At 41.9% G+C, this 60,948-nt stretch overlaps 5 protein-coding genes across 7 annotated transcripts; 2 read left to right on the top strand and 3 right to left on the bottom strand.

Moving 5' to 3' along the window:
* Positions 1-237: 237 nt before the first annotated feature.
* arl9 (ADP-ribosylation factor-like 9) lies at positions 238-5,127 on the bottom strand. Its single transcript, XM_084549715.1, has 4 exons — positions 4,741-5,127; positions 3,520-3,691; positions 3,143-3,318; positions 238-1,427 (listed from the first exon to the last, which is right to left on the bottom strand). Exons 1-4 carry the CDS (start codon positions 4,966-4,968, stop codon positions 1,251-1,253), a joined length of 753 nt encoding a protein of 250 aa, XP_084405841.1. The 5' UTR covers positions 4,969-5,127; the 3' UTR covers positions 238-1,250.
* A 225-nt stretch (positions 5,128-5,352) lies between these two features.
* LOC311492288 (snRNA-activating protein complex subunit 1-like) lies at positions 5,353-6,666 on the bottom strand. The gene has a single exon (XM_084550524.1). It carries the CDS (start codon positions 6,531-6,533, stop codon positions 5,427-5,429), a length of 1,107 nt encoding a protein of 368 aa, XP_084406650.1. The 5' UTR covers positions 6,534-6,666; the 3' UTR covers positions 5,353-5,426.
* A 510-nt stretch (positions 6,667-7,176) lies between these two features.
* On the bottom strand, positions 7,177-14,010 carry srp72 (signal recognition particle 72). Its single transcript, XM_084549565.1, has 19 exons — positions 13,905-14,010; positions 13,238-13,358; positions 12,728-12,848; positions 11,894-12,037; positions 11,693-11,804; positions 11,569-11,600; positions 11,332-11,456; positions 11,153-11,210; positions 10,932-11,063; positions 10,710-10,838; positions 10,491-10,563; positions 10,149-10,213; positions 9,956-10,051; positions 9,659-9,762; positions 9,299-9,376; positions 8,866-9,003; positions 8,714-8,751; positions 8,458-8,617; positions 7,177-8,138 (listed from the first exon to the last, which is right to left on the bottom strand). Exons 1-19 carry the CDS (start codon positions 14,002-14,004, stop codon positions 7,958-7,960), a joined length of 2,007 nt encoding a protein of 668 aa, XP_084405691.1. The 5' UTR covers positions 14,005-14,010; the 3' UTR covers positions 7,177-7,957.
* Positions 14,011-14,646: 636 nt separating this feature from the next.
* LOC311492268 (leptin receptor overlapping transcript-like 1) lies at positions 14,647-22,632 on the top strand. The gene is made up of 4 exons (XM_084550504.1): positions 14,647-14,771; positions 15,471-15,546; positions 17,260-17,446; positions 20,027-22,632. Exons 1-4 carry the CDS (start codon positions 14,756-14,758, stop codon positions 20,141-20,143), a joined length of 396 nt encoding a protein of 131 aa, XP_084406630.1. The 5' UTR covers positions 14,647-14,755; the 3' UTR covers positions 20,144-22,632.
* Positions 22,633-26,427: 3,795 nt separating this feature from the next.
* On the top strand, positions 26,428-43,285 carry LOC311491290 (uncharacterized protein). Of its 3 annotated transcripts, none has more exons than XM_084549195.1 (8): positions 26,428-26,971; positions 28,931-29,085; positions 31,237-31,493; positions 33,193-33,280; positions 36,662-36,774; positions 37,173-37,325; positions 37,438-37,528; positions 42,679-43,285. In XM_084549195.1, the coding sequence occupies exons 1-8, from the start codon at positions 26,875-26,877 to the stop codon at positions 42,715-42,717; spliced, it is 993 nt and encodes a 330-aa protein (XP_084405321.1). In that variant the 5' UTR covers positions 26,428-26,874; the 3' UTR covers positions 42,718-43,285. The 3 variants fall into 3 exon arrangements, with proteins under 3 accessions (XP_084405321.1, XP_084405320.1, XP_084405319.1); XM_084549194.1 differs by having other exon boundaries at positions 28,928-29,085; positions 37,441-37,528; XM_084549193.1 differs by having other exon boundaries at positions 28,928-29,085.
* Positions 43,286-60,948: the final 17,663 nt, after the last annotated feature.

The raw sequence follows: 60,948 nt of genomic DNA, 5'->3' as shown, positions 1-60,948 counted from the left end.
ACCTGAAACTCCTTGAAACTGGAGTCAGAGTGGTTTATCCATCCATCTCACTGACCCAAGACTTCCGAAACAGGATGTTAAAAGGAAACCGATATGTTGAGGTTGGCTGTGGCGGCGACTTCTGGAAAACTTTGGATTCAAAACACGTAGGCCACAAAGGTAGCGGCATGTTAATCGCTGCCAAAAACTGAAAGATCAAAAAGTTTAACCTCTAAAATTACCACAAAAACACACAGGTATTTTAAAATAAACACTTTTATTTAAGTGTGAAACAACATATAAGACATAAACTGTTCGTACAATACTGTATGTTGTTTTTGGTATGCGAAAAATATTATTTTTTTGGGGTGCTTGTGCTTTTTGAAACCTTTACATTCCTCACAAATTTTAAATATAAAGGCCTACGGTTCACAGAGAAGCAATCAAACTTATTCACTCAAAAAGACATCAAGAAAATAAAAATATATCCAGATTACAGTCCATTTTTTAAGGTAAAGCAAAGTCCCTTCCAAAAGATTAAGGCAAAACACACCCAAACGAAGGTAACAGTGAACTTGTAGCATAAAAATGTGTTTTTAAAACCGTAATCCAACGCAAGAACGGTGTTGATGTGGTAAGTAGAGGCCCTGTTAATAATACATCAGCAATAAAACAGCTGTTTATTGGAACAAAAAGAGCCCTTGTTTCTACTTTACATGCTTACATAAACAGATGTTTTAGATATCTGCTGTAAATCTGTTTTAATTTTTAAAAGTTTTTAGATCAATAATTGAAACGGTCTTCCTGCTTAATGTACAACTTCAACAGTTTGCACATGTGGTGACCTCTAATGGCAGAAAGATGCAACTGCGATCAAATTGCCAACCTGCATACTGATAATGTTTTATTTATAAAATTTCAGTCCCTGAAAATGATCATCTATTTACCAGTGTAGTCTTAATTGTCATAAATCAGGTATCAAAATGTTTTGTAAATCTGTCTGAGAAAGCTTTAAAACTCACAGTAACGGTCCCATGAAGTGTAACATCACTGACTCCATACAAAATAAACAATATTAAAATGGCTGTTTTGTTTTTTTTAACGGAAAAACAGTGATGTTTTTTTTTTTTTTTTTTTTTTATCCCAACTATAATGTACCAACTTACAAATAAAGAGTTTCAGCCAGCCAGGTGTAGTGAAAACAGTAAAGTGAAGGAGTGCGAAGAAACCATCAAACTGGAACCGAAACACGACGAGAGCATTCATCAGTTTCATCTGCTGTCAGAAACCATCTGGATGATCAGGTCCCGAGCGTCCTGGACGCCCGAGCTCAGCTCCGCCTCGCCCTTCTTCACGTGCGTCCCGATGAGGAACAGCTTGCGGTCTCCGACTCCGGACAGAGACAGAGCGTCGTGGATGTCGGTGATGGAACAGGAACTTGGAAGATCCTGGACAGAGAAGACGGCCATGAGGAGACACATGAGGTACGATCATAAAACAAATGAATGGATTTTCACATCCTGGATGAGTACACAGTGATCAGCCACAAAATTATTTCGCCACCAAAAACAGCCCTGACTCCTCTAGACCTCTAAATGTGTGCTGCGGTATCTAGCACAAAGACATTAGCAGCAGATCCTTGAAGACCTACAAGTTGAGAGGTGGACTTGTTTGTCCAGAGCATCCCACAGATGCTGGATTGGAATTTCAAAGCCTAGTCAACACCTTGAACTCGTTGTTGCGTTCCTCAAACAATTTCCGAACCAGAGAATATTATCCTGCAGAACCACTTCTATAAAAAGGTGTACATGGCCTGCAGCAATGCTTAGGCCCAAAGGATCATTCAATCATTCATTTTCTGTAACCGCTTCTTCCTGTGAAGGGTCGTCATTTTCAGTAACGGAGAGAGAACAGTTATGTTTTCACTACTTTTAACGTTTGAATTTGGGTCAAAAACACAATGCAGCTAAAATACTAGTTGAAAGACTGATGATGGGAAGTTGCTGGAGTTGAAACTACTTCTGTTCACTCTTTACACCTCTGATATGATGTTGTAGACAAGAAGTACCTGAGTAGACTCTGAGGAAGCTCAAGTCTTTTAATGAATTTTCTACCAGTCTGTACTTTGCTGTGGTTTGTTGGGGGAGCAGCACCAGCAGAAAGGACATTAGTAGGATCGACATATTGATCCGAAAGGCTGGACATGTTCTTGGCAGTGAGTTTGTCTCAGTGAGGGACAGGAGGACACTGGACAAACTTCTCTCCATCATGGACAATCCATCTCATCCACTACACCAAACAATAGAGGGACACTGGAGCACATTCTCCAACAGATTGATCCAGCTCCACTCCCACAGTGAATGATACAGGACGTCATTCATCCCCTACTCTTTCCAGCTGGACAACAACAAGATAACAACAACAATTTTATTCATGTTGATGGACACTATTTCACCTTACCATTCCTATGTATATAATATATATATTCTTCTCGATTTCTTGTACATTTGTTCATATGCTAATTCTGTACATTTTTGCTTATACTATTATATTTACCTTTATTTTATTTATTCTTTCTCTTGTGTTTTTTATGTGCAACTAAGCTACTGTGACCCAGCAATATACCCTTGTGGATCAATAAAGCTTATCTAAGTCTAAATACTGGATGTAGTAAATGTAAATGAGAGACGTGGACGAGGAAAACACATTTGAGACCAGTAACAGTTGCTGCGTTTGGTTCCTTTTTTGATTTCTAATCCAACCACGTTGTGTTTCCCTGTTCTCTTGAGTTACTGTAATCTAGGAAGACACTGCAATGTAATCCAAATTTGCATTTACTAAAAGATTACTTGATATTTCCAGGAAGGTCTAATGCAAAGTGGTACTAATTATAAGGGAATTGCCCGCCCATTATATTTGAGTTTTTAAGGAAAAAAAGCTCAAGATTCCTAGAAAGACTAACAAAATTGTTTAATTTCAAATCTTTCCAACTCTGAAATTGTTATAATATAACAGTTGAAGCTTGTTTGTCGATATTTATTTAAATGACTGGACTAAAGCGTTCAAATCCAAACACACACACTCTCTCTCTCTCGTTGGAGGACCAGAAGCCAGATGGCCTTTGTTGTAAACCCTTCGTTGAGTGTTTTCCTGTCACGCTCACCCGTTTGTTGGCCAACACCATTAAAGGCAGGAGGGGGCGGGAGGCCAGCAGCTCGTGTAGATGTTTCCTAGCGACCGGGAAGCGCTCGGGGTCGGAGCAGTCGACCACAAACACCAGCAGCAGAGCTTTGGACATGTACCTGTCCCAGTACGGACGCAGATCGTCCTTACCTCCGACTGACGGACAAAAAGAAATAAAGACATATGACGCACAGCTTAAACTCAGCACTTCATTGGTTTATTGGATTTTTAAGACATTTAATCAACGCACAGAATGTAATTTAACACTATATACACTCACATGCCACTTCATTAGGTACACTAGTAGAAAATTAATCCGTTCTGCACAAAAACCTGCAGGACGACGTTCAGACTTACTCTCTAGAAACTCGATGTGCATGTCGTCCCTGTTGATGGAGACGGCGTTGAAGCCCTGCGTGGGCTCCATGTCCTGCTCCAGGCTGCCGGTGGACAAGCAGTGCAGCAGGCTGGTCTTACCGGCCCCCTCCAGACCCAGAACCAGAACCTGAGTCCCTGCTTGCTCCACGGGCTGAGACGGCAACACAGACCTCGACGTTAAAGCAGATTTCAGTATCATGCCACTACTTAAAAAGATGTTTATTTATAGAGCACGGGAACAAACGCAAAGTGGATTAGTGCACAAACTAATTCATCTGCAACTATTCTAATTATCAGATAATAATAATATTTGTCAAGCTGGAGAGCATCTTTCTTTTCCTTAAACATCATCACTCATTGTTTAAAAATCTACACAAAGAGTCGGCTCTGAACTCCCCTGAATAAAGAATCTGAGGCTGTCGTCTTTTAAATCTAACCAGCTGAAGGGTTAACATGTTTTAAATCCTTTCTGACCACATATCTTTTCTTATAAAAGCCATTTATTAGACTTCCAGTTCTTGTTTTGGTGCCACAGCTTCCTTGTTCTCATCAATTTCTATTTATTTATCTGATTTTAGCCGCGTTATTCTGTTTTAATTGTGGTTTTAACTTTAAATATTTGGTAAGAATATCTTAAAATAAGTAAATATGTAAATTAAGTTTATTATTATTGCTGTCATGCAGTAAAAAAAACATTTAGCTTCTCAGATATTGAGAAATATCTTAAGTATAATGGCTATATGGTGTTCTTTTAAAATATAATAAGTGTAAATATATTAATTTGAGTTTAAAATATCCTAAAATATAATTTTTTTGGTCATTATTTTTGAGTTTTAAAAGCATTTTTAGTTACAAACTTTTAAAGATGTCACATTTTGTATTCACGTAGATCAATTAATCTAAATAAATAAAAAATCCATAATGATGACAGTAGTTTAGATCCAGATTAAATTAACTGCTTTCAATAACAGTGTTTACAGTGAATGGCCTACATTTCCCAGAATGCCACAGCAACACCCTCACAGAACATGTCTAAACATCTGCTATAAATATATTTTAACATTTTAAGTGTTATTTTTAGCATTTTGAACATATTTCGTGGTGCATTATTATTTAATTATATATTAAATATTAATATTTCGTGCATTTCAGGAGTAACTTTATAATAATTTTCATACAGGTGTGTTCAGAAAACTTTACCTTTGATGTTTCTTGGGCTACTACATTTGCAACCACGGGCTCCTCCTTCACCTCCTCCTTCTTCTTCACCTCCTTCTTCACCTCCTCCTTCTTCTTCTTCTTCTGCTGCTGCTGCTGCTGCTGCTGCTGCTCCCCGGAGGAGGACGAGTGTTTCCAGATAAGATAAGCGACTCCCCCCGCCAGGGACACGGAGGCGCAGAGGACGCCGGCTTCCCTCAGACCGACCATGGTGCTTGCTCGACCGCCGGGCTTTGCTGCTGCTGTTGTGTCTGGGCGCTGTTTAGCCGTCTGTCTCCGGCATTATAGGAGGTCTGGTGAATATTAAAAGTTCCGTGTGCGCCTCAAGGCCCTCCTCCTCCTCTTCTTGTCTTCAACAAGTGGATTAAGAGACAGGAAGCACCGGAGGAACTTCTCAGAACGATATTTCCGGCTGAAGTGCGCGGCCGTGTTGGTGCAGTTCCACCGTTTGGCCGCGAGGTGGCGACATTATCCCCCAATGTTTTTTATTTATTTCCCACAAGCAGCAACAGGTTTGACTTTTGAAGACAAACTTTTCTTTAAATAAATTAATAAATAAGAAATTCTGAAGAGACGATGTGTCAGAAACATAAATATTTATTGATAACTTTATTAACAAATGCCTCCTGTTAAATATTAATACAGTAACTGTGGAGATCTTAATAAACTCAGGGTTTGAAGGGTGGAGTGTTGTGGACCCTCCTCACCGGCACCTTCTCCTGCTGCTCGGGGGCGCTCAGCAGCCAGGCCTGCAGGTTGTTGTCCTCCTCCGTCACCCCGAGGCTCTTCCAGGTGCGAGCCCGCAGAGAGGTGGGCCTCCTCCTCCGCAGACTTGAAGCCTCCTGCTCCGGCCCCGAGCTGTGCGCCTCCACCGTCTCGGCCTGCCGGTGTCTCCTGGACTTGGACGCCTCCTTGTAGCTGGTGTAGCTCTTCTGCTTGATGGAGGACAAGAGCCTGGCTCTTCTGCTGCTGGACTCCTCTTCGTCTGGCTTCTCCTTGTCCTCTTCTTCCTCCTCCTCATCCTCATCCTCCACAGCTCCAGTGCTCTTCTTGACCTGCGATGAGGAGAAAGTCTTCTGCTGCCACGCGATGAACTCCGACATGCAGTCTTTCAGGCGGGAAGCGAAGTCTCGGTGGGTCATGGCGACCTGGGCGCCCACCTCCACAGTGGACTCCTTCAGCTTCTCGTAGTGGCTCTGGATGTTGGTCACCTCCTCCAAGATATTTGCAGAGACTAGCTCGTGCACCGCGGTCGTCCTGCCCAGAAACTCTGCACACACGGCCTCCTTCTTTGGTTTCCGCTGCTTTTGGAAGGTGAGAAAATGCAGCATGGCCGTGTAGTGGAAGGCTTTGTCTGCGACGAGCTTCTGGTATATGTACACCACATCCAGGTGGCCAGAGTCCACAGTGTCCCTGAGGAAGGTCTGAACGTGAGGCCAGTCCTTCAGGGGGAGTCTCACGGTCACAGGTGGGCTGGCGAGCTGAGTTTGGTAAAAGCCAAACATCAGATACAGGCCTCCCACTCGAATCTGGTAGCTGTACGGAGGCAGGAAGTACTTCAAGGCCGTGGTCATGCATATTTTGCAGAACCTCTTCATCTCGGTCATGCTGTTGATGCCCACGAAGATGTCTGAGAAGCCCATGTCCCTCCAAACGGCTGAAAAGTCCTCGTACCTCACAGAGTCTGTCTGCTGGAAGCGAGCAAGGAGTTCCTCCACGTCCTCAGTCAGAGGGCTGTAGAAGAAATCTTCATAAACAGGCGGCAAGCGAGGCATGGTGTCCAACTGAGAAAGTCCCCAAAGTGACTGTCAGGTGTTTAGTGGCCGAGCTCAAAGCAGGTGCAGCTCATTGTTGGCGAATTGCGAAACAACAGCGCCAACTAGCGGCAGGAGGAACCAACCGAGGCTTCCAAAGGGGCTTAAAAAGTGGCATAAATAAAATAACTTTTAAATAAATAAATCTTAATTTTGCACTAATGCACAAACTGCAAAGTTGGTTCCGTATTTTTCCATTTATTTCGTAAAATTATTTTATTTCACATTTAAATATTTAAGTGAAAAGATTTATTTGCAAAAACAAAAATATCAACTCAAGTGTTTATCTTCTGTAGATTTTCACATTTTCTTATTGTTCATTTATAGGGAATTTTTAAAAGTTTTCTTAATTTTATTTGTTTTTAAATGGCATTTATAAATATTACAATTTAATTGATTGAAACAGAAATATGATTATTTTTAATAATATAATAATTTTAGTAATAAATATCTTGATAGTAGATATTTGGGCTGATATACTGAGAAAATCAGCCGTAAAAGGAGATATTTAAGATTTTTAGAGAAAATGAGAAAAATAAAGCAAGTAACTCTCCTCTAAAAACACCATTTTAATAATTTAATCACAGGAAACACAGGAGGCAAGTCGCTGTTCAGAGTTTTATTTAGACTAAAAAAAAAACAAAAAAACAAAAAAAGAAACAGGACATCTGTCTGGCCAAAATAGTGTCTTTCCAAAACACGCATCTGACAAAATTTAAATCATTTTGCTTGAATTCAGAGTAACACTGAGATTTCAAAAATAAATATCTTTTACTCCTCTGCAGCTGACTGAAAATAACAGGACATACTCGGGCCTAAATAATAATAAAAAAAAAAAGGACAACTCCACTAAAATCAAACGTTAAAGTTACTCCACAAAAGCAGTTGGTGCAGCTATAAACTGCACTTATTGGTTACGAATATTAAAAAACAATAAGGCAGCAACAACGGGTTTAGTCTTTTAATGTATAAATGAACATGTGAGTTCCCCACAGAGGGAATATTAGGACAGACATGATTCTCTCGGACTGAACATTAAATTCATTTGTTTCCTACGATATGATGTGAGACAGTAAAATGAGTTGTGATACAGTAAAAGAGGCGTACAATAAAGACCAACGTTCATTACACATTTAACGAACAAATATTAACCAGCAGTTTATGTAACCCGGTTAAAAACAAAAACATTGCTTCTGTGGAGCAACATCGATTGCTTTTAGTGGAACTGTCCTTTTAATATTCCTTCTCCTGTATTTTATAAAATATCAAATTAATCTTGAAGAAGAGCGACGGGAGATTTTGGCTTCGAATAAATGATACAAACAGAAAAAAAAAAAAAAAAAGAAAATCAAATGACGGTCCTCTTCTTCGTGTGTTTCTTCCGACTACCAGCCTCCTTTGCCTCCCTTCTTCTTCTTCTGTGTCGTCTTCTTTCGCGTGGCCCCCGACGCCGCAGGTTTCTGCTGTCGCGGGGGCACCACGCTACTGGCGGGGGCCGTGGACGAGCCGGACGCTGAGCCCGGTCTCGGGGAGGTCGGGGGGCTGCTGGCTGTTTTACTGGCGTCCCTGAAGAAGAGGAAGAGAGACGGAGGTCAGAAAACTCAAACACAGACAGGAGTGATTCCTCCTTTAATGTTGTTTTTATTCCAACATCTTTAAATCCGCAGACATTAGAAAGATGTCGGACCAATCACGGCTCTTGCGGTCTGCGTCGCTGTTATATTTTTGGGGAGGTGCACGTCCCGGCTACGGCGTTAGGGTCTGGGCTGTCTACGTAGCTAGAAGTCTAAACCACCAAACATTTCCGTCAAGGTGTAATGTTTGGCATTCAGGTGTAAAGCTGCAGGTGCCATATGAACAGGGCCCTCTGTGGAGTTTTACTCACAGCTCGGCCGAAGCTCCCGCCATCGCTCCCTGTGTTCCTTTTCCTATTTGCTCCTTCTTCTTCCCCTTCTTCTTGCCTCTGTAGTACGTGCGCTCCTTCATGGGCATCCACCTCTCCGGGTCGGGCGTCGCTTTGGGGTCGCAGTTCTTGGGAAGTTTACCTGAGAAGAAAAAAATCAGACGAGTGGCGTGAGCAATCTACGACCAAGGCTGGGGGCACTAGCACTAACAGATCCGCGGGTGAAACACAGACGCACCTTTCTTTTTCTTCTTCTTCTTTTTGATCTCGACTTGTCTGTGAAGAAAAGGCAGAAACAAAAAGAATCATCCTGTAAGTACGTCTTCAACACAAAAAAAGAAAAAGGTTTGATTTAAAAGCAGAAAATGTGTGAGAGGAACGAGGGTTTACCCCGACTCTTTGGGAAGGTTTTCTCCTACGACTTTAGCAGCTTTTTTCCTGACTGACGACGCTCCGTGGGAGTTCTCCAGCTCGTCCACGTCCAAGTTGAAGGACATGGTGTCTGCAGACGGTAGGTGTTTGCTGAGGCTGCAGAGGAATGCTAAGGACTCAACTTTATAGCATGCTTCTGCAGTTAACAAATCAAAAACAGAGCAGATTCTGGTCTTCTAGCGCTGTAATATGGCACATGTTTCTTCGCTTTATCAAAGTATGAATCCAAAACTCAAAAACATTCAAGTATCTGACAGAAAAGCATCAAATTATCAAGTCTGAGAAGCTAAAATCAGAGACTGTCCCTTATTTATTCTGTTAGAAAACGTCTGAAACAATCAATCAAGTTCTAAAACAGGTGTAGTTTTCCATGAATTAGGTGTAAGGATACGATTTGGCTTTGTCCGTGTCCACCAGAGAATACGCAGAGATGAGTTGTGCCAGTGTGTGGATGTCTTTTGTGTTTTGTCTGTGTAAAGAACAAACATGTTCAATTATTGTCAAAGAAAGAACTCCAACAAATCCTGCAAGAGAAAAGCTAAGTTGCACCCATAGTCACAGATTGCACACTTGACTATTTTGTTAAATAGAAATTTGTCTGTCGAGCAGTTAAAGAGCTTGATGAATACTCGAGCTACTCGACATCGTCTTGGCAGAAAGAGGCAGCTGTGAGACAAGCTGTAGTTTAACTAAACCCAAGAGGCGTCACACATGTTGAGCAGGCCGAGTGTTTTGCGGGGATGTAACTCACTTCCACAGCTGCTCCAGATCACTGATTGCTTCTTTTTTCCGTCCGTACTTCAGTTTGAAATTTGCAGCTTCTCGTACCAGAGCCAAGTGTGCAGCAGATCCAGGCTGTCGAGGAGAAAAGAAACAATGGAAACGTCTGATGTACTGGCGTTTCACATTCTTAAAATTAAAGTAATAATCCTAACTTGGCTACGACAGGGAATGTTCACAAAGATTACATGTCAGGAATTATGAAGAACCTGAGTTTAAATGAAGAACTAGATCAGATTTTTGTGGAAGGAAAGCGCGCGGCACAAACCTGTTCAGACTGGTAATGCTCGATAGCTTGTTTGAAAATATCGATGGCGCTGTCGATGTCTTCTTCGTGAGAGTACATCGTGACCAGAGCTGAAACCTGAAGAGGCAACAACACAGTTTAGAAAATAGTCCGATAACACAGTACAGCTGTGTAAAGGTTCCGCATAACATAGCTTTCTCATTTTAAGTCTTACCATCCCCGATTTGTGCTTGAACTCTTCAATAGACCTCAGGACATCACAGGCTTTTGTTACATGACCTGTAAACCGAAAACAGAACAGTTTAAACATCAGATTATCAAACAAAACTGCTAAATTCACATTTAAGAAATAAAATCAACATAAAAATGTCACATTATTTCCTTTTAACTTCTTTTTTTCTAAACATTTTGACTGCAAAAACTGAACAAACCACTAAGGCAAACACTAAAATAAGCTTCCATTTGACAAGATATCCGTGTGTTTATAGCTGGAACCTGCAAACTTTAACTTCTACAAATGCTGCGATGTCCTCAGAGAGTCTGAACGTGTCTTTACCTTGTACTAAATAGAGTTGTGCCATTGTCAGTTTGATGCCAGACGCACTCTCTGGGTTTTGATCTGAGTATTGCTGGAACGCAAAAGAAAAGTCATTTATTTATTTATCACAGCATGCTTACATAAAAGGATCTAATACTGATTTTTAGCCAAACTAAGAGTAAAAGTTGGTTCATTTCTCTACGCAATCAAACAGAAGGTGGAGGATGTGATTCATACTTGCAGCAGCTCTATGGCCTTGCTGTGCTGCTTCTCCCTGCACAGCTGAGCCACCTGGATGAGGACCGGCCGCGGGTGACCCGGATTCTGCGACTGAAGACTGGACGTCAGTTTCCTGCACTGGTCGGCCTGTCGAGAAGAAGAAGAAGAAACCAGCGAATCAGCAACGGAAAAGAAAAATGAGCCGCTAACGGTTCCTTCTCCTCCCAGATCTCACCGCACCTGGTTCGTGTACATGGCCAGCAGGGCTTTGTTGAAGTCGATGGCCTGTAGCTGCTTCTTCGCCAGCTTGTATTCGACACCTTCGGCGTTTGTCAGTTTCACCTTCTTCTTCGAGTCAAACACGTTTTGGTCCTGATGGGACAGACGAGAGCGTCAAAAAGGCTGATATAAAAGTGGGAGGTTTACGGTTTTGTTCTCACCTCATTAAAGCTTCCACTCACCTTGTTTATTGTGATGATGTTGTTGGCAGTCACAGCGAGCAGCCCCACATCAGACGGCCTGAAATTAAATTAGATGGTGCTATAAACTATCAGCTTAAAACCAAAATGGTTGACGACGTTCTCTTAAAGTCCATTTAAAGTTTGGGGACAATATTTCCCGTGATGAAGCCCCGACTCACTTGAGCTTGATGACCTGGTTGTAGAGCTTCAGAGCATCGTCCGTCTGACCCTGTAGCTGCATGACGTACGCCATCTGAGAATGGATGACGGCCAGCTCTGAGTCGATGTCCTCCTCAGTCACATCCTGAAAGAAACACACCAGCAGGGACGGTGATGAAGAGGGTCAAAGGCAGGAAACGTGACTAATTAGGTTGGACTTTTATTTCTCACTGTCAGAAAAACAAAGCAAGACTTACTGAATCATCTGCCAGCGACACTCTGCAAAGCTCTGTCAAAAAAAGCAATTGGTAAATGTCAAACATCTTTAAAAATTACTAAAAGAGAAGATGGTTATAGGAGACTGAACGTAGAAGGACTGACCTTCTGCTTGTTGTAGTTTATTGAAGGCCTCCGTGAGCTGTCCTTGACCAATCAGAGCGCAGGCAGCGTTGTAACAGAGCTCATAAGTCGTCTCAGGAAGGCCTAGATCTTCCTACAGAAGAAAAATGAAAAAATATTAAACGATTGAATTTGACGCTGGGATGAAGAAGCATATGAATAAATGTGCGGAAGGAAACTCACCGTAGGAGCCTTCTCCCACTGACTCATCGCAGCCACTACAGCCGAGAGGTTGGTCTTCCTCTCCTCCTCGTACTCGTCCTGGGAGTTCCTGATCAGGTCTGTGTAGACGGACTTGCACTCATCGTAGCGCTCCAGTCTGTACAACTGGAAAATGAAGAGAGAGCCACTTCAGGACGGAGTCACACTCGTAACGAAAAGAAGGATTAGTTGGGAGAACATAGAGAAATAATCCTACAAATTATTAAAATGATAATTATTTGTATATCAGTGATGTCTCTCATTAATAAAATATGGTAACTTGGTAAAAATGCATAAGCCTTTAAGGGGCAAAGTCAATTAAAGATCATCACAAGTGTCTCTCTGTATTATAATAATAATAATATGGATTTAAAATGAAGTTGGAACAAGCTAATACTACCAGCCAGGGAGAAATAAGAGTATTTTAAAAGCTTTAAGTTTCTTAAAGGAAAACAAAAGAACTACTTTCATGCGTTAAAATACAAGCTTGGTCTGTCCACAAACGGTTTCATCGCACTTTACACTTTGAATTTGGAAAGTTTCCTACAATTAATGAGCTGTTAAAGGAAAACAAACAAATTTAAACAATTACAGGCGAGTATCTTGTTGTTTACAGACCATAGTAACCTGAGTTTCAAGTGAGTATCACCCACAGTTGTTCCTAATGAAACCCTTAACTCTCCACCAATCATTCCGAACTGAAGAAGCTATTTGGATAAAACGGCCACAAGAAACCTCAACAAGTCCAACTGCCTTTGTTTGTGGAAGAAATTATTCACTATAATCTACAAAAAAAATGAAATCAAACAGCCTCACCACTTGACCGTACAGCTCCTTCAGCTTGTCCGTCTGCTCAGCAGCACTTTCGATGGTCTTCAGGGAGCTCTCCACTCTGTTCAGCCGGTACTCGCAGTACGCCTTCTCGAAAACAACCTCACTGAGGAGAAAATAAATATTAGTTTGTAGACGATGTTCACAAAAGAGGCTTTATTTCCGAGTCTTTTGTTTGACCACAACTTGTGCAGGTCCTGCTCTGTCCAACTTAGATATCTAACCTGGTCAAATTTGTTTTATTTGCAAAACAAGGAAAGGTACACCACAATGTTTTATCTTCTGCAGACTAGACTGCAACTAATCCAGACTGCTACTGATTTTAAGGTTTGACTACTTGCCTTCAAAACCTTGAATAGTCAGGCATGTCTTGATTTATAGCAGTTGTTGGTATTATTTTATATTTAGTTATGATTGTTTACTTCTTTGTGATTGTGTCTGGAGAGGTTAAATCTAAATGAATACCCTCCAGGTGAGTGACAGTTTGTCGTTTACCTGCCGAGCACTTTGGAGTATGTGTTCATGACATTCAGCGCCTCCTTGAAGCTCCCATTCTGAACGAGGCAGACAACTTTACAGTGCAGGGCCGTCACATCGTCCCTGTTTTCGTGCAAAACTGTGGCACAAGACAAAAGCAGACAGATGGCAAATCATTCAATAATGCAGATTTTTTTTTAAACGCACATGTCAACAATACAATTAGAATACAGTTTATTTGTGATTGAACTGTCTGAAGGCATGAATAATAAATAAAAAGCCACTGAACCTACAGGACAGCTGATTAGCTAATCATGCTGCTAGCTGCCAGGCTAGGGACACGTCAGTGATCAGAAAACCACGGGGGATTTTTAAGGCACAATATTATTTAACTCTAACAAAAAACACACGCACAAAACTTCTAATGTGTAGATATATTCCTTTCATATACGTTGGTAAGCTGTAGTTTGATACACGGAGCTAGTTAAGTATTTTTAGACCTGACAGTTAGCGGTGTAACGGTTGTTAGCTTAGCCACATGCTAACAGCTGGTTATGCAGCTGGACCTAGCTCAACCAGTGAGCCCCGCTAACAGTTACCAGAAGAAACACATCCCTTCTCTGCCGCTTGACCCCCGCTCCGCTGCCGGTTTCAAGAAACAGCGTTGTCAAACACGTATACCTACTTTTAGTGAGAGCTTTGAGTGCTCTGTTGTAGTCTCCATTCTGTCCGCAGCGGTTCACTTCGGTCCACAGCGAAGCCACGGAGACTCCGCCGCTCGCCATCTTCGCCGAATGGTCTCGGAGACTAGCGGAAGTCGAAGGTGTTCACTTCCGGGTGAACAACAGCGGTATTTATTAATTAAAATTAAAATAATAATAATAATAATAACGTCAACTTAAAACAACTATATAAATAGTTATAATACTACGATGATATTTCAGTGTAAATAAAAAAGTTAAAATTTTGACGCTTTTCATTTAGCATTGACGCATAGGAATGATGCCTTCACGTCCTACCACTAAGCCGGAGAAAGCAGAATGTACTGCACACGCAAACCTTCACAAACCTGCTGATTAATGTCTGTCCATCAGAGTTCTCTAAAGCCCGAGATAATGTCTCTAAAGTATTTATGTTGTTTGACCAACAATAAAAAATTAATATGCACTGCATTTATTATAACAAAAGATAAAGAATGGCAGAAAAGTCTAAAAAAAAAAAAAAAAAGAATCAAAAGCTAACGCTTGGGAAAACTTTACATTTATGTTCGATAAATGACTTAATTGGCTATAAATTAACATCAGATAACAGATAAATTAATTGTTGAGCTTTATCATTTCTATTTGGTCGCTTGTGTGTGATGTGTCATTATAGAAGGTTCCTGTCGCGAATAAGTGCAGTTGCGACATTTCCGGGTGCCACCTGAAGGCGGCACACCGGGCAGGGTTGGAGAGGTTCAGCCGCACTCACTCGGCAGCCGCGGAGGGGGCAGTGTTGTCAGGGCTGTGTAGTGTCGAGCTTTTGTCCAGAGGAAAAATGGCCGGGATTAAAGGTGAGCATTCCCCGCTTTTTATTATTTTCTGTCTAAACCCTCTGAATCCCGGTCCAGTTATAATACATGTGGCTAAACGTGGCAGAGACGTGGATGCGTTTGTTGTTATGTCTAGCTAGCTAACGGTCGCGCTGATGTAGTTAGCCGCAGGGCCACTACACTTGTTAGCATCGGCTAGCCGAATATTCTCCTTTTGGTAGAAGCAGCAGCTACATGGTTAATATTATTAAATGTATTTTTACGTTTCTTAAACGAGACACTGCAACCTTACAATTGTGTATTATACTGCCATATTTAATGACATGTCCTTTTATTCTTATAACAACGTAGTAATTACCGTTATAATGCTAATGCTAGCTGCACCTTAACTTCAGCAGCAACTCAGGCGGCGCAGATTGGGATGCTGCGCTTCCAGCAACTGAGCTGCGTGGATTAATTGCGGTTAACAAGCTACCACAGTGACTGTTCGGGGTTTAACTGCGCCCGTTATAGCATGACTTAGACAGCTAATGGAGCTGTTACACGTGAAATCAGCTGATTCATCACATGAGAGCTGCTGCAGCCTCCGGGGGTGGGGGGGCCCTGCTGCCTACCACCCGTGCACTCAGTGCTACCACCACCACGAGAGGAGGATGTTGACGGGTGTGTGGTTACACGGATACACTGCTGTAACAACACGCTTGTCTGTCTCTCTTCCAGCTCTCATCAGCCTCTCCTTTGGAGGGGCCATCGGCCTCATGTTCCTCATGCTTGGATGTGCCCTCCCTGTTTATGAGTGAGTACAGTCACACACACCACATAAACCAGTGTGTGTGTGTGTGTCAGGTTCACACTTGGTGCTCAGGTGCAAGTTTGTGGTTCCCCATCAGAGCGTTACAGCTCTAACAGCTGCAGAAGCATTGCCACGGTATCCTTCTTAGGGGCTTTGGGGCATAAAAGAGCTCCTGGGCCCCTCCAGTGCTAAACTGGGGCCTTATCTTTAAATGTCTTAAATGTGACTTAATTGTTGTTGAGAGAGCCCTCTTATTGGGCTTTGGGCCTGAGCTCGCCTTATGGAAGACCCTTTTCTTTATCCGTTTCTGCTTTGGGACGTGTGATTCTGCTTCCTGATTTCCAAAACACTACAAGTCGGGCCAAGGGTCAAATCACAGAAAAGCACATTGGTTAGAAAGCGTTAAAATCAATGTGTTAATGTACTCTGACTGTCCTATTTTCTACCTAAATTGTTAATATCAGACTTAGAATAGTAATAATAAGTAAAGAACTTATTTAAAAAGTTGCGCTTTATAAACAAAAATCAGTAGAGAGCAGCAGCAGCAGCTTAAAGTTTAAGCCACTTTAAAATACCACTGCGACACACGCTCCAATTTAAAATTGAAAAAGTGTCAACATCCACGTCCTTCTGCGTTGGACCTAAGCCGTAGTTTGACGTACACCTCCTCGGAAATCTTAGCCTTGCATCGCTGCGACACAGACGGACAGCGACACCTGTGATTGGTCGAAAATGCACTTCCTGGTCCACATCTCTTACTCCTTCTGCCTCCTTCAAAATATCAACTTATCAACTGGATTTGTGACACACTTGCGCACAAGTATAAATACCACTGAACATAGGCTATGACTCATTCTCATTACCGTTTAAATCACTAGGTTATTGAGGGTAATTTTAAATACACACTTTATTTGTTTCACTTTTAATTTGGAGGATTAGTCTGTTTCAGGATTTTCTTTTGCTCCTTACATCAGTTGGAGTTACAATCAGTCAGTTTGTTTTAACTTACAAAAACCCTGCTTGGCTGAGTTTGCCTCCTCCATACTTCTGCTGCTGTTCCTCATGCTCATAGCTAGACAGGTTGACTAAACAAACCTCGCCAGGCAGGTACGCTAAACAAATCTTAGTGTGTGGGCAGCGATGTAAATTTCTGGAAGCAGACTGCAATGAAAGCGCAATATCAGCTAAGGTAAAAAAAAAAAATTAAAAACAAGCTTGAAAGCTGTGTATCATATCGTGTCATGGCAGCACAACACAAACATACCTCTCATTTATAGCTGGATTTGACTATTCAAAACAGACCTGACAAGGTTTGACAGACAAATACAATCTTAGATGTTACTCTATGTAATTTAATCTCATTTCCATTTTATCTTTATACTGTGGTGACTCAGTTCTGTAGAATGAGGAGGAGGAGGAGGAAGAGGAAGGCTCTTATTAGTATAATGGATGGGGAAATGTCATTATCCTTTTAAAGTTTCTATTACCGACCAAATATTGATATTACTGTATTATCGGCGTACAGTGGATCGGATCATGTTAAAAACGAATGTCGATATCAGCGTCCAGACATGACGGAAGTGTAGCCTGTGTGTCTTCCTTTATCCTTCAATTCACTTGACTGCATCCTTTATCATCACAGCATGTGGGTATTTATGTCTCGTTCACTTCCCCCTGTTTCTCCCTCTTCTTTCCATCCCCGTCCGTCTCTTGCAGCAAATACTGGCCTTTGTTCCTCCTCTTCTTCTACATCCTCTCTCCCATCCCTTACTGCATCTCGCGGAGGGTGGTCGACGACACGGACTCTGCCAGTAACGCCTGCAAAGAGCTGGCCATCTTCCTCACGACGGGCATCGTCATTTCAGCCTTCGGCCTGCCCATTGTCTTCGCAAGAGCTGAAGTTGTAAGTCGCTGGAGGTCGTTTAGTGCGTTTCATGTGGATGTGAAGCAGGTCAGGAGCCTCCAACAGGCAGCAACGTGGTTACTTTACTTCCCTGTCTTAAATAACGCAGCTTACGTAACAGAACCTAGCAACCTTATGGTGTAATAATATTGCACATATTAGGAGTGCTCGTTGTGAAGCCTAACAGCAGCAGGAAGGAAAGGCCTTCTGTATCTTTCCTTTACACATCGAGGGTGACGCAGTCTGCCACTGAAGCTGCTCCTCTGTCCTGTCAGGTCACCGTGCAGGGGGTGGGACTCATTGTCCAGCATGGAGGACAGTTTTCATTTTGGAGGCTCTGTTTGTAGTCCTATTGGGTCTCTAAGAATGCTATGGGCTCTCAGTGTTCACTCGTTTATCGCGGGGTTTACGTTCCAGACTCCCCCCGCGAAAAGTGAGAATCCACGAAGTAGCGACCACATATTTATTTCATTATTTATACTGTTGTAAGTGTATTTTAAACCTTTATGAACCCTTCTACACTCTTAAACATACGTAATAATTTTACTGCAGAGATAATTAAAATAACAAATCCATATACGCCGTGGAATTCAGCGTTCAAACAAGCTCTAACACAACCAACCATTACACGCGCTCTCCATTGTAACTCGCCAGTCATTGTCTACCAGTACTATATTTTTCTTTTAATGTGTTTTGATAATTTTTAACTTTTTAATTTTTTTTAGGATAGAAAATGGTTATATTTATTATTTTAATTATTTCTGCAGTAAAATATTAAAATGTACCGCCCTTTCCTGCATTACAGTGGTCCCTCGTTAATCGCGGGAGTTACGTTCTAAAAATAATCCGCGATAGGCGAAATCCGTGAAGTAGTCAGCTTTATTTTTTACAATGATTATAAATGTTTTAAGGTTGCGAAACCCCTCACTACACACTTTATACACTTTTCTCAGACAGGCATTAACATTTTCTCACATTTCTCTCTCGTTTAAACGCTCTCAAAGTTCAAACGATCGTAGAAAAATAAGTACAGTATTATTTTTATTGCTATATATATTACGTTTCGTCGACGTTGCGGGTTTTGTCGGGGAGAAAACTCGCAAACATACCGCACTTCAGTCACACTGCCAGCGATCAAAGATACTGTATATGTAAATTTGGCAAGCTGAACGCATTCTGTGGAGATTGATTGACAATGATCTACAGTCCCTTAGCCAATCAGGACGCAGAAAACAACGCGCTGTAAAAAAAAAAAAAAAAAAAAAGCATGCAAAATTGCACTACAAAAATCCGCGAAACTGCGAGGCCGCGAAAGGTGAACCGCGTTATAGCGAGGGACAACTGTACCCTCCTCAAGAGACTGAAGCGAGCAACCGATGGCATTGGCAGTCTTGAAGCTGCAGGGTGTATTACTCTGTCTGCGGTAAAATTATTAACTACGACTGCACTTATCGTTGCTTTGATCATCTCGTCCCAAACTATGTGTTAATGGAGCTGTCATAAAACAAGTTGACATTTTGACTTTGACATAGCCTGGTCGTTACCATCCTACGTTTCCGCCCGAAATTTGATTTCGGTCTGGCACGGAGTCTGGCCAAATTGCACTTCCGCGGTTCGCGTGTAACCGCGCCAGTCAGCGAACAGTTGAGTGATGACGCGGAACTCGCATGCCGAGTTGCTTGTAGTCCAGCGAAGCCTGTAGTTCAACAGCATAGCAACAATGGCGACGGAGGAAGAGACGCTAGAAGCCATCCGCGAAGTTGTCTCAACTCTCGAGAGCATCACGGAACAAGAGGCTTGTCTTGTCAATTTTATAAATGGCAAGGACGTCGTAGCTCTCCTTCCAACTGGCTTTGGGAAAAGTTTGATTTATTTAACTGGAAGCGGAAGTGGTAAGCGTAAGAGCCTGAACTCCGGCGCACAATATACGTCATTACCAAACGTTGCTGATTGGTTAAGGGAACTCCAATGATTTTAAACCTCAAAATAAGCATCCGCCCATTACGGAGACAGATTCCTATTACATTGGGCCAGACTAACGTGCAGACCGAAATCAAATTTGGGGCGGAAACGTAGGATGGTAACGACCAGGCTAACTTTGACAGCCCTAATTAGAATATGTAAGAGCAAAGACAGCTAGACTCCCCTGTAACTGGAGAAAGATGTGTTTTACAGATTCCTCCAATTACAGGTGAGTATGTCGTCGTTACAGGATTTCAGGTGAAAACCCAACAAGTTCAATTGGCCTGGTTTTAGCTTTTCTTTTTGGTTAGACCATGACCTTGATGACTGAGAACCTTAGAGAACCTGAGACACATAGCAGTGAACTCAGTCAAGTTTTTGATGCATGGAGTTAAAAAGGCAGCAGATAATCTGAGATGTTTGAAAATATACTTATCTGTCAAGAACATCGTCCCAATTTGAAACTGGGTCTGAAGTCTGCTACCCAGCAGGTCTGAGAGAGCAGAGGCAGAGTAAAGGTTTTGAAAACTGTACTCGAAGCTCTCTGTTTATATTCTGTTCTCAATAAGCTCCGCAGCACCATTTGTTAACCTGAATTATTGATGCGTTGGTTTACAGATTGCCTGGGGGGCGTGTGCGCTCGTGCTAACGGGTAACATAGTCATCTTCGGGACCATCCTGGGCTTCTTCCTGGTCTTCGGATCCAACGACGACTTCAGTTGGCAGCAGTGGTAAAACAGCGGAGGGAGGGGGAACTTAGTCGGAACTGTTTTTATTAGCATTGCAATGATTATTATTATTATTATGGTATTACTGTTTGGTTCTCGTTGTTGTTATTTATATGATGACCACCCATCCATAGACTCACACCAAACCAGTGCAATACTTGCGTTTTTTTTATTATTATTCTTATTGTTTTCACCGCCTGCATCATTTTGAGCTGACACAAGTAGGATGGAAACCGCTGACTTTTAAGTTTTGCGCTCTGACTTCTGTGTTGTGAGTCTGCGTCTGTGTGTCCTTCATTCATTTGAGGCTGGTGAACGGCTCCCTTTTTGTTATCTGTGAAGAAGAAGAAGAATGAATGTCTAAGACCGAAAGGACAGGATGAAAGTTACACGAAGAGCACTGATGGGTGTGCATTTCTAGTCTGCACAGTATGAGCTCAAATTTCACCACACAGCTAGAAAACCACCCTCCATTTCATGTTATTGGATTTAAACAGTCTATTTTCTTATTTTTGCCCCATGAAAAGGTGAAACTTCAGCTGATATAATGCAGATTTGCGTCCGCTTTCGGCTAACGTGACGTGACCGACGCTAAGCTGTGAAGGTTTTCAAGTAGACGAGCGCGTTTGTGAAAGTGCAGGGCTGTTTTCTCTCTGCCGCCAAGCTGTTACACGTGGTTTAGATATTTCTGATCACACAAATTGAGGAGCAGCGTGTGAGGATTCGTTCGGACTCCCTCACCACATCTGCAGAGATCAAATTAAACTGACATAGTGATTTCCCAGGTGCCAACAGAGGATGCAGGCTGCTCGTTCACCGCATTATTCTGCATCTGATAGCTCTTACCTCACCGTATGTATGCCTCTCCTCGTTAGGTCAAGGAAAGATGAAAAGCCTCTAGCAGCCGCCAGCTAGCATAGGATTAGCTCGAGGACAGCAGCCTTGTTGGAAACTTGGCCAAGCCCCCGTAAGACCTGCGCTACGTATAATCCAGTCAGTCACTAACAGCCTTTTAAGCTTTCAAATGTGACTCCTTCAAAGTAAAAGAACCCAGAGGCAGTGCTCGGCGCTAACTAAGCACATTAGATCCAGATCTGGCGCACACGCTGCTGCATTTCCTCACACCAGCATTTCCAGGATAAAAAAAAACAAAAAAAAAGTTCTGTATTTTCTGTGCATTGGTTCAAGGTAGGATTAGCAGGACCTGCCGCCCGCTGTTACGTTTAAGTGCGTTAATGATAGCTAAACAAAGGATTAAGCTTCTGCTGTCTCGTTAAAACACTGGTTTGTTGATCGGAGAGTTGATTTTTACATTATGTTTATTTTTTCCGTTTGAAAATGAGCTCTCTGTAACAAAAAAAAAATCTTTCAAATCTCTTTGAAAACTCTTGTTTATTTAAAATGTGTCCTATCATTATAAGAATATAATGTTTTAGTCCTTATGTCTTGAGCCCAGTAGGAGAACGGTGGATTCCCAGTTAAAGTATTCACACATTTTGTCCCACTACCAGATTCATTTTGATTTTGAAATAAGTTGTCTATGTTTTTTTTTTTTTTGTTTTGTTTTTTAATAAATATGCAGAAAATTAATTATTCGTCTTACAGGAATAGTTTTTTATGTTGGTAAATATGGATGTCCGCTTCCTTAAGTGCGACATTTGAGGTAATACGCTTAGTATAAAGACTGGAAATCGGGGAAACAGCTCATAAAGTTCACACAAACAGACATTTAGTTCTGACAGTTTGTGCTTTTTAAGTGAGCTTTGTGCTTTAACTGTAAAACAACACTCCTTAACAACAGATTTTATATTTTTGTTGATGAATCCAACATGGAAATCTGTGAATTTAAGAGAAACCGTATTTATTTGCTTTGAACATGAGATGTTTCCTCCATCTTTTCAGCCTTTTCTAACACCATACTTGGTCCAAGAATATCTCCTTTAGAGAACTAAAGCTAAACACAAATGTTACTTCATTAATTTGAATATATATATATATACATGCAGGAGGAAAGCACTAGAAGTCCTACGAGGGACTCAGGGGCTCAGAACACCACTATGAATTAAAATAAAAGCTGCAGACGTCATTAGATTTTCAGCGAAGGCATTGATTGTATTAAAAAAGTCTTTTAGTTTCTGTTTTTTAAAAAGAAAAATCACCTGTGTTTAAAAAGCTACTACTGACTTGATTTGTGAATATGAACAAACAAACTCAGTGTGTTGGTCGGACAAGCCGTGAACGTCTGTATATGTTGAATTTTAAGCTGAATATGTCAAACGTTTTATAGTCTGGTGTGATCCTTCTGATGTTACGCTATCTGGTGTGTAGCTGTGGGATGGGGATTTCGTTTTTTTTTTTTTTTTTTTCTGTTGTATTTATTTATTTTGTGGGACGCTTTGTGTCAATGTCCATTTTCTATCTACAACTTTTATGTTAAAAGAAGCAGAAGTCAGCATGGTGGTTCCTTTTTATTTTTAAATAAACGCCATTTTTGAACATCCTCTCCTCTGAATGACTACAGATGCATTTCGCTCGACTCCTGCGAGACTGCGTCAGATAAGCTCGCTGGTTTTATAACACTGCACAGGAAACGAGCTTCACTGATTTCATCTGCGAGGCCCAGTCAGTCGGCTTGTGTGGCTGCGAGACGCTCGCCAGAAATAAACTCAACCAGTATTTATAGGAAATGAATTAGAATTGAGTTAGGTCCATAAATGTTTGGACAGTGACACATTTTACTGAAACATATTCAAGTATAGTTATAAATCAGTACTGTCAGCTTTAATTTGAGTGTGTTTCCACAGTTATATCAATTATGTTGCAAGAAAACAGTGAAAAATAACCTTTATATGATTGTCGAGCTTTTTCAAATCTGGCCTACTGTCAGATTATTCAATTTATTGACATGTATGACAAATAAAAGCAATTCTTATCACTGAGAAATTAGAAATAGTAAATATTTGGCATTTTTGCTTAAAGAACTGAATATGTTTTCTGTTGCTTGACTTAATTTCTCAACTAATCTGGGGATTCGAAGCTCAAAAGTATGAGACAAACTGAATCACATGTAAAAGGTGGTGCAGATCCATGAAAAAACTGACAATTACAATACATAAACTCTTATTTAGCTCATTATTTAGGATCATAAATCCTTCGTTCCTACATGGTTTTGAAGATTAACCATTTATCTAGTGATACAGGCGACCACTATGTCTTTATGTTGCTTAAACTGAAGCTAAACATTAATTTCAAATTTCAAATACACTATATTGCCAAAAGAATTCACTCACCCATCCAAATAATTGAATTCAGGTGTTCCAATCACTTCCACTACCACAGGTGTATAAAATCAAGCACCTAGGCATGCAGACTGCTTCTACAAACATTTGTGAAGGAATGGGTTGCTCTCAGGAGCTCAGTGAATTCCAGCACGGTACTGCGATAGGATGCCACAAGGTGCAACAAGTCCAGTCGTGAAATTTTCTCGCTACTAAATATTCCACAGTCAACTGTCAGTGGTATTATAAGAAAGTGGAAGCGATTGGGAACGATGGCAACCCAGCCACATGCTAGCAGGCCCATTAAAATGACAGAGGGCGTAGAGGTCGCCAACTCGGACTTCATGTGGCCTTCAGATTAGCTCAAGAACAGTAGAGAGCTTCATGGAATGGGTTTCCATGGCCGAGCAGCTGCATCCAAACCATACATCACAAAGCGCAATGCAAAGGTTCGGATGCAGTGGTGTAAAGCACGCCTTCACTGGACGCGAGAGCAGTGGAGACTCTGGAGGGATGAATCACGCTTCTCCATCTGGCAATCAGATGGACCAATCTGGGTTTGGCGGTTGCCATGAGAACGGTACTTGTCTGACTGCATTGTGCCAAGTGTGAAGTTTGGTGGAGGGGGGATTATGGTGTGGGGTTGTTTGTCAGGAGTTGGGCTTGGCCCCTTAGTTCCAGTGAAAGGAACTGAATGCTTCAGCATACCAAGAGATTTTGGTACAGTTTGGGGATAGCCCCTTCCTGTTCCAACATGACTGAGCACCAGTGCACAGAGCAAGGTTCATAAAGACATGGATGAGTGAGTTTGGTGTGGAAGAACTTGACTGGCCTGCACAGAGTCCTGACCTCAACCCGATAGAACACCTTCGGGATGAATTAGAGTGAAGACTGTGAGCTAGACCTTCTAGTCCAACAACAGTGTCTGACCTCACAAATGCGCTTCTGGAAGAATGGTCAAAAATTCCCATAAACACACTCCTAAACCTTGTGGAAAGCCTTCCAAGAAGAGTTGAAGCTGTTCTAGCTGCAAAGGGTGGGCTGTCATCATATTAAACCCTATGGATTAAGAATCACTTAAGTTCATATGCGTGTAAGGGCAGATGAGTGAATACTTTTGCCAATATAGTGTATATTCAAAGAGATAAAGGTTTCTCTGATAGGTCTGTCGCCACCTGCTGGCAGGAGACGAGAGCAAGCTGCAGTCACAGATTACTTGCTTTTCTTTGGCTCCTAACACTCAAACTATAAATTAAGTTTGAGGTGTGATTAGTGACAACAAGTGTGGTTTTTATAGACACATTTGGCACCACTGAACTTTGGCTTCACACTCAGCTTTGAGAATATTTTTTAACAGAGCTACATGTGTCTTCCGCTCCTCAATAGCTCTCATGAATATTTGTTATTTGTCACACTTTATGCAGCATTCCCAGAAAACTAACACAGAGTTTAAAAAGTTATTGGTGAACCACTGTAGGAAAGTTCGGCTACAGGAGAAAATAGCTTCACTTAAATGCTGGAAAAAGCAAAAAACAGTCCAACACATCAACCACCAAACAGATCTTGGATGAGCTGCTATGTGGATTTTTACCTTTGGACAAAGGCTACAGTTTTTAACCATCAGTTTCTCTAAACATTAATTAACTGACACAGTTCAGAAGGTACTCTTTGGATAAAAATCAGAATTTAAAAAGGTTTCACTGTTATTTTCAAAGTAGCGCCTCTTTTTCTGAATAGAAACAAAGATGTCAAGCAGCAGATACAGGCCTATTGTCTATGGATGCTTTCTTTTTTCTTGCAGATGACATCCTCTGAACATTGTTGCTTATCTTAGCTTCAAGACTTGAAAGTGAGGGAAAACTATCTACACAATCCTGAAACAAACACCACAAAAATGTTTTAACTACAAGTCTGTTTTCTAGGTAGTGGATGCAGACTGCCATCTTGGGAATCAGAATCTTTTATCTGTAATAGCGTAAACAAAGTATTTTCTTATCCAAACCAATAAAAGAATCTCTGGAGATTCTGGAGATGCCTTTTGTTTTTTCCGGATATCGTTAGTTGGGTTATTTCAGATCCAGGCAAAGGAATAAAACCGCAGGCAGCACCAGGCTAGCTGGTTCTCGCTATTATGCTAAGCTAGGCTAAGCTAAGCTAAGGGACAACCTCAATCAGAAGGTGCTGTCTGCCATCTTTGCTTTTATTGAGCGACTGAGGCACAACTTCAAATCATAGACTGTATATAAATATGCACAATGTGTCGCCACTTCCTTGCGTTGGCCAAACTGAGGCTATTTTCCCGTTGGCATGGCAACTGGTAGTCTCCATTATGACCTGTTTCTATAGCGTCAAATATTTAACTAAAATTAAATTTGCATCAACATTAGATTAACTACCTAAAATGACAGAAACCATCCTTGAAATAAAAATGATTTGATGTGTATTTTAGTGTTTTAGTTTCGACCCAAGTCCCGCCCACTAACATGGAGGGGGTGGAGCTTATGACCTGTACTGCAGCCAGCCACCAGGGGGAGCTCTACTTGCTTAAGCTTGTATTGTAGAGATAGCTAAACAACCTTACGTTGCTGAACACACTGGAGCTAGAGCCAGGTTAGCTGTTTATCCCCATTCCTAGCCTTTACGCTAAGCTAAGCTAACCTGTTGGGCTATAGAGCGGACAGAGAATATAGCGACCGTCTTCTCATCTCATGCTCGACCAGAAAGCAAACATGCGTACTTACTACCGTGTTGCACCTCTCTGTAAGACTCATAAGATGTCCTTAAAACAAGATGTCCTCCTACATAGAAGCTGCACAATCCTCTGCATTATTATTTTAACATGGATCTTCATTACAACATGCACACCTGCATAGTGTGACCCAGAATTAAGTTTTTTTTTTATCATTAATGAACACAAAGTTAACTGTCTTGTGCACTCAAATACATCTAATACGTAAAATGCACCAGATATTATTCATGGTGGTAGTTTCCCTCTATTAAATTTATGAAGCAATGTTATATGCAAAGCACTAACCCGAGGCTGCTGCTGTAAAGACGCATGCCTGCTAGACACAACATGCCCGACTCCCTCAGCTCTCTTCACCACCTCAGGGGAGAGTTTCAGCACAAATGTTGCATATAACGCCAGATCATGTCTTTTATTTCTGCATGAAAGTAGCATACTTTCCATGTTTATTCAAGGAGCGGGCATTAAAACACACAGATTACAGCAGCAGCAGCAGCAGCAGCAGGCCCTGCCGTCATGTTATGAAAACAGCAGCTTGGATTAATGCCTAAGCCTGTGTTCCTGGTACGAATCCTCCTCTTTGACACCTTCAGTGTGTCCTGTTAAACATTGCATATGCCGTGTCCTCTCTGACCGTGCGGGACACGCCCGCTCTGCCCTGAGGATCATGGGAAGGAGTCTTCAGGTGGCAGCGAGCCGTTTTCAGACGCTCAGATGAGCATGAGGAGGTTTTTCCGAGCAAACCGGGACGAGGACTACAGTCAGATCCAGTATCTGACGGCCAAGTGCACCCGGCTGGCTCATGACAAAGGTAAGTCGGGAAGGTCGAGACTTTGACCTCAAGTATAAACGCTTCTGTTGACAGTTTATCAGGAAGCTAGAGAGTAAATCCTCCCTTCATGGAGGCTGATATAGATATAGGAATCACCCACTAGACTACTGGAGGAAGTATTTGTGTCCTTTAATTGAGTTTAACTACAAATACTACATCGTAGAAATACTCTGCTGCAAGTTAAAGTCTTGCAATGAAATATATGTCAATGAAATAATATTCATTAAGATGCACATTTTAAAAAATATATATGTGTGAGGTGCATGTCACAATCGCCTAAAGTTTCACCTTCATAAAATTATTAAAAATACATTTAAATAATTAAATAATTCAAAATAACTGTATTGCAAATTAAGTGTTAAATTATACAGGACTTTATCTAAATAAATAATATTTAATATAAGTAATATTTACTGACTATAAACAACATCACATTTTACGAGCTTTTCATTTGTTCTGTGCACAAAAATCTTTAAAAGTTTAAAGTAACTGCAGCTGTCCGACAAATGTAATAAAGAAAAATGTCTCCTGCTTCTGCTCCAGCTGATTTCAGATGAACTGTTAAAGTAACTTGTACAGCGTACTTCAGATTTTCATAAAAGCAGGCTTCATTGAAGGACTGGTGTTCCTAATAAACTGACAACCAAGTACATATCCTCTTTAGTGCTTTATTTCTATTCGCTATGTGTGCACAGGACAACTACTGTAAAGCACCGTAGAGTGGATTAAAAGTTCATACTTCCTGATCTTTATCTTTATTTTTATTGTTAATATGTTTTAAACTGGTTTAATGCCATAAAATTAAAGATAATATCTGACGAAACATGTTCACGCTACAGCCTAAATTGACATTAACGTTAACGTTTAGTTGACAGTGTAACTTTGATGGTTCAAAGATCACAATTCAAAATGAAACTGCTTCTAATTGGCTGTAAAAGTATTTGTTTTATATTTATTGCTTCGGCACAAGTACACAATACAAGTACTTTCACTCAGGAACGATCACTCTTGATACATGATGTTATTACAAAAGCACATAAAGAGCTGATTAAATCTGATGTTTTTATAGATTAAACTACTTAAAGGTAAATACAAGCACATGATCAGTAGACTGGAGAAAAGAAACTCTACAAGTCCAGTTACCTTTCTTTAATATTTTGGTATATACCATGACAGTGGATGACACCACAGATAATAGACCAAAGATTTAATTATACTTTAATGTACTTTGATGCATCAGTTTTACCAGTTTACAAATGTAATTTGCATATTGTATTTTGTAAAGGCAGCATTTGGTTTGAAACTACTTTTTATACTACTCTCAGTGGTTCCCAGGCCAGTGTTTGGGATCATGTAATAGATCACAAGATAAAACTAAGTACACACTCACTTGCCAATTCATTAGGTACACTAGTGAAGACAAATTTCAGTCCTGCACTCGACCTTGTTTCCATGAAGGTTATGTGTCAGGATTTGTTAAAATAACTGAGAGAGCTGTTGATTCGTCTGTTTGTAGTTCTATTGAATTGTATTGTCTTGTACCGACACATGTTCCAGTTATTTATTTTGGCAACCCCATTTTAGTCAGTCGGCCAGGCTGCAGAACTGAAACACTTTTAAGTTTAATTCAATCCAGTTTCCGGCACCGCAGACTACATCTTGCATTCGTTGTCACATGTCAGTATGTGGAGATCTTTTATGGTGTTCTTAGACGGGAGGAAAGCATTTGAGACATGCTCTGCTTTTATGTCAACCATCAACAAATGAGTATTGGTATGTATTTAGTATACAACTGTTTGCTTTGTTTTATTTGAAGTGCTTTTCTCTGACTCTTAAGGACGACTTACGCATCTCTTATTTGACACCTGTGTAAGGTTATAGTCGATGGATTTACCTGTCCGCCCTGACCGTGCTCTGGTGTTTTTGTTGCTGCAGCAGTACTCGACAGGGAGTTCCTGGTGTCCAGAGAGAGGGAGAGGAAGCTGCAGAATGATCTGGAGGCCGTGGCCTCTCGGCTCCTCCAGCAGGAGCAGCTCAACTTGGAGCTGAGGATGACTCAGGATCAGCTCATCAGCAGGATCCACCAGCAGCAGGTGAACTCTGTCGGAGGGTTAGGTTGGAGGCATTCAGTCTGCTAGAGTCAACCTTATTTTTATATTAATCATGGAAGAAAACTAGCTGCCACATTAACTGAGAAGGTGGTAATATGTCAGTGTTTTACTGGGCGAAATGTGGAAGAAGGATTTTATGTGTTTACACAACATTTACTTGCATATAGATTATTTTTTTCCAGACAACATCTAAAAGTAAATTATTACATTAAATAGTAAACTGTTTTAGCGATATATGTATATATTATATGCCATTTGAAATATTTATTAATATATATATTTTTTCAATTTAAATATTTTGATGTTTATCTGAGATTATAGCTGTTTCCGTTCTGCTAGGCTAGTTAGCATTAGCAGGAGATTAGCATTTTTTTTTCTCCTTCATGAATACATTTCTGATTCATTTAATTAAGGACAATAAATAATAACCAGTCTATCAAAGGTTAATATTAAAATTAACATACGTTTGTTACGTTTTAGCTTAAGCTAACAGTGCCTAGCTTTAGTTTTTAGCCGAGTTAGCTTTCAGTTGCATTATATGTGTTTCAGCCATTTTTTTGCACTTTCAAATTTTTTAAATTAACTTATTCTGGCCTTTAAGGGTTTATATATTTGAAGCAAATGTAAAATGACAGTGTTTCTATTCTATTTCTCTTCCTGCTATGGTAGTTAGCATTAGCAAGAGGAACGAGCTAACTGACACGCATTTGTGTATTTTTTAGAACTATTTACAGTCCTCAGCAGACAGGAAGTGCTTCTGTTTTAGCCTAAGTTTCAATCTGTCCTAGAATTATTAATATTTGCGCTGCTCAAATCAGCATTAATTCAAATTTTAAACATTTAAAGATGTTATTTAAACGCATGGCGGCAACCTAAAGCTGCTTCAGCAGTAGTGTAGGTGTTTATTTAACTTTTCCCATCATGAACTGATTCAGTTGCACCCTTATTAATGGTGTGGAATAACAACTTAATAGAAAGAGAGTTTGGGTCAATTATAACTAGTCAAACTAAACCTGCAGCTGCAGGGAATTATGTACCAGGAAAACAGCATTTACTCTGATTTTAGCTACAGGTTTGGTGTCCGGTAAACTCTCGTGAGATCTCCGTCTCTTTAGCTGCTACTGTTTTCACCGGCCTGTCTCGAACTTTGTCTGCCGTTTGGCTTTTCACTACAAACATCTGTCTGCTGCAGCTGGAAACACTGAGATCAAACCCTTCGGTGAAAGAGGTTAACGTTGCAAGGCTGCAGAGCTGGCTGATAACGTTTCGTCACAGTGAGCGACTCTTTGCTTTTAATCGTGGTTTACGAACCAGCCTTCAGCTCAGTTGTGGCAGTGATTCCATAATTTTGCGTCATTTAACCTTATTACAATCCCCTAATTTGGATGCACACAACCGTGGCCGTGCCAATTGGCGAGCTCGGCTGCAGTTACTGTAATTACACTGAATTAGGCTGCCAGTAAGTGCCAGGGTTTATAAGTGGTAAAAATGAGAGATTGTGGCTGTGGTTGCTCAGCTTTCTGTGTTTTTTGGGTTGTTTGGCACAAGTTGCACAGGTATGAGGTATGAGCGCTAAGAGGTTTGAACCAAAGATGCTGATATGCTTTTCTCTAAATGATTAATTTTAATGCTTTTTGGAGACTTGGTTTTGTAATTTTACAGGACTTTTTTTTTTATGTGGTAGCCCTTTGGCTCATTAATTACACTCAAACCCCTATGAAAACAACATTTTAAGAATTTTAAGAACTTAACTACGTGGCGTTAAGTCATGTAAGTAAAGACTTTTATCCTGTTTCTTACCTGGAAGCTTCACAGTAACAAAAGATCAGCTCCTGCAGAAACCTCTGTGGTATTTGTTGGATATTTGTAGAGCGTGACTCCCTCAATTTTCCCTCATAGATTTAATATAGAGTCAGGTTTGGGCTTGTCCTGACCTTTTTGCATATAGGTGTGTTTGATATCATTTGTGCAGCCTGTCATGGAAAATATTACTTTGATCAGGACGTCTGCAGAGAGATGTGAAAATCTTTGGTAATGCATGATTCATATGTTCTATAGATCTATTTTAGCTATGTATAAAACAGTACAATCATTAAATGGTAATAAGAGTTTGTTCATGTGTCTTCCCTGCAGGACCTGGTGGACCTGCTGCAGCGGCGCGTGGTCCTGCTGGTGGAGGAGAGCTCCCGGGATGCGGATCTGCTCCGACAGGTCGGCTCAGAGCTGCTGTGCCTGCAGAGCTCCGAGGTGAAGCTGGAGGGCCTGGTGGAGGAGCTGCATGCGGAGGCCCAGCACAGAGCCGCGGCGGCAGAAGGTCTCCAGGTGGAGCTGCGTGCAGAGGCCGAGCACAGAGCCGCACTGACGGAGAGTCTCCATGTGGAGCTGCGCAGGTGGGCCCACATTAACTGTCAGCGCTTCTGAATAACTTTATGAGAAGGTTCTGGATGCTTTCAATCACGGTGACAAGAGATAATAATACAAATACACTTTATTAATGAAGCATTTTGGAACAAATCATCTCTCTAATTCTAGATGAGACTTAAAATAGGAACAGATTCTAAGGGAAACACAACAAAAATGAAGGCAGGATCCTCGCTTGTAGAAGCTCTTGTGACATTTTTCCACCTTTTTATGTCTTTTAAGGTTGCTTGTAATCATTACTTTGCATTTGCTTTTGCAATTTATGGTTATTTTGTGTCTTTTTGTAGTTAATTTGCTTTACCTTTCAGCAATTTTTATATCTTGGTTGTCGTTTCACCTCTTTTTGTTGTAATCTACAACAACATATTTCTTTTTTTTTTGTTGTCCTTTGGTTAACTTTGCAACAACAAACATTAATCTGTAAATAATTCCAGCCCACGGACTCCTTGACCCTCTACTAGAGGCCTTTTCTTTTTTGATTTTATTTGCTAAAAGAGAAAATCAACAGTTTTAATTGAGAATTAAAACTGTTTCTAACAGTAGTTTACTGTGACGCAACTTTCTTTTACAGTGACAGGGACATACACTTATAGGTCCTTATATGTTATGACATTGAGACATTAGTTATTGTTATAGCTGTTTACGAAGGTCGTGAAGTTCAAGTTGTATGTACGGGCTTAAAGTACAGAATCTGAGCTTTAATTTGAGGATATTTACATCCGTATTGGAGGAAAGATGTAGGAATTAGAACCATTTTTATGCACAGTTGATCTGGCCACAGGGCGGCACAGAGATGCGGTGATTAGCACTGATGCCTCACAGCAAGAAGGTCCTGGGTTTGAATCCTGGGGCCTTTCTGTATGGAGTTTGCATGTTCCTCCCTGTGCCCTGTCCCAGCAGATGACCCTCCAGAGGACTAGTGATTACAGAAAATGGATGAATGAGTGAATGATCTGGCCACTCCGGTTGTTCGTGCTTTCTTCTCTGATAGGTTTGCAAATGTTCTTAGTCAAGATAAACTGTTGCTGGCTTGATTTATTAAACACATTCCTCCGTGTTCGCACCAGCCTGTAAAACTGAGCAAAACACAAATACGAGCATCAGCCGAGATAAGGACAAAGAAAACAAACATTAAAATGTCCGACTTTCGATTACCATCTCCAGCGAACCGAAGCAGAGTGAAGCTGTCATCAGCTGTTCTGTGAACGCACAGAGAAGACTGAATAAAAACATCGAGCTGGGGTCGGTGATTCGAAGTCAGCAGAAAAGCTGCACCACATCTCAGCCTGCTGACTCTGCTAAATCCCCGCGGAGAGAGTCAGACTGTTATCACATCATGACTCCGAGAATACAGATGATGGAAATGAAGTTTAATATTTACATTTGCTTTAAAATCCCTGTCGAGTACGACATATCTGCTTGTCTGTGAAAGGTTGAAAACAGAAATCAACGTGAATGATTAGATCTGTTAACGAAAGACGCAAAAACACTAAAATACAGAACAGTTGAAATGTAAAAGAAATGTGTGGGAATATAAAGAGTTCAGGGTCAAATGTATTTGTTGCCTGAGAGCTCCATGTCTCCACTGTCTCTAGTAAAGTCAAACCATCTAAAAGTAAAGTGTACACACAGATAAATAAGATCTTTTTCTATATATGTTGTCGACAGTAAGACGGCAGAGCTGGAGGAGCTGCAAGACACCAACAAAGCCCTGAGAGAGGAGCTGGAGGAGCTTCGAAGAGCTCATCAGAACGAGGTGAGGGAACAAAGTTTAGCACTGACCCTAATCTTCTGTTTTTTCTGTTTATTTAAAGTTTACTTTTTAATCTCTTGTGTGCACTGCTCTTTAAACTGTCTGCCGCTGCAACACTGCACATACCCTTACTGTGGGATGAATTAAGGAAAAGTGTGCAGCATCAAGTGACAAAACATCCGTAAAAACGTCCATGACCCTTGTTCATGCATTTTAGTCGTTAAAGCGAGTATATTAAATTGAAGGCTGGACCAGTTGAATTATTTTATTATAAAAGCAAACGGGTGCATCTTCAGTTTTCATTTAAATTGATTGCTGCTCCTCTGGTAATTTAAAGGTTTAGTTTCATGCGTCTAAAACATTCAGTGATTTGTGGAGGAGTGTTTTGAAATCAATTCTGTGAGAGAAATGCTGTGAGCAGGGAGGGTCACGGCACTTCACCTGAAATAAAATCTGACAGCAGCAGATGAGAACCTGTTTAAAATTTGACATCAATGACGTGACTGGCTGCTTGAGATCACAAAATAATAGATAGGCCTAATAAAAAGTCAGCTGATTAGAGCAGCAGGAAGAGAGGGAGAGTTGTGAATGGACGAAGATAAAGATAATCTTCCTGAATGAACTTACACTGAGTTTCTTATCAGGCCACTAAAACACTAAATACTTTAGTGTTTGAATATGCTGTCTATACAACATGACAAAACGTGCACAACCCTTAATAATATTTATATGATTACACTTAAAGTTCACAGAGTAACAGAGGCCCTAATAATGAAACAAGGAAGGACAATACATAGACTGTATATAAATATGGACAACACGTCCCCACTTCCTTGCATTTGCCAAACTGACGCTATTTTCCCGGGGATACGGGCGGCGCCATCTTGCGACTTTGGAGCCAGAGTTTGATCACCAAGGTCCGAGAGTGGAAACACGAGGAGCCGCGATATCGATGCCCCGCCCACACTTCCTCCAGACTCACTCGAGTTTTTGTTTAATTAATACTTTGCTCTGCTCTACCTCCACCAGTTACAAGGAAATGTTGGATTATACACTGTACTTGTTTTTATTTTTTTACAACTCTCACGGAGCGGTTGGCATTATGGTAGTCGCCATTATGTCACATCCTGTTCTGTTTCTGAAACTTATCCAAAAAAAATTGAGACTTGGACACGCATCAACATTATATTAAAGGGATAGTTCACCCTAGAATGATATTTCGCTCATTATCTACTCACCCTCATGTTGACTAAGGGCTGGAAGAAGTTTCAGAGTCCTCCGTCCCTTCTCTGAGTTACAGGGGGTCTTGGTGTAGCAGTGCATTTCAATGCAACGGTTGTAAAGGGACACCAGAGCTCTTCGTAAAAAAACACACACAAAAAAACATCCAAATACCTCCATGATGCTCGTATGTAATGTCCGTCTTGTGCTGAAGCCCCAAATTGCGTAATTGTCCCGAAAAAAATTAAATAAGTCCACATTCCAAGCATGTTTGTAGCATTAGCTCCGAGTGTTGTTGTCCCGGCTCTTCCGCTGCCAGCGCGCATGCGCAAGGTTCGCACTGAGACTCGCTTCCTTGTTTACCCCGGCGAATTGAGCCAGCCGGCGAAGGACCAGAACCGCCGTGCAACGAGAGAAGAAGAAGAAGAAGAAATTAAAAAAAATTAAAATTAAAATTGCACGAAAAAGTGTTGTCCCGGTGCAAGGCAGGCTATTACGGGCTGCTTCTAGTCCTTCGCCGGGGTAAACAAGGAAGCGAGTCTCAGTGCGAACCTTGCGCATGCGCGCTGGCAGCGGAAGAGCCGGGACAACAACACTCGGAGCTAATGCTACAAACATGCTTGGAATGTGGACTTATTTAATTTTTTTCGGGACAATTACGCAATTTGGGGCTTCAGCACAAGACGGACATTACATACGAGCATCATGGAGGTATTTGGATGTTTTTTTGTGTGTGTTTTTTTACGAAGAGCTCTGGTGTCCCTTTACAACCGTTGCATTGAAATGCACTGCTACACCAAGACCCCCTGTAACTCAGAGAAGGGACGGAGGACTCTGAAACTTCTTCCAGCCCTTAGTCAACATGAGGGTGAGTAGATAATGAGCGAAATATCATTCTAGGGTGAACTATCCCTTTAACTACCTAAAATGACAGAAACCATCCTTGAAAAAAAAAAAAAAAATTTGACGTGTATTTTAGTGTTTTAGTTTGGCTCAAGCCCCGCCCACTAACCTGGAGGGGGTGGGGCTTATAACCTATACTGCTGCCAGCCACCAGAGGGAGCTCTACTTGCTTTGGCTTCACTTTAGAGGAGCAGTTCCTCCGTCCATCTTTATACTGTCTGTGGGTGTGATAGAAAAGTCAACTATTATTATCATTTTGACACTGTCATATTTGTTTTATGTATGTATACAGTTCATAAATAGTATTAGATACATGCACATGTCGTAAATTTGTGGCTTTACAGTCATTATCTGTCCTTAGACACTTGATTTAAACAAAAAAAACGTAAAGATGTAAGAAATCTATGGGAGGTGCCACTCTGTCATGATGGAGAGACATGTAATATTTTTATATGTATAGAAGAGAACACCTAGGATGGGCAAAATTAGATTATAAATATATTTTAGATGTTTAGAGTCATGCAACACCATTAGGGATTACAAAGGGAGGCTAAATTAATTCTACAGCAGGACAAGAAGCTCAGACATACAAGAGACACAAGACATTTTGCATCCAGGCACAATGCACCTCCTCTTTGAGTCTTTTTATGGGTAATTTTTCCTCATGTAGAGAATTAAAGAGTGATTAGGAAGGTAAAAATATGTGTTTCTTCTGTTCAGTTGTTGCAATGTCACTTTTGACCAGCAGGTGTCAGGATCGGACACTTTCTTCAACACTGCTTTGGCCTTTGAGAAGCCAGCAGGACCAATAAGAAGAAAAAGGATTAACACTGTTTCTGCTCGTTTGAATAATTTATTTTAGGGAACATTGAAGTGCAAGTTAAATTTTTTGTACTGTGGCCAAATTTTAAAAACCACAATAACCCTAGAGAAGCACTAATCCAGATTTTACTGGCATTAGGTTTGTATTAGTGTGTGTGTTGGGTCTGGGAATTAGTGAAACATTCCTCCACACTGTGTTTGTTTAGTTTAGTTTTTTCTTTTTTTTTAATTTGAAGCCAAGTGTAAACTTACTGGCCTCTGCTTCAACCTGTCCATCAAACTACAAACAACTATGCAATTACTTTTCCTTTAGGAGTCCCGCACAAGGCCAAAAGTCAGAACAATGAGGACACGGTTCAAGCCCGTTGAGTCACTGACCTGTGTTCACACCACCGTCTTTCTCTGATTCATGATTATGTTGTCTTCAACATTTTTGAGGTAAGAGAGCTGCAGCGGGAGAACGAGGGCAGTCTGAGGAAACTCCAGGAGACGGCGGAGCAGTTTGAGTGGCTGTGTCAGCAACAGCGCAACTGGATGTGCTGTGTCAAGAGGTGGGTATCTTTTCACCTTGGATTTGAGTATCTGTATTTATTTGGCACAGAATGGGTTCTGTTTATTCAGTGAATTATTATTTTTGTGGACAAATCGTGGACAAATAACAATGTAAAAAATATAAACATGATTAAGATGATGAAGATAAATAGATGCTGACTGACTAGAGACCTGTCCAGGGTGTACCCCGCCTCTTGCCCAATGTCGGCTGGGATAGGCTCCTGGATAAGACCCTCCAGAGGACAAGCGGTTACAGAAAATGTATAAACAAACTCTCGATTTGACCACTAGGGGGCAGAACTCAGCAACAAGCTTAGCCTTTAATTATCCATATTAGGACGCTCATTAGATATCTTTAAATGTGCATGAAGACCAGTTGAGGTATTGATTTATACAGGTTCAAAGATTCCCTGATGGAGGACAGAGAGGCTCTGCTACAACACGTCGTCACGCTGGAAAAGAAAGTCGGGAACCTGAAGAAGAGGTCACAAGATGGCAGTGCAACAGAGAGCCTGCTCTGCCCCCTACAGGACACAGAGAGCTGTGACAGGTAAGAACACCAACAGTTACTTAATTTATCAGCTTTAATTCATATTTTTTCTAGACGTAAAATAAAATTCTCTACGTGCTTTCCACTTTTTAAACCCGTTTTTCTTTTGAAGCAGCGTAACATTGTGGGATCCAGACGCATTGACTCACCTGGAGTCGCGGGTGGAGAAGTCTAACATGTTGTATGAGAAGCTCTTCAGCCAGGTAAATATTAAAACTTCCGACCTAACAGGTTTCTTCAGTGAGCGTTTGCTGCGGGTGTCAACGAAGTAATCTTCTCGCTGCAGCCCGAAATGTCTCTTCACCTGTTCAGTCTATTCTGTTGAATCTTTTGAGGAGGCAGACACGTGTAAATCTTAAGGCTGAAATATTCATCCAAGAATGGCTGCCAGTCCCTAGAGGAGCTGCCGTGCTGTCGGTTCCTCCAGAAATTTAAAATGGATAAACACGTCTAACATGCTGTAGACTGTTTAGAGTAAAGAGGCTTTCAGGTACCTGTAGGGGTTACTTAAGCTCTGACTTCCACAAACGTCAAACAGTTTATTATTTCGTCTATGAAATGTCAGAGAAATAGAAAGAAAACTAGTTATAGCTGTAAAATTGTTGGACTTTTCCTAGCAAATGGAATGAAATTATAAAATGATTGTCCAGAAACGTTAAACAGAGGCAAACCTCTATTTAAATGAGCTCTGGCGCTGATCTCAGGACTGAAACGTCCAAAAAACAGAGCTAATATTAATCTGGGCGCGACAGTCAGTCCCCACCGACAGGAGCTGCTGTTCAGCCAGAAGTCTCACAGACTATGATACTTTCAAAACACTTTTAATGATGATTTAACGTCTTTAATTAATCAGGCTATGAACTCATAGTGTTCGTTACAAGTCGACGACAAGACGATTCGTCCAAAAAATGCTGAAACTAGCGTACTTGTAGAGTTTCTTGAAGATGTTTCTTCCAGCCCTAAATGACTGGTGGGGAGCTGAGGTCTAAATGTGAACATCTGTGGATGTTACCCATCAGCAAGTGACACGACATAACGACCATATACTTAAATGTCGTTGGAGGAGACTGTTTGACCTTGTCCTCTAAACTCGCCCACACTACAGGATTTTGAAAAATACAGAGATTTTTATTGTGCCAGGTCAGGGATGCACCATCCTGTTAAGTGATGTTAGCTAAACAATAGACAAGTAGAGCTCCCCCTGGTGTCTGGCTGCAGTATAGGTCATAAGCTCCTCCCCCTCCATGTTAGTGGATGGGACTTGGGCCAAATTCGGACCGTTCTGCTCAGATTCTGGCTCCGGGCATATCTCTGGGAAAATGGCGTCAGTTTGGCCAATGCAAGGAAGTGGATACACATTGTCCATATGTATATACAGTCTATGAGTTAAAAGAAGATTGCGATGAAACAACTAAATTTGCTTGCTGTAGATACTTAAATATCGTTGGAGGAGACTGTTTGACCTTGTCTTCTTTCTCAAATGAGGAGGCTGCAGTCTTGTGCACAATTTGATGCCATAGGTACGACGACAGCCGAGACTCTACATAGACCCTAACGCTGTAGTGTGATGTGCACCTCCCCAGAAATGTAACTATGCGCCACGGCAACGTAGACCCCAAGAGCTGTGATTGGTACGCTTGGTAGTAGCTTGTTTCCACCTTAGTGTTTCCGGCTGCTTGTCCGTCTCTCGTACTTTTCAAATTGATTGTTTTGGATGGAACACATGGAGGAAAGGTTAACTGAGGAGGTTCGGAGATACAAACATTTGTATGACTTGTCTTCGGCAAGATTTTGTTGAAAGTGAAGCAGGAAGTAGAAACAAAAACTGAACCCGACTGGCAAAAAAGACACAGTGCCAACTAGCGTTTGGGTGGCGTTGTTACAGAGCGAGCCAGACTGATGAGCGCACAAGTATAAATGTCTCGCACCGGTGCAGGCTACGTACATAGGTTACGCCGTCTACATCCCACAAAGGCATAACCTGTGCTTAAAGCTCTGAATAGAGGTGGACAGATGACTTTATTGTGTCCTTTACTCCTCTTTCAAACCATCTGTTTTCAAAGGAGTTTCCTTTGTCCTTCAGGTGCCACCTGAAGCTGTCACCTCAGTTGCCCTTGTTCCATCATTTTTTGGATTTACCATGATCTGGATGACTGAGGACCACTACAAAATACAAGACGATTTGCATCAAATCGCTCCATGCTGCCCCTAAAATTGAGTCAAGATTTTTTGATAAAGTAATTGCTCCTACATGCAACGTAATATTCTATATAGTGGACACAGGTGGCTTTATTCTAGTTGGGATAGTCATTTTTAGGGCTGAGGTTGCTGCTCTTTGTCTGTTTCAGTTTGGGGAGACTCGTTTCTGCTCGCCAACCGTATTACCGCTCCATCGCTTTCTGATTTCCCAAACAACAGGGCAAGCCAAGGGTCAAACCACAGAATCAATCATCTCTCAAGTTCACTAATTACATTTAAAATAAGCATGTTTTGTCATTATTGGACGGTTAACTAGCAGATCCTCCCAGTCAAGAAATAGTGCTCCACTTAATCCGCCATGAAAACCACAACAAGTTTCCAGTCTTTATGCTAAGCTAGGCTAACCATGTAGCCCAAACTTCTAACATGTTCTTTAAGGTAAAGGTTCACAAGTAGCTGCCTTTGGATTTTAGAAAACATCCTAAAAGTGACAAATCTAATCTTTAAAATATCTTTGGCTAGGAGACAAGTGCAAATCTCAGGGGTGAAGGAAAAATTCAAAACAGCGATATTCATCTGAGGACGGCTGCCAGTCCCCCGTGGACTCGTAAGCCGGCCAGAACGCTAATAAAACTGATACTTCATGGGCACCGGAGTCTAATCAGTGTTTTGCTTTTTTGTTTTCAGTCTGTCTGCTGCGTGCTTTACAAAAACAGTTAGAGGCCTTTGAGGTACTTTGGGTTTTTTGCAAAGCCATTTTGCAATCAAACAGGAACCCCACAACGTCCCACAAAGAACTCCTCCAGCAAGCATTCGCGAATCCTGACAGTACCTCGAACACTTCATCCTGCTGGAGGGCTTTTTAGAAGTGAAAGGTGTCTGCCGGCCGCTTTGGGGATTTTTAAAAGCTCCCACATCATCAGAATGACAAGTTCGGTGTCTTAAATACTGAGGATAAGAGGAAGCCTGACAGACAGAACATAAGGCTAATGCTCTATGTGCGGACGGCTGCCAGGCCCCAGAGGAGCGGCCGTGGCTGCCAGAGCCTTCAGAGATCGCTGATACTTTCTGGGCATCCGAGTCACATCAGGCCTTTTTTAACTGTCTGCCTGCCTGTCTATCTGCTGCACATGGCTTCCTTTCAATCCATACAGGTCCTTTTCCAAAGCAGCAAAGCGATGACTAATAATGACTGGAGGGAGGTGATTGCCAATAGCCTCTGTGCTTCATTCCCCCTCACCTCTCACAGGCTCTGCAGTGCATTTCTCGGGATAATTATTCTGATTGAGTGCAGATGATGCAGAGAGGTTTTTTTTTTCTTCTTCTTCTTCTTTCTCTCAGTCCCTGCAGAGCTGAGAGAGAGGGAGGGAATTTAGCTGGAGGAGCAGGGACTGCCGGAGACATGGAGGAAACAGCCGCGATAAAACACATTACCAGCTCTGACGTGATTTATGGAAACGGCAGTTTTACATTTTGTAGACATAAGTATCGCTCCTCGATGACACACTGAGAAAGGAAATGAAACTGATGCCTGGATAAACATTATATGAGAGAGCTGTAGCTCAGTCGAGGGCGGTGAAAGACAGTTCACAGTCTTTGTTATAATTCAGCTAAATGTGGATGACAAGTGAATATCATTTTGGAGCGAAGGTTAGCCCCATAATACCGTCTGAGCTTTGTTCTTGTCTTCTGAACAGCAGGAAAATAAACTCTTACTTTAAGAATAATAGAAAGTGATATGTGGTTATTGTTTACCTGAGTAGCTGTCTTAACTTATTCTGTTTTTAAAACGTGGCTCCTTTGCACACTTGAGGGGAAACATCACAGTTATTCATCTCAGGATTCTGAAAAATACAGAGATTTTTATTGTGCCAGGTCAGGGAGGAGTAAATGCACCATCCTGTTAACTGATGTTAGCTAAACCGTAGACAAGTAGAGCTCCCCCTGGTGTCTTGTTGAAGTAGGTCATAAGCTCCACCCCCTCCATGTTAGTGGATGGGACTTGGGCCAAATTCGGACCGTTCTGCTCAGATTCTGGCTCCAAACTCGCAAAACGGCGCTGCCCGTATCTACGGGAAAATGGCGTCAGTTTGGCCAATGTGAGGAAGTGGAGACGCATTGTCCATATTTATATACAGTCTATGAGCCAGTCTGTCAAGACTGCAATGACACAACTTGCTGTAAATTTACGATGTGATGTTCTTCAGAGAGAACTGGAGGGGAGACGACAGACTTTACATATTTATTCATTATTCAATCATTATCTGTTACTGCTTATAGTGGAAGGACACTAGGGGCTGGAGCCTATCTCAGCTGTCATCAACCCTAGATAGGTCGCCAGTCTATCACAGGGCTAACACAGAGAGACATGCACACCTACGGCTAATTTAGAATCACCAATTAACCCAACAAGCATGTCTATGGACAGTGGGAGGAAGCTGGAGTATCGACAGAAACTGCACCTTCCAAAAAAAAGTATAATGCTAGACACCATGAATAAATTTCCAAATCAAATTTAACCTAAATGATTCAAACCGTGCTGCTCCCCCAGTTGCATACTTTCAGTCAGTCCAGACTGATTTGTCTTATTTACTCAGTCCAGGTCTTTCCATGAGAAAGTCATGGAAAATCTGCCATTTTCCTGTTCAGTTTTAATATCTATCAATAGTAGTACGCTAGCTAATGTTAGCTGTGAATGTTCACCGTCCATTGGCGACACATGAGCTGCTTCCTGCCCTTATAGACTGACTATAGACTCATGTAATCATCTAGATTTTAAATCCTAAACATTGAATGTGTTTGATATTAACTAGGACGGCCCGGATGATTATACGAATGATAAATACCTCCCAGTTAACCAGATAATCTGGGTCGAACGTCTGCACCAAGCCGGGTTCAGTCTGGATTTCCTCTATGATTGTCACAAGGGGTCAGTCAGGAATACATCAGGCCTTACACCCAATCAAACTTCTCTGAATGGAAGTAGAATCGTGAGGCAACACATGAGGATGAAACAAACCAGAATCGTCCTTTAAACTGAGCTTTTACACTGATATCTAGACGTCTGTTGACCTTTGACTCACTCCGATCTCCCTTCTTGCACATTCTTCTGTTTATAGTCATCTTCACTTACAGTTTATTTTTCTGTCCTCAGGCGGGGAGCCCTATCAACGGACACCAAAAACCTCCATGAGGACAGAAGCCTGGAGCCTGAACGTCTTCGCTTTCTCTTCCCACCTTCTGCAAACCAGAGTTTAACTGCTGGGTGTTTGTGTGTGTGGTTAGCTTAATTCCTACTCATTGTTTCAGAAAAAAACAAAAACAAAACAGTCTTGGAAACACATACCTGTGAAACCATACGTTCATTGTTCTTCTTCCACTATTGTCCTCTGTCTCTGTGATATATGACTGAATGAAAAACACTCTCATTCAAACGGGCTCCTGTCCTGCTTCGGTGTGTCACACATGCACCTCACATGTGCCTAAAGTTTGTCTGGTCACAGTTTTCAGTAATTGTCCATTATTCAGAGCTGGTAATCAACACCGCCAGCGAGAGCACCTGAGAATGTTCCCTTTTGTTGTTTTGCCAGTGAATCCTCGCAGGAAAAAAAGCAGCTGGCGTGCAGAGGAAACAACAAACGTGTTGTTTAGACCAAAATGAAGCTCCACTGATTGTTCCCCCTCTAGGAGTTTGGTAAACCGTTACTCTAGTGATCACATCTCTTCACTTGGAGCATGGCTTTCTCTTGTCAGCAAGAATCTTTATGAAGAGATTTAAAAGATTAAGACTTTCTTTAAGACCTTCATTGTCTGAAAACGCTTGCATGTGCAATATACACCAATCAGGCATTACGTTATGACCACCTTCTTAATATTGTCTAGGTCTCCCTTGTGCCTCCAAAACATTTGTGACTCATCAGAGAATGGACATGGACCTTCTGAGGGTGTCCTGTGGTGTCTGGTAACAGAATGTTGTTAGTGTGTGTGTAGGGGGGGGGGCTTTGAGGGGAGGGGCCTCTGTGGATCATCCCACAGATACTTGATCAGTTTGGGATCTAGTGAATTTGAAGGCCAGGTCAACACCTTGTGCAACACCTAGTTGTTCCTAAACCGTTTTGTGGCTGCATCCTGCTGGGGATGGCTGCTGCCATCAAGGAGTATCATTGCTATGGGGTGGGGGTGCCTGGTCTGGTCTAGGTGGGTGCTACATGTCTAAGTAACACCCACACCAATGAATGCCAATGAGTCCAAAAGTTTCCCAGCAGAACATTGAATTGGCACAAGATGGTCAATGCTATTTACTTCTCCTGTCAGTGGTCATAATGTTGTGGCTGATTGCTGTAACTGCACGTTGTTGTCACCACAAACTTGGGTCGAAACAAAAAATGGACTCAAAACTGGAGAGCTTGGCATGCTGAACTTATAAATAAAGTGAACTTATAAATAGTAACACCTGTCTTTGGTGTCACATCCTGGTGTTTTACCATCTGTCTTACAGGTGTAAATTATACTATATTTAGCTTTAAAGCGACATTAATTAATTCAGAATCAATGGTGAGTGCGTGTTCATCGCTGAAAAAAATCTTTTTTTTTTCAAAAACTTTTAAAAGCAAATACTTTCCACTGACTCTTGTAAACAGTTTTCAGCCCGAGGATTAGTTCAGCGTCTTAGTCATCAACCAAAACACTGATTTTCATTACCTCTCCCTGTGCGATAATTAGGCAGTACACCTTAAGTTAATCCTGGATTTTAACGTCGTCACACAATGAAGCTGACTTTACACGAAACAGGAACACACTCCCTGTTCTTTCATTTACACTCCGGTTGATTCCAGTCGGGTCAAACGCCTATTAGACTGCAGGGAAGTGTACGGATTTAAAGGTGGTTTGATGGGTTGTAAAAGTGCAAATATCCTCTAACAAGCTGGACCAAACAGAACTACTGTCAAACACATAAACAAAGGCAACAAGGGAAACAAGGAAATCAAGATACTTGACTGTAAGGAAATCAGAATAATGAAGATTTACGCCACGTTTAGAGCAACGGTTATTACAGCCTGCGCTACGATACGAGGTTGTAGAGAGTGCTGAAGAAACACAATGAGTAGCAGTCTTAGGAGTCTTGCAAGCAAACAGTTTGTGTAGCTAGCAATGTAGTTAGGACGTTGGTTGATGGTCCTTGTCTTATTTGTAAAGAAAATGTGTGCACAAAACACTTAGGAACTCTTAAAACACGCCAATAGCTGCCAGTAGTTCCTCATGGATCCACATCGGTGTGAGTCAACCAGAGGCTTGGATTGTCGTGCATTCTCTCATGAAACCAACTGCCTTGGAAAAAGTCTGATGGTAACTTGATGGCAGTGGTGTTGCGACAAAAATACGACATCTGAAACAAGTGCAACTGGACATGTAGAGTTTCTTGAAGTCCTCCAACTACAGGTAAGTATGTGGTTTTTAAGAGACCCCAGTCATGGGCGTTTCTAATGAACAACACCTCCAACTCGCCGTTTGTCTTTTAGAACTGAAGAAGCTCCTTGGAATAAAGGTCCCATTTCCTTTCTCTTTAGCTTCGTTTTTCAGTAGACCACGACCTGGATGACTGAGAACCTTCACAGAAAAATGACCTCTTCCATTTTCCAGCCACCTCTTTACAGACATTTTACGAGAGCGCGGCCAATCGCCTCTCACGGCCTCTTATAAACGCCATCGTCGAAGCACGCTACAGTCGACTTGTTAACTCACGGATGTACAGTGAGCCTCGGCAGACCTACGGCTATAAAACCTTTGGCGCTCCGCAGTCTGGATTTTCAATGCTCAATAGTTCCCCTGAAAAAAAGAAAAAAAAAAAGGCTAGACCCAGGTCTGTCAAATGCCACTACGGGTGGTCCGTGTCTAAGTACTCTTGTCCTTCAGAGAGTCACTGGAGAGCAATGTAAGCATATATTTAAGGGGTTGTGTAACACTAAAGTTGAGGGCAGAGGTACAAGACGCGAGGTGATGCTGATGCTCAGACTTTACTGTACGTCCCGCCGCAAAGGTGTGGCCCCGGATTTGCGGCAGCGCCCTTGACCACGAGGGACATCAGTGGCAGGGCGGCGGCGGCGGCGGCAGTGGCTCGGCCTCTGACCGCCAAGCGCCAACGGAGCCCGACCTAAATGGGCTGCAAACGGCCAAGGTGTAGCCGGAGATTAACAACGTGTGGCAGCTGGAAACAGGTCGCGTTCGCACGCAGTAAATACTCCTGCGCCCTTCCATGCAGAACCAGACTCAGACGTTATATACGTTATTAATAGAACAATTATAGGTGCAGCAAGAATAGCATGTTTATGTCCGAGCGTCGTCACAGCCAGGGAAAACACATTACGGACATTTAACACCAGGATATGCCCATTAAAAGAGTGAGACTTGTTAAAAAAAAGGAGACCATGAGACTTGTATTTCCACGTGTGAATTTCGTCGGTGCACTTGCTTATACAACAGATTACGTGCCACGAGCGTGTAGCTTACAGTATATGGTTTGTAAAGAGCACCTCGTGGGTTTGGAAAAGGCTCAGTTATTGTGAGAAGAAAATGTTTATTAAATATTTATGAGGGCTGGGGTCCATTTAGAGAATTACCCCTCTGTCCGCACTCACAAAACACACACAAGTTGTTTGCGGTTTGGAGCCGAAGCTAAAATACAAAGTGTTAGAAACATGGAGTCACGTCTTGTTCGCTCCTCGAGGAGATGAGTGTTCGGGTCCAACTGAGTCAGAAGTTGTTTACTCCCGTGTCCTCCGTGTATACTCCTGTTTGGTTTCATCAAATTGATTACTATGGATGCTCAGGGACTTTCTCTGGAGAAAAAAGGGCGAATTCCTCAGTCGCATGCTAATGCAAAACAGAGCGGGATCGTCCAGGTTCAGGCGAGTATGTAAATGTTTGACGGTGGTGTACGTAAACACACACAAGGGTTAGGTGTCGGGATTTTGAGGGGGCCTTGTTTGGCGGCGGGAGATTAACAGTCGCCGCCCGAGCTGAGCGCGGCGAGCAGCCTCACGGTACAAAGCTGCATGTAAACACAAAGCTATTCTTGCCTTTAAAGAAACACAAGCGGAGGAATCGTTGCTGTAAACAAAACAAATAGCTGAGATGCAAAGCTAAAGAGGGAGTTCTGGGTCTGGGTTCTTAAGTTCATTTGATACCCAGGCTAAGCAGATGCGAAAATGCGAGGAAACTGAAGCACAGTGAGACGAAAATGTAAGCACAAACCACGTCCATGTAGCGTCAAAACCTTTTCTTCTTTGTCTGATTTAAGGGCGGTTGGCAATCGTCAAAGCTGACAAAAACTGAAGAAGAAGAAAGAATATCAACCTTTCTGCAGTGTGGAGAAACGCTGGAAATTTGTGAATTGTGCAATGTTGGATGTTTGGTGAGGTGATACAACATAAAATCACAAACCGGAGCACTCTCAGGCAAAGGTTGTGCTCCCAAATAACAACAACAAATGCTGAACGCTGCGTTTAAAAGAATTGAAAAGTTTCCTGGAGACAGCGTCAAGGAGAAAAACAGGGCTAGGAAGTTTATGGCGTTGGATGACTAGAAGATTTCTGGAGCCAAGGTACGAGCTACCTTCTCCACACTTCATTAACTGACAGGAATATTTATTGGACTGAATCCAGTCGACTCTAGGAGAAGATAAGGAAGACAAGGACAGACTTTAGGAAACTACAGGGGAGGAGCTTTTACTTATTTATGATCGGCTTTGGACTGGGATTGGGCGATACTGAATATTAAAAGATTTGATTGGATTCGTCAATTTGAGGCCATAGCTACACGATAGCCCAGACCATACGCAGACCATAACACCGTAGCCTGACGTGCACCTTCTTTCAGAAATGTAACTACACGTCACGGCGACGCAGACCGCAAGAGCTGTGATTGGTCGGCTTGGTAGTAGCGTGTGTCCGCTTTAGTATTTCCGGCCGTTTCTTCAATTCTGCAATTTTCGAATCAGTTGTTTTAGATCAATAAAGATGGAATGCATTGAGGAAAGGTTAACTGAGGAGGTTTGGAGATACAAACATTTGTACGACTCGACTTCGGCAAAATTTTGGCAAAAGTCTCAGTCGCCATTCTTGAAAGTGAAGCAGGAAGTAGAAACAAAAATTAACCTGACTTGCAAAAAAGACACAATGCCGACTAGTGTTTGGATGGCGTTTTTACAGAGCGAGCCAGACTGACAAGTGCACAGGTATAAATGGCTCTCACCGGCGTAGGATACGTACGTAGGTTACGGCATCTACATTCTGCAGAGGCATAAACTGTGCTTAAGTCTCTTATGTATATGGTGTATATTTACTCTTGTCTTTACTTCTTGTATATATGCAAATCTTGTACAGTTTTTCTTATACTATTTCATAATTTTTTACACCTATTTTTTTCTTTTTACTAGTGATTTTGTTTTTTGTAAAACTGAGCTACTGTGAACAAGTAATTTCCCTCCTCATCAATATAGTCTTTTTAGGTCTAAGGCTAAGGAAGCATTGCCTCTTTGTCCCCTTGATTCTTGTAATGAGATGGAAGAGGAAGAAAAGAAAAGAGAGGCATGGGGAGGCTTGAGAACGGAGACGAACAGAGAGGGCAAGGCTTAATACACATTTATAGGTAAGCACAGGAAATAGAATGACATGTGGCATGGTCTTGTTCGTGAAATCACAAAACTGTCCATTGTGAGCTCTCTCTCTGGTTGGTCTTAACTTCTTACAGTTTTAGTTTGAGGTTGAAGTTGCGGCTTAGCAGGCAGAGCCGAAAGGAAACCAGTTCAACTTTAACGTAGTGATGCGAACATGTGCGTATGTGTCGTCTTGCTTGACGGAGGCAAGATGTTGACACGCCGTTGACCCCGAGCTGGCATGTGGTGGCGGCTTATTTTACAGCCCGAGGGGTGACTGAAGGGTGACTCTGTGTGTTTGTGTGTGTGTGTGCGGAGGCAGCGATGAGCCCCAGACGGCTGTGGAAGCTGCCCAGACCGTCCAGAGCACAGGTGAAGCACAGCAACGAGGTCGTTCCAGCTCCGGCCGGCTGGGAGGAACAACCTCCCTTTACTGTCGTACGAAGCCTAATATCAACGGTCTGGAAGACAGATGTGTTTTATGCTGAGAAATATTCTTTCCAGTCTATTGAGTGTTTACACTGGCACGGCATTTTGACTGATGTTATGGTTGCTGTTTCTCATAGTTATTACGCCGTCGGTGTTGCCAACGTTCATAATGCTAAATTTTGATGAATTGCTCCAAAGTGGATTTCCAGGATGGCCAGATGAAGGAGAAAGTTGTAACTGGATGTTCAGCTTTCAAATCAATGTTTCGTGATCTCATTGAGAAGATGTTGAGGATTTTCCTTCAACCGCTCCACCACAGACAGCATGAAAAATGTTCAGCTATTACAGTATAAGTGATAGAAACGCCAGTTCAGGTTACGTTTGGCGATGAAAGATGAAATAAACATCAAAGATGCTTTGCTACAAGCAGAGACGGCAGGAGCAACTTAGGACGTGGCAATTGAAGACCCTTCTGCATCATCAGCAGGTCACAGATGTTTCGCCATTAAACCTGTACACCTCTCCTGAGTGGTGCAGCTAAGGCTGAGTTAGCCTTCACCTGCAGAGGGGTTCCAGCTGCAGTTCCTCGTCAGCCACAACCACCTGGAGCTGGTCTCGGCTCCCCAGTGGCCTTCTGCAATTGTTTAGGGTTTGGCCCGATCTTTTGTAGGAAATTGCGCACTGATGTTGCGGGGAAACCTCGACAGCCTACATCGATCGGGAATAAGGCTGCGTGCCATCCTTTGATGCCAGCCTCATCAATCAGGTCCTGCTACTTGGCCTTCTTTCTTTAAATATACTGAAATTCACAATTCATCAATTCAAATCTGTAGAAATTGTGTTAGAAAATGTGCTTAGAAAATCACTTTTTTACTGTATGGGGAATATCAGTCACAGCTAGCAGGCTTTTAGCTTAGCATAAACACTGAAGGTTGGTGGAAACCGTTAGCATGACCTAAACAGCTGGGAAAGATCTTCCTGCTGCAACATGGTGGTGTAAAACAAACCCAGAAGCAGGACACAGATCCAGAGGTTTGTGGTGAAAAATGACTACTTCCTGCTCATACCTACGAAAGTAACCATCTCCCTCTCCTTTCTACTCTTCCTCCTCCATTGTTCATTAAAGGAACCTGGGGGAAGCTTCTTCAGATGTTTCCCCCACCCCGAGTCTCACTCCCTGGGTTCCTCTACCATCTTCCATCTACACATTCAACCCCTCTCATCCCTCCATCCATTTCCTTCACATCCAGTCTTCCAGTAAAGTCCCTTGCATCAATTATTAAGGCGTGGTTTTTGCTTGTGAAGTAATAATTATTTTAATATTTACAGGTTAATGTGAAGCTGAGGGTGATGATGGTCGGCAGGCAAAGTTCATTTTATTAAGTATGCTTGAGTATAAATATAAGTATAGCAAGTATACTACAGACCATGTACTTGTAGCTTACTAGAAAGTATACTAATTTAATACTTCTTCGGACTAAACTGGAACATTTTTAAGTTTATAAAAGTATACTTAAAGTATACTTTTTTTTTGTTACCATTTAAAGTCAATACTGTTCTGAAAAAAGTTCTTAAAGTTAATGAAACTTTAATGAAAATGAAATGCTATTGAATACGTCTTTATTATCATTTAAAAAAATTAAAGTGGCGGGTAAAAATAGATTATGACGGGATTTTTATGACCTTATCAGTCAGAATGGCCGGCAACGAAAAAGTCTAGCGCAACCTCTGGTCTTAAAGTACAAGTGTAAGTCTTAGTATTAATGTACTTAGTCTTACACTTTTCTTTATACTTTTCAGTATAAGTCAAGTATACTTCACTATACTATCCTTAAGTATATAATATATAGCATATAAAAGGTAAACTTCAAGTCTACTGCCTCAGTTTTAGTATAAAATAAGTATACTCACAGTATGCTTGAATAAACTACTTTTTTGCTAAATGGAGACTGAAGACCTAAAGGCGTGGGATGAGAGTAGATAAACCGCATGGTTAGATAGGTGGATAGGCTTCAGGTGTGCAGGCTCTGATTGCAGAGAGGGAGCTGATTGGGATGTAACAAGAGAAATGAAGGAGTGGAAACAAAAGGACTAGAGAAGAGAACACAAAGCCTTGTTTTGTTCTTTGTTTTTGATTTCTAGGCTGGATCTATAAGTTCATTCTTGCAAAACGAGAAGCTAGATGTCCATAAGGTTGAGGGGCCTTGCTTATGAGGCAGGTTTTCTTTGAAGATTAAATTCTGAAGTTTTTTTTTTGGACATGTGGCAAAAACGTGCTTTGGACAGAGAGTTTCCAGTCTTTAATCTAACCAGTCTTTAAGCTAACCGGTTCGTATTTACCACATAAACCCGTGAATGGTGTCCACCTTCTCACGTAACTCAACATAAAAGCATTCAGAGGTTGATTCTGATCTGACTTCATGACAAAATGATGCTTTAGTTGAGCTTTTTTATGACTTCTGTCACCCTTAAACTGTTCAAAAGATTTTTTTCGGGACGAGATTTCAGATCCTTCTGGTATCAATGTGATATACAAGGTGCACCGGATTGTAAACATTTCCTCTTCGGGATTTGGCAGGAACAGCTGCAATCTATTTTCCCTCAGACCTGAAATGCCTTTTGTGTGCCAGGGCAGGATTGTTTTGGAGCTTTTCTTTTTCTTTTTTTTCCCCCTCACTCCATCTGTGTTTTCTTCTCTCCACCTCTTCTTCAAACATCAAGCCTTTCCTCTGGCACTTGATAAGACAAGAAGTGAGAACTCGCAAATGTTCTCGGTCAGGTTTTTTTTTTTTTGTCGAACATCGTTAGTGAAAGAGGGGATGTCTGTCTTGTTTTCTCTCCGTTTGGCCATTAAAGCATCAGCTGAGATGCCGCTGCCTCAACCCATGTTGTGTTTTAAAAAGGTAATTATGTCAGGACTCTTTAAATGAAAAAGGCTCTATTAAAGTAAATTTCGTCAAGAGACAAATCAGTAGGTTTTAAATATGTCCTTTGGTGGATGCTTTGGGTGAGACTTTAGTTTTAACGTTATCGGCTGAATTGCGTCAGTGCTACAGAATACCAATCCATGTTTAATCATTCTGTGCCAAATGCTGATACCTCTGGGAGAGAAAAGCTGCAGGGTTGATGGAGTCTATCTGTCTAAAAGTTGATGCGGACAATGATTGCTGCTAATGTGAAGCGCAAGGCTGGCTAGGGCAACACGTGTGGCTTTAGAGAAACCAACAAAACATCTACAGGTAATTAACGAGACGGATACTTTGGTTTTGCTTGTTTCTCGGTCTTGATTGACGTTAGCTTAGCATTTTTTGCATTGTTTCTTTACTAACATTGTACTATTTAGAATTTTTAGCACATCTGAACCATAGCATGATGCATACACCGATCAGGCATAACATTATGACCACCTACTTAATACTGTGTAGGCCTCCCTTGTGGCGACTCATAAGAGAATGGGCATGCGCCTTCTGAGGGTGTCCTGTGGTGTCTGGCATCAGAATGTTGTTAGTGGGGGGGCCTTTGAGGAGAGGGGCCTCTGTGGATCATCCCACAGATACTTGATCAGTTTGGGATCTAGTGAATTTGGAGGCCAGGTCAACACCTTGTGCTGTTCTTCATGTGTTTTTTGAAGAGTTCCTAAAGTGTTTTTGTGGCTGAATCCTGCTGGGGATGTCTGCTGCCATCAAGGAGTGTCATTGCTATGGGGTGGGGGTGCCTGGTCTGGTCTAGGTGGGTGCTACATGTCTAAGTAACATCCACACCAATGAATGCCAGTTCCAAAAGTTTCCCAGCAGAACACTGAACTGTCACAAGATGGTTGATGTTATTTACTTCCCCTGTCCATAATGTTGTGGCTTTTTTTTTACACCGGAAATTGCCTACCAGTACTGAAATATAAACCTTAATGAGCAGTAACTAGCAGCTCTTGATTTGATTAAAAAATATAAATCATATACTCAGTATATATTTTTTTATATGATTAATAAGGAGATTACAACATTTTTTCCTTATGTTTATGGCACTAGTCTAGTTTTCCTAATTCAAAGGGTTGAAGGAGTACAAACTGGAATGAAAACACCCACAAGACGTCATAAATACTGATCAAATGTCAAATCCTAAGCCCTCCTAAATTGTCAGCGAACTTTAAACACCTCAGAATACTCTCCAGCAGCAATCAAGGCATCTGATTTGACTCCTAGAAAACTCCACTCACTCATAAGTGCCTGCTCTGCATCATACTTGACACATCTGAAGCGTTGACAGGGCAGCAGTTGCATTTTTCTTCACAAGTGCCCCGGCCACTGGAGGGCCCTCTTGCACCAGGATTGCCGGGTCGGTCGAAGCCCGTTTGGCACACGTCTTTCAAATGTGTCTTCAATTAGCGGCCTGCAGTCAACACCATCCTCTGACTTGGAATGTCAGCCGAGTCGGAGATAACCCTCCTCGGTTTTCTTTTATCTCGCCATAAAAACCCAGCGAGGGACAGCTCGGTTATGGACGTCCTGCACACATTTGTAAAGCACATCCCGGGTTACAGATAACAAAAAAAAAAAGCCACTTCTGAGGAATTCTTTCCAGTTTTCATTTCACTTTTGATGTGACTCATGTTGGCTTGATTGAGATATCTTGCACGTGTGGGTTTGTTTTTTTGTTTTTTTTCCCCCAAGTGTTGCAGCACTCATGCAGAAGCAACCAGGCAGGGGGGCCTCATGATGAGGAGGTAAGACGAGGAAGATGAACTCGGTGCACAGGTGAAGATTCTTCAGCTGCAGGGGGGTATGGATAAAACACACGCTTGGGACTTTGAAGACTGCCACGGATGTTATGTCCTGATACTCAATATCCATGCGTTTGACTAATTGAATTCCCCAGAATGACAAGAATTCTGGGTTTTGCCCAGGAATTTTATTCGCATCGCTGCAGGAAAGTCCTCGCAAGCTTTAAGAGCGACGCGGGACGCTGGACCTCTCCGCCGGGATCCAGACTAATAACATTGTTTTTGGATTCAGCGCCTTTTTCAGAGCCGTAACTGTCATGTGGATTAGTGTATTCGCAAAACTGAAGTGCTTCTTCCTTTTTTGTGTAATGAAATATATAAAATATAAAGTCACTGCAGGGTTTGTGCAGACTTTTTGAATTTTCAAACCACCCACTGAACCATTTCTTGACCTCAAACCCAAATACATCAGAATATAAAGTGTACTGCTGCCTTCAAATCATGTTTACTGTGTTCATGAGACACGATTGCATAAACAGTGCCCTCTCGTCGTAATCACAAGTTTGTTACTGGTCATTTTCGTTAAGGTCAGAGGTCGTTTGCTGACGTTTCCTGAAATTTTGCATGTGGGTGATAAGTTAGCAATTAGTCCCTTTAGATCCTTGCTACGCTGGCTTCTAGATGCCAGCAGGTGCCTAGCAGCAGCAGCAGCAGTTCACGACTTGCAGCTGAACGTCAAGCATTATCTGTAAACCACTTCCCATGTGGTAACCACGGTCTCTCACGTTCCATTTGAAGGCAGCATAACACATGAGAATATGGCCAAGCCCACAAAACTATAGGTGCTTTCACACCTGTGTCGAAACAGGAAGTGTGTATTCCTCAGGCTGGTTCCTACTGGGCTTGTGTGAACACAACAATCACTGTCAGTCCTGGAACAAACGAACAGGAGCTGAGCCCGGTCAGAGGCGGTGGTCCCAGTCCGCTTGCGTTTGCTCCCTGAAGTGGTTCATTTTCCGTGTGAACACGTGTTACCCACGGACCGGTAACGATGTATAACCAAGCAGTTTAACTGATGCGTCTTTGGAAGAGTGTCCTCGATCAAACCGTCCACGTTCACATACAGAACTCTGAACAGTGATAAATGCCAGTGACCACACTCGCTGCCGACGCTCCATTTTCAAACTGGTCATTTCCTGAAATCAACGTTTTGCTGCAAAATTGGGAACTGACGCAAAACTGTTTGCAAGACGAGGGCGTGTCAGAGCTTTGCCCTCGACTGATATGTAAACACAAACCAAACCAAGGTTAAATATGTCGCAGGCTAAGGGCCAAGAAGATCCTGGAACAGACCAGTCACCCCGGACGTTTCTTCTTCTTCTCCTCCCTACTACCACCAGGCTGGCATTTCTGACAAAAGGCTGAAGAAGAGTTTCTATCCCCATGTCATCCGTCTGCTCGACTCTGAGCCTTAACCGGACTTAAATACCACTGCACTACTGCACTTTAATCACATAGATGCTTTAAACTCTTGTAAATGTATGCATATACAAGAGCTACAACCTTTAAGTTTACATTTCAAGTTTACAGTCTATATTTTATTTTACATTAATACTTATATTGTTTACCTTGTGTGCTATGTGCAGTTACTACTGTTTTTACTGTATTACTTGCTGCAGGTACAGAAAAATACTTTTCACTGTGCATTGTACTACGTATAACTGCGCATGTGACAAATAAAACCTATCCTATCCCAAATACAACACTGGAACTACGCTGTATACGTTACTCCCTGAATCAACACAAAATATAGACGTGAAAGCATCAATATTTCAATATACATTTCAATGTTTCTGCCCAGTTGGGTGTGAAGCCACCTGATCTGGCAACACTGGTGTCCGTCAAGTTGAAGCAGTTAAAGAATTTAGAGGATAATTTCTAAGAAACACAACATTTTGATTTCGGTCTCGAGCAAAAGAACCTTCGTTTTGACGTTATTAATACCAGCACGCTGCGCTGGCTAACTGATAACATATTTATCAGCTGACTTATGAATTCATGCATTCAGTCTGACACGGAGATATACACATGGAGCATGTATGCACACACTTCATCACACACACATAAACCGGCATTCCCTTAACTCCAGTGTAATGTTATTGTAAGGTTTCCCACCTGTCTGCAGCTGTCAGCAGGGTCTTCATGCTACGGATACCTCCCACCTACTGTGTGTGTGTGTGTGCAACATTAACACACACACACACACATACACACACATGTAGAAACAGTAGTCTCCTCCTGCCCAGCTGGGGACGAGGCCTCGTCGAGCACGATGGCCGAGCCGTGCACCGCAGGAATGCAGCCCGCACTTCTGCCAAAATTAGATACGACAACAAACCCTAAAAAACATTCAGCAAACAATTATTGGAGTTAAACTACCCCAGAAATTTAACATGGTTCATTTTGTGAAAACAAACAGGAGAAAAAAAAAAAAAAAAAAGACTTTGAGTAGAACACAACTTTTCCAGGGACCGCATCGGCTCCAGAAGTATGTTTTAAATAAACCGTGAATGTGGTGCGTGGCACGGCCATTGTTGATGTTGCAGCGGGGGAAAATGTGATTGTAATTACGTGAATATTAATAAATCTGAGAGTGGATAATTTTTTATTTTTTTTTTGTGCATTTTACCGCGTAGACCCGCTGTGGAGCCGAGCTGTGTGAGAATGTGGGCGGTTATTAAAAAAAAAAGAAATGAACAGTCTGGAGAATTGTTTTGTCATTTAAGTTGTTTACCCAGCAAGAAAAAGCAAAGCATTTTCATCCAATATTTACAGCTTTAGTCAAGTTTTATGATTGGAAATGAAACCGTTTGGTTTTTTTTTGACTTTTCATGGGTTACTCTATTTCTCTGCCTTGTTCATACTGTTCCTATTAAAGCGTAACATAAGCTTTCATTTACATTTTTTTTGTTTGTAAAATAGAGGAAACTGCACTGTACACACACACACCACCAACATGCCAGATCATTAGGTACACTAGAGAAAACATTCGAACTAAATCTTATCTGAGAGCTGCTGATTCGTCTGTGTTTTCATTTTGGAGGCTGTGGTTCGTAGCACTGTTGAACCGTGTCGTCTTGTACCCATGCATGTTCCTATTATTTTGACATTTTAGTCAGTCAGTCCAGTTTAACAGTACCTCAAACCTCCAAAACGTCCCACATGTCCCACCGTCCAAAGACATGCTGGTTAGGTTCATTGGTGATTTTAAATTGGCCGTAGGTGTGAGTGTGAATGGTTGTCTGTCTCTCTGTGATAGACTGGAGATCTGTCCAGGGTGGACCCCGCCTCTGAATGAATGAATGAATGAATGTTATATTAGATTCATTGCATATAGTACAGGTACATACACAACAAAATGCATGTATATTAGAGTGCATTCGACTTCACTGATGTACCTAATGTTTTGGCATGTAAGTTGTGCATAACTGTAAAAATGTGTACACACAGATTTTTGGATCGTTCAAAAAGTTGGTTTTTGATGTTTGGCTGCATAATAATGACTCAAAGCATCATCATGTCCTGAAAGTAGACAAAGAGGCAATCAAACAAATGACTCTCAAATATTATACGTTCATTTAATTCAAGAAAATATAATCATTTGCTCATATTGTGAGTTGTAAAAGTATGTGAACCCTTGTTTCCAGTAGCTGCTGTGACCTCCTTGTGCAGCAACAACAGCAACCAAACATTTCCGGTAACTGCTGATCTGTCGTCTACAGCAGCTCGGAGGAATTTTAGCCCATTCCTCAGAACAGATGGTGGGTTTCCTCACATCAGCTGCTTGCTTCAGGTCCTTCCACAACATTGTTATAGTTTTAAGGTCAGGACTTTGACTTGGTCGTTCTCTTTAACCATGTTTTTGCTGTATGACGACTCAGTTTCCAGACTCGAGCATATAGATATTTTCTTTGAAAGTTTGAGATGTGCAAATTGTTTTTGAATGCACTTGTATTTGGTTTATCGTGCCGTAGAAGGTTTTATTGTCGAGGCTCAACCTCTTCTCGTAACACAGAGTTTCCGCCACATCTTGTTGCATTCACCGCAACAGGATTTAGATTTTCCCATTTATCATGTTTCCATTTGATATCTGTGCAAACTCAAGCCTCTGCTGAAGGGTTCAAGATGTAGTTCTGAAGGCAATAGTGAATAAATAGTTGGTTAATATCTCTCTCATCCTTGGCAACGGCATGAGAGACAAAACAAGCTCAACTATTACTGAGGCAATACTGATCATAATTAATGTATCAGCTTATTTTTTGCTCATGTTCTCTTTTATTAAGTAAAAATGATTAAATTTTATTGTTTTTTCTTTGTGAAATCATAGAAAACTTCATATTTTTATTATTTTAGTTGTTTGGACTGCATTTTAAAGACAGAATTGTGGGTTATGGCAACTTAGTTTTGTCTCTTTCTACAATTTTCTTGACACTTTATCATTTTAACAGAAAAAGATGAGTGAAAATCAATAAAAATGTCCCTTTCTGACTTTCATTTTTCAGTTTTCTTTGTGGCATGCGTCGCCCAGACTTCTGTTTTAGTGTCTTTTTCATCTCAACACAAGCAGATCTGCGAGTGCAAACACTTGTGTACACTTGTGCAAAATGTTTACAGCTGATCCCCCTGAATATGTTGTTTCAGGTTTTGTCTTTCCGCTGCTTATTTTGGAGGCTCGGAGCGACGCTTGCTCTGCGGCCGCGCTCTGTTTGAGTGTCTCTGGATGAAGGCGTCGAGTAAAAACCTCCAACGTAAATGGAAAAAATGTGTGTGAAGAACTCTGCTCGCGTACATGGATCCTATTTGTGTGTGCATCCGTATGTGTATGTATATAAAGTATGTCCAGTGTGTGTGTGTGTGTGTGTGAGTGTGTGAGTAAATCCTTCTCCACTTGCTCCCCGACGTCTCTGCCAAGCAGACAGGGTGACATGAGAATTGAACCATCTGCTTCTCCCCCACCGGCCCGATCGCCAAGCAGCCAGTAACTCGCTCCAGCTGTCTGGGAATGGAAAAGACGATCCCGGGACGTTCCAAACGAATGGCAACCGCGATACAAAAGAATGAAAGACGGAGAAGAGACAAGAGCGACGTGAGACAAAGCAGATGTAGGATGGTACTTTCTCTAAGCTACCCGTCTTAGCTTCTTTTCAGCGACTCGCTCCCAGAGACCAAAGAAAACATCACTTTAAAAAAAAAAAAAAAAAAAACTCCAGAGGCCTCAAAAGAGAAGAGACAGGACAACAGGTTTAACCCGTGTTCTCGTGATGTCTCCGTGTCAGGGCTGTCAAAAAACACAGCGGGCTCGGCGATAACTCAAGCGAGATGGAAGGCCATAAAATCGAAGGTGGACATGTCACTGTGACAGCGGCCCGGGCTATGTCGCTCTGAGCCGGACAACAAGGGCTCAGACAAATTAAAAACAGTCTCCCGCTCTGCAACCGAGTGCAGCGACATTTAATCATAACACAAAATACCTCACATTACGGCGAACCAACATGCAGACCGGGCTTCTGCGGTTGAGACGGAGATTTGAATGCATTTTCTGCTTGTTCCAGGCATTTATTTGTTTCTGTCCACTCGGTGCAGAGTAAACGGAAACACATTCGCGCCCGGAGCTCGACTGGGACTCAGAGTTGGATTATTATTCACCAGTTCTTTCGGTTGCAATAGCTCAGAAATCTTCAAAACAACATAGTAGGAAGTGAAACAATAAAGATGCCGGTGCTGATGCAGTGGGATGAGCGGGGAAAAAAAAAAAAGCTTAGCTCCGCTGAGCCACTGTCAAAACAGCTGATGCAACGCTGTCAAACAAGAAGCTGTGAGGAAACCCTTGATTACAGATAGGGATGTGAATCTGCAGTGTTGACTTGCACGCCGCCGTTTGGTTTCTTTTACATGTTTAGGCCTCTGGTGATGTTTAAAACCGATGTTATCTTCGATTGAGTCCCGCCGCCTTGGGAAAACATAGCCGTACTCTGTGTACTGTAACATTAACAGTTGACAAAAGGCAAAACGCTGCACAACACGGCAGATGCAAAAATGCTCGGAGTTTGTTTATCCGTCCTCCAAAAATAAGTGGTTTGGAGGAGGATCTGCGTGCGGCGGTGGGGGGGGGGGCGCCGCGTTCAGCTGTCGTTCTCCATCACCTCCTCTGTGGGCGTCGCAGATTTGTGCCGTTAATTTAATCCACAAGCCGAGATCTTAAGGGGTGGCAATGCGCAAGACTACGTTTTCAGAACATTTTCAGCATCAGGCAACAAACGGAGCCACAGGGTAATAAATCTGCTCAAATGTTTCCTGGCTGCAGAGTGTTCCTCTGTGATTGTAAGAGTGCTGCTGGGGCAAGTGCTTGGACGACGTTTCTCGTCGCTGAGGCCAAAAAAATAAATATATATGTATATATAAAAAGAAAGCTCAGCGTGTCACTGCAGAGCCACGGATGCGCGCCGGAGCCTGAATTCGGGAACATATTTTAATACTATTTTCTGCACAGTGTGGCTGCTGTGCATCCATTAAATTGCCTCTGAAGCGGAGGTCCAAAGCACTTAAAGCTCCTCAAAGAAAAACAACACATTCAGGAAAGAAAGAATACCTATTCATCTGGCGTTTTCTCTGCGGCGTGCTTGTGGAGTTTTTTATTTTTTATTTTTTTTTAATAATCCAGTCAAGATTTAAATCGTCTGTTTTCCCTGCAGGTATTTTCACTGTCAATTAACCCGAATGGATTGGTGTCAAGGGGTGGCGGTTGACTCCTGCACCCCAGACAGGACGGAGAATGTCTGGATGGAAGAGAGAGAGAGAGAGAGAGAGGAAGAGGCGTCTTGGGTGTGGAGCTGGGAGTTGTGGGTTTCGGAGTCCGGGGGTGTGCGTGTACTCTCGGCACGGCTCGTTTTCACAACAGCTGCAAAGTCAGCATGTTTCAGAGGCGAAAAAATAAATTACATTCCATTTTTCATGTATTTCTTTGTGGGCCTAAAACAAATAAACGACAAGAAAAACATCAAGACTATACATTGTTCTCTCGAGTCGGTTCCACTTTATGAGCTCTAGTTCCTGCACCGATACTGTAAATATTCTCCTCTCAACAATGAACTCCAGTTGTACAGCACCTGGATTCTTTCCAAGACTCTTCGAGGAACATTTTTCTATTAAAAAAAAAAAACACACTACACTGAACACAAATCAGATTACAAAGCCATGATCATAGCATGTAATTTCCACAATCTCTTCTGCGATCTGTAATCTGCAGTTGTTCATCGATCAGGGAGTTACGAGCTGTTTTACTCCAGCACACCATGCGCGGTTTAAACAGTTACCAAAGAAACAAGTGCTTTCAAACAATACATCGTCCCCACCAAGACTTGGGGGTAATTAGTGGGGTTTTGAATGAAGGCCAGCACATACTGCGGCGTACTTGCACACTGGCGAGTGGTAGAGGACGCGGTGCTTTGATGTACTGTGGATTGGAGGGGATTGAAGGGTGGCTGCATTCCCAAAAATACGATGTGACCTCCATAAAGAACCCATCCAGAACCTGTCTTCAATCTGCTCTGCTTGGGTCACGAGCC

This window comes from Chelon labrosus, assembly GCF_963514085.1.
Source record: "Chelon labrosus genome assembly, chromosome: 8".
NCBI lineage: Eukaryota > Metazoa > Chordata > Actinopteri > Mugiliformes > Mugilidae > Chelon > Chelon labrosus.
Note: the sequence above shows the minus strand (reverse complement) of the source record. Positions and strands in the feature narration are given on the sequence as shown.

Excerpts from the sequence above, each read along its gene's own strand:
- arl9 (XM_084549715.1), bottom strand. The coding sequence starts at position 4,968 with ATGGTCGGTCTGAGGGAAGCCGGCGTCCTCTGCGCCTCCGTGTCCCTG. Across the intron at positions 3,319-3,519 it reads GCACATCGAGTTTCTAGAGA|TCGGAGGTAAGGACGATCTG; the intron begins GTAAGTCTGAAC and ends TTTGTCCGTCAG. Across the intron at positions 1,428-3,142 it reads TGGTGTTGGCCAACAAACGG|GATCTTCCAAGTTCCTGTTC; the intron begins GTGAGCGTGACA and ends TTCTCTGTCCAG.
- LOC311492288 (XM_084550524.1), bottom strand. The coding sequence starts at position 6,533 with ATGCCTCGCTTGCCGCCTGTTTATGAAGATTTCTTCTACAGCCCTCTG.
- srp72 (XM_084549565.1), bottom strand. The coding sequence starts at position 14,004 with ATGGCGAGCGGCGGAGTCTCCGTGGCTTCGCTGTGGACCGAAGTGAAC. Across the intron at positions 12,038-12,727 it reads AGGAGCTGTACGGTCAAGTG|TTGTACAGACTGGAGCGCTA; the intron begins GTGAGGCTGTTT and ends TTCATTTTCCAG. Across the intron at positions 11,601-11,692 it reads TAAACTACAACAAGCAGAAG|AGCTTTGCAGAGTGTCGCTG; the intron begins GTCAGTCCTTCT and ends TTTTTTTGACAG.
- LOC311492268 (XM_084550504.1), top strand. Across the intron at positions 15,547-17,259 it reads TGTGCCCTCCCTGTTTATGA|CAAATACTGGCCTTTGTTCC; the intron begins GTGAGTACAGTC and ends CGTCTCTTGCAG. Across the intron at positions 17,447-20,026 it reads TCTTCGCAAGAGCTGAAGTT|ATTGCCTGGGGGGCGTGTGC; the intron begins GTAAGTCGCTGG and ends GTTGGTTTACAG.
- LOC311491290 (XM_084549193.1), top strand. The coding sequence starts at position 26,875 with ATGAGCATGAGGAGGTTTTTCCGAGCAAACCGGGACGAGGACTACAGT. Across the intron at positions 29,086-31,236 it reads GCAGGATCCACCAGCAGCAG|GACCTGGTGGACCTGCTGCA; the intron begins GTGAACTCTGTC and ends TCTTCCCTGCAG. Across the intron at positions 37,529-42,678 it reads ATGAGAAGCTCTTCAGCCAG|GCGGGGAGCCCTATCAACGG; the intron begins GTAAATATTAAA and ends TTCTGTCCTCAG.